The sequence below is a fragment of the Rhipicephalus microplus genome, chromosome 10, assembly GCF_043290135.1.
Source record: "Rhipicephalus microplus isolate Deutch F79 chromosome 10, USDA_Rmic, whole genome shotgun sequence".
Taxonomy (NCBI): domain Eukaryota; kingdom Metazoa; phylum Arthropoda; class Arachnida; order Ixodida; family Ixodidae; genus Rhipicephalus; species Rhipicephalus microplus.
The window spans coordinates 10,391,157-10,463,245 of NC_134709.1; the positions used below are offsets into that span (position 1 = coordinate 10,391,157).

Genomic DNA, 72,089 nt, shown 5'->3' on the forward strand with positions numbered 1-72,089 from the left:
GAAGAAGCACACCCGAGTGCGCTCGGGTGCGACACCTGCAGCGGAGTGTTTCACCGGGCTCATTAAGTTGGCGCGCTCCGAACGCTGAAGAAGCACACCCGAGTGCGACACCTGCAGCGGAGTGTTTCACCGGGCTCATTAAGTTAGCGCGCTCCGAACGCTGAAGAAGCACACCCGAGTGCGCTCGGGTGCGACACCTGCAGCGGAGTGCTGCGGAGCTTAACCGCAATTTAAGCCGACTGCCTTTGGGGGCCCGACAGCGTGGCGGCGGCAGTAGGAACGAGTGGGGAAAAAAAACCGGAAGCACGTTATTGTGGTTTTTCCGGTAGTCACCCTGGGCGCACGCTCTTGTGCACCGTCTCCAAGTCGAAGCGCATAAAGCGCGCTCCGTTATTACGCACCGGAAGTCGCTTTTTAACCGTTAAGTTTACAGGAGCGCACTCCGCTGGCTAGAGCGCGCTCGAGCTGCTAAAGTTAACGCGCCCACCAAAACACCGCATCACATGAGATTGTGTGATTACTTCATCTTCTGACGTTTCATCATACAACGTCATGATGTGGTGATAGTGACGTCATGATGGCGTCACATATTTTAGCTATATGTGAAGTCACTTAGACGTAATGTGGTGACGTCATCCTATAAAAACACGGCATACAACTTCATGATGTGGCGATAGTGACGTCATGATGGCGTCACATAGTTTAGCTATATGTGAAGTGACTTAGACGTAATGCGGTGACGTCATCCTGTAAAATCACGGCATACAGTTTCATGATGTAGCGATAGTGACGTCATGATGGCGTCACATACTTTAGCTATATGTGAAGTCACTTAGACGTAATGCGGTGACGTCATCCTGTAAAATCACGGCATACTACTTCATGAAGTGACGATAGTGACAGCATGGTTCGTCACTAATTATAGCCACTCCTGACGTCATCACGTAATGATATTTTGTATCTCTCATGTTGTGCCACCGAGCCCGACGGTCAATTTACGAGTTCGATGAGGCATCTAAGGCGTGCGCGTTAATAATGCGCTGTCACTGTCGGCGACATCAGTTCGTGAAGGAAGAGCGCGGCGGCGTCTTCGAGTGGCCGTCGCTGCTTGTCACCGCTGTGGCGGCGAACTTCTTACAGCTGCCTTTTCGGGGAAATCGCTGCCGCGTCGTCACGCATTCGAATATATCACACGATCAGTTCAAGCTGTCCACACACTCAGCGCGACTTCACCATGCGAGCCTCGGAAAAGCGAAAGGAAGTTCGTCTGCGCTAAGGGGACGTCATGAACACACATATGCCTCGCGTTCATGTGTATCTGTGCGAGAGTTCGTCTGCAACCGTGCGTCACAGCGGCTGCTTGCGTGTGCGCTTGCAAATGAAGTGGAGGGGAGGGGGGATGTCTCTGTGTACACACACACGTTCGTGCGTGCGTGCGTCTGAGAGCATCTGCATGAAAGAACGTGTGTCGACGCTGTAGAGAGCTTTTATGGGCCTCTCAAGGAGGGATCGTCTTTTTCCGGGGTACTAGCGCGAAACCTGAGCGCTCTGGCGGCGTCTCCGGCTGTTCTTCACCTTTTACGGCGGCGTTACGGCTTTCTCTTTCCTCTTTTGGCCCCTCCACATCCCGCTAAAACTGTGCAGCGTTGGTGAGCATTGGCCTTAGCGTAACTTTTCGTGTTGGGCAGCATGTGGTCAATGAAATTTTGCAGTACCTTGATATGCTGAGTTGCCCTGTCAGCGCGCAACGTAATTCCTTTCCGCTGATGACGTAATATATCGGCGCTAGCAGGCCGCTTGAAATTCATGACGTCACGGCTGCTTCTCGGTGTGGGGGCTTCTAGGGCGCGTGGCCTCCACTTTTTTGCTTTATTAAATGCGAAGCATTTCTTAGCGAACTTCAGCGACCTTGAACGTATCTATCTATCTATCTATCTATCTATCTATCTATCTATCTATCTATCTATCTATCTATCTATCTATCTATCTATCTATCTGGCCGCCTACGACATTTAGCTCTCCTAGCCGCTTCAATTATGGTATCTATACCAAACTTGGCATGACATAACATGGCTGTATGAAGAACATATTTGACTAGTCATAATATGGGAATCATGACATGGATGTCATGAATGTCATGATTTACATTTCATGCTCCTGCAGCTGTTTCGGTGGTTTCGTTCACATGGCATGTTGCAAAACTGGTAAGGTATGACAGAATTGCATGGTGAACACAAGCGACATACCCTAACACGAAAGACATGCCATGCTTGTCATGTAACACCATGACTACATGCCAAGCTCATGATGCACTCGCGGCCATTTCGCTAGCGTCACAAATTTTGGTATTATGGTGCGTGAATGGATGACGAAGGTATGTGACTGGGGCAAACATGATAATCATGAGATGTATGTCATGTAACAACATGACTAAATGCCACGCTCATGATGCGCTGGCGGCCGTTTCACTAGCTTCACTTATACCACATTTGGTATTACGGGACGTGAATGGATGACGAAGGTATGATATACTGGTGCAAACATGATAAACATGAGATGCGTGTCATGTAACAACATGACTAAATGCTACGCTCATGATGCGCTCGTGGCCGTTTCTATAGCGTCACATGTACCAAACTCGGTATTACGCGACGCGAACGGACGCCATAAGTAAATGACACATACAAACATGATAATGACGACATGCGTGTCATGTAACAACATTGACTACATGCCACACTCATGATGCGTTCGCGGCCGTTTCGCTAGCTTTACATATGCTGAATTTGGTATAATGTGACGTCAGTGGATGACGAAGGTATGTGACTGGTGCAAACATGATAATTATGAGATGCGTGTCACGTGAGAACATGACTGTATGCAACAGTCAAGGCGCCAATATATTTCGACGTGCCGCGGTGCGCGCGCTTACCGGCATTCATCATTTTGTCGGTTCACGCCGGTGTTGCCACGCCAGGCGCAGGTCCTGCCATTACTCGCAGGTGCGCACCGCATTGCGTTGCTTTGACGCATGCGCGTTTCAGAGCATCCGGCGCCCCTCCGTCACGAAAAGAGGAAGACGCAGTGTTGTCAGGGTAACACATCGGCGCGAAATACAGCATGTCGCATTTCGCGCCGGTTGTCGTCGGGCCGCGCCGATGGACGCTGGTCGCGCCGGTCACACCTGGCGTCAGACTATAGAGTGCTCGCGTTTTGCTAACGCAGCGTCGCTGTGCCCAGCGTGCGCGCACGTCAATGCTACATTGGAGTATATTGGACCTTCCATGATGCGCTCGCGGCCATTTTGCTAGCTCCACGTACACCAAATTTGGTGTTACGTGCCGGCAATAGATGGCGAAAGTATATGATTGGTGCAAACATGATAATCCTAACACGCGTGTCATGTAAGAGCATGACAACATACCACGCTCATAGCGTGCTCGCGGCCTTTGGCTATCCCCACATATACTAATTCGGTATCACGTGGCGTGAATAGATGACGAAGGTAAACGACACATCCAAACATGATAATAATGACACGAAAGTCATGTACGCCATCATTTACCTCCACCTCGTAAAGTTGTGCTGATATTAAAGTGACATATCAGCCTTTCTCCTTCATGCTTCGCATATCATCGATTCCCACTGTACACGGGATCTGCCTTTTTTTTTGCGTTTTCTTGGTTATAAGGCGCCTTCTCGTGGTGCTGTGGTGTCGTTTTAATTGTGAAAAGGCAAACTACTAATGACTGAAAATTTTTTTGTTCTCTCTTTTGTGTGGTTTTATTGATATAAACAATTCCAACAACTGCTTCGATTCATGTCGGTGTAGATACATGTTACGAGTACAATTGGACTAAGAGCTTAAAAGGATTTTTTTTTTCTGATTGAAAAAAGGCAATTCTGTGGGCTGGTTTCTTTAATTAACACAACTTTGATAAAAAGCAACCAATACTAAAGTCAAGGAACGTATAAGGAACGTTAATTGAACTGTTTTAAGCGCATACACGTGAGATCTCAAAGTGGACAAAAAAAAAACATACCGCAGGTTGCGAAAGTTCTTTTTTGTCCAGTTCGCTTTCTTCACATCTTTGTCGGAATTACTGCAGTACAATTAAAGCAGTGCAATTAACGTCTCCTAGACATTCATTGGCTTTATTGCCACTTGGTTTTCCTTAACTTTTTGATACTCAGGTACACAACCGGGTTTTGGCTAGGCTCTTCAACTAACGGCTTTGAAAAAGGAAGATATATCAAGTATTCTATGAGGTAAACCTCCTGCATCATGCTATATAATTGCGTTCATTCAAATCCGTTTGGCGGGGTACTGTTTCATACGATCGTTTTGCTGGAGTTACTACCATGTTCGATGAGTCGATGGACGAGCCGCTTCCTTCAAGCCAAGCTTGCAGGAAGCAAAAAGTGCAATTTTTATTTGCGGGCAATTGACATAAGGAAAAATAAAGTCTAACTATGTTTCTAGCCCAATATTTCATTTTATTTATGCCAAAATAGAGCATCATTGACTTCGGGATAAATAGACATTTAATTACAGCTTCATGAGGATCTTTCACTGTAACATACATGAGTAGAGATAATATGCCGTTATTTTCGTTCTAATAGGCTGATGAGTCCCTTTAAATAGCGTCGCATCGGTTCGACACATTTACAGACAGTACTTCACAGGTGGCGTATGAATGGGTTAAAGCTATATCAAGACTATTTTAGTCGTTTATTTATGGACTATGGCTGTATAACATGCAGACTTGTACCTCCTGTACATTTCGTTCTAGTAATTGGGTCGTAAATATTCAGCGACCTGGTTAAGAAAATTAAACCATCTTCAGGAACTGTGTCGCCTGCCAACCCGCAAGCTACACGTATACAGCTGTGTTCGCGCGCAGGAGCACATCTGTATCGCGTTTCTGCGTAAACGCGTGCGCGCGAGTTCAGCATCTTTCGAGCATTTTGAACGTGCGTACTAACACTTACCTGCTTTTAATGCTGTTTTCATTCTTTACGTAACCTTATGGATCAGAGTTTTTCAGTGATTTTCAGTTAAAACTTAGCTGATTAATACCATCATGGGTGCATGCTTCAGTTCTCAAGGGCAAGAAACAAACTATTCCCCTTTCCCCTCCAAAAAATGTTTTTCAGCCTTGATCTTGCCAGTGTCACTTTTTTTAGCTCGTGTCTTAGGCAAGTTTTCTTTTCATTTGTGGGGTTTAACGTCCCAAAGCCACCATATGATTATGAGAGACGCTGTATAGTGGAGGGCTCCGGAACTTTAGACCACCTCGAGTTCTTTAACGTGCACCCAAATCTGAGCACACGGGCCTACAAAATTTCCGCCGCCGTCGGAAATGCAGCCGCCGCAGCTGGGATTTGATCCCGCAACCTGTGGGTCAGCAGCCGAGTACCTTAGCCACTAGACCACCGCGGCGGGGCAAGTTTTCTTTTAGAGCGAAAGCTGCTATACTATGCCGCAGCTGTCCACCGCCGTAGCTTGTGTCCGCAACCACTATCGTACGATATCTAAAAAAATCAAATTAAAAACATATCCAGGATTGACTGAGGTTCGAACCGGGGCACACTGCGTGGCAGAAGATCATTATAACACCGAAGGAAAGTTGTAAAGACTTTTTGCAGGAATACTCTATACAGGCGCCACGTCGGCGAAGGAATCGCGTTAGCATATGCGATATAGCGCGGCAGAAAAGTAAAATAACAGCCAGGTGTCACGTGATGCTTATTGCGCGACGACTCTGTGGCTTAAAACTTCCCATCGCCTATAAAGGGCTCAGTCATAATTCTTCATTGTCAGACCGACACGGCTATCTTCAAAACGACATTGCCTGCCAAGGCTGGCTGCGTGACGAAGTGCTCCTTCTTTTCTTCTTCTTCTTCCTTCATGATGATTAGCATGTCGAGTGCGCGCACGCGTCAAGAACTTTCTTCATCTTGTGCTACAAGGGGCTTGATGGTGATCCCTTATCATCAGCAGCAAAATAACAACTAGTGCGCATGGCGTAATGTAGACAAACCTCGTATAAAACAGAGAAAAGAAGAATCAAGCGCGAAATAGAAAGGAAGAAAATGGAAAAACCGGAAAAAATGGAAAGAGCAAGAACGAGAAAGAAATAGATGAAGGGACAGCAATAAATAAATAGAAATAGAGAAACAAAAAGGCTGAGAAAACGGCAAAATGGGAAATGAAAGAGAAAAGTAACAAGGAAAAAAAACGAAGAGAAACAACGAAGGCTTCCCTGCTCTGCACTTCGTTCGTGGTTGGCATCCATAGGGTAAAGCTGCCTTCAATTTATCAGAATCTAAGCACCGTTACAACTCACCCACCGCGTCAATCGAAAGAATCGTAAAAGAATCAATCAAAGTCACGTTTATTTCAGAAGTTAGTCTTGTTTGGATTTTTTATGACAATAGCGCTCGCGGTCTCGCCTTTCGGGAGTCGCACGTTTTGGGGGTGAACGCTCTCGGAGCTCTTTATGAGCAGCCACCGATTTCGCAGCGGGACGGTCACTGTGACAGCAAGGGAAAGCGCGTCTTCATGAACCGTTCTGTCTGGTCGAAGGGCACGCCTCTCTTGGGCGCAGCGGGAGTCGTGCGACGTACCATCTGGATGCATTCCGGTATGGGACACACGGACAGGCACAGGGTGCAGCCCGTGCAGCTGTCCGTCACGGTCGGAAGGTGCGTCTCGGCGTCGAACTCGATGGCCTGGTAGCCGGAGTCGTTGCACGTCATGTAGCACTTGCCGCAGTTGATGCACATGTCCTTCAAAGCAGTATATATGAATCGTTAGTGAATAAGGGAAAGAAGTGTATACCTAAGGGCTCGTTTTTCGGTGTTTTGACACAATATTAATGAGATCTAACAAACAGTAATGCCAAGGAATGTATAGGGGAAGTTACTAGAACCAATGGAATGTAAATAAGAAGAAAGAAAAGAGGGTCAAAAAATAACCAGCCGTGAGCAGAAATCGAACCTACGACCTTCGAATAACGCGTTCAATGCTCTAATCACTGAGCTATCACAGCGGCCTTCCCTCCATTCACTTTTTTGGGTTTATATGTGAATTTAGAAGTAGGAGTGTCAGTCAGCGCCATCTATAAGCCAAGCGACGAGTGTGAAACACTCTTTTATGCGCATGTTTGGCGTCACGTAGCACGTGAACTTATCACGAGCGGGCAGCTGATTCGAAGGTCATAGTTATTTCGAAGGTCGCAGTTATTCGAAGGTCGCAGTTATTCGAAGGTCGTAGGTCCGATTCCTGCTCACGGCTGGTTATTTTTTCACCCACTTTTCTTTTTTCTTACTTACATTCCATTGGTTCTAATAACTTCCCCTATACATCCTTGGCATTATATATATATATATATATATATATATATATATATATATATATATATATATATATATATATATATATATATAATATGAGAAAAAGAGAGAGAGAGAGATCTGAAAGCCAACAACAACTTTTCATATCTATGATTTGTGCGACTTGTTTGATTTATCTTACTGCAACATTCAAATGTCAGCATACAAACTTTAGAAGTTACAAACAGTAAAACTTCTTTTTAGGTAATTTAATTTGGACATACAGAAGCCATTGCTGTGCGGAAGATCACTGAGTGAGTAAAGACAGAACAACACATTAAACGTATAGGCTAGCCGATGTTTGTTTTGTTTTGTTTTTTATATCAAAAAGTGTTGAAGAAGCTCGCTGTGGGCCGAGTCACACCCGTCAGGATCCGCAGTGACTTTTTTTTATTCATTCATCCACCAAAAAATAATTTCATGCGTGGTAACGCAACGTGTCAAGATGGTAACCTCAACAACGCCTACATTATCGCCAGAAATCGTTCACGTTGTACTACAATGACGCTTTTTTTATTGATTGTGTTCCATTTTCTCACTAGCGAAGTGTCTTCTCAGCTTTGGCTCCGTATGAATTCACGTGCAAATATAAACGGACTCTTACCTCGTCTATCAATGCCACAACCTGTTGGGTATTGTCCAGGTCTCCGAAGGTGCCGATCTTTTTCAGTGATTCTCCGATCACATCCTGCGTGATGCAATACAATTAAAGTTAAACATGGCTCATAGAACCATAGTGCGAAACGGTTTGCTTCTGCGTTCGTTTCAACCAAGCGCAGGGGTTCTTACACCTTCATCATCTCTGCACCTTCAACTTGATTGTCGTGTGTTTTTTGCGGGAAGTGCAACTTCACTAAGCTTCGAAGTAAATGCAGGAAATGGAAATTAACAGCCTCGCTTTGTAGCGCAAAGCCGCAAAGTCATCCATACGGATTCCTAGTGGAATGCAAGAATGCATGCGGATTAAGTCAAGCTATAAGGATTAAGGAAGAAGGAATCCGTATTTATTTCATGCTCTCGTTTGCCAGATTTCAGTTTTGCCCAATTTGTACCGTGACCGCCCCAAAAAGACCTTGATTCCGGGTTCACTCTCCAGGGCAAGATGTGTTTTCTCTGCAACTGAGCTTTCTTTGTGAACGATAGCATTTCATATGGTTTTGTGCTGTAAACAAGTGATTGCTTGGTTGGTAAAACTGTACTTTTCTTTGACAATCCGCGACCGCACAGGGTTTCCCGGAACCAATTTGCAATATTGAAGTAAACCTGCAGGCAGCCTTCAAAAAAACCCCAAGGCCTGCGTGGAATGGGCATCACAGTCACAACGAAAGCTGGAAAATTGGCACCTTATAGTCTTTTTTAAACACTCTTTGGGTACTTTATACATGCACACTTGCAGGATACTCACTATGCCATAAATCATCATTATTTTTGTGCAGTAGGCAGACATCCACTATGCCATCCTTCATCATTTTTCGGAGAAGCGTGGTACCCGCTACACAACTGCAAGAAAACTTGTGGAAGTTTTTTTATGATCTGGCTGAAGACAATGAAGAGTTATGCCGGAAGCTTTTGTAATGTGTTGGATCATTCTACAACCCACTGTTACGCTCGTCACATAATTGTTTCTTTACTCTTCGACAACGTTTTATTACGACTCATATTAACTTGATTCCTTTCTCGACCTCAAACCTGCCTAGGGCCAGTTTGCAACAGAATTCAAGCACCAGCGCTGCTCTCTGCTGGGCTGGCATGTAAGGGACCTGGGTTGACGAATCCCATTGTGGCATTGATGTTTTTTATTAGTCTTTTTTTTTCATTTCGTGCGATTGCGGTTAGGGACAGCGTTGGTGACGGTGGGCAACTATGACGCACATGACCCTTTTTGCGATTTCATAACAGCTATCGCTGTAAGATATGTTCAGGCCAGGCCCGTAGCCAAGAAGATGCCCTAGTTCCCTCTCCCCCTACCCCCCCCCCTCATATCGGAATAGAAGGGGGTGTTTTACCGAGAACAAGCAATGAAAATAGATGTTGTTCAAGGCCTTCAACCAATTCCTACCACCCCCTGCCCCGCCTGAAAAAAAAATGCCTGGCTATGGGCGTGGTTCAGGTGAAGTTCACACGAAGGAACTGGCTATAGCCTGTGTGCTTGCACGCCTCGTAAGTGTGTTACGTCGTCACGCTGAGCAGGACATCAATGTACTTTCTTACCTGAACATTTGGAATCTTCCCTCTCAGCTTCCTGATATCTCGAATATTCGCTGCCACCTTGTCTTCTGAAAGTAGGTCAGCCGTGACTTTCTCTTTGGCGCCGAGGGCTTCCTTCATCTGCAGGTACGGCCCGAAGTTTGGCAGAGTCTGAAAACATTAAGGGAATGCCAGCTTTTACACTGCTAGACGGAAAGTGAAATTCGATTACCGAGCAAATGGGAGCACTAGATTTGAAGCGGTCAGACTATGTGCGTTGCTGTCGACTGCGTGACATCGGTGGTTATCTCAACCAGTCACGGATAATGGCCTAGAAAGAAATCCAATCGCATATTGTTGTGCGGGTGTAATTTATGCAGAGGTGACGAAGAAGGCTTGCCTGTCTTCCGTGCTGAATTTATTCGCCGGTTATACGTAACTCATTCAGACATCCAGCTGACTCGCTAACGCATTCAAAAGTGTGTATGGTTTTTTTGCTATTTTACCATAAACATTCATATTAAAGGGGGGGGGGGGGCAAAGCTTAAACGCTGCCCCCTCACCCCGCATAGCCGAATCTGAAAGCGACCCGCGTCGCAATTAATAGGTGCGCAAGAAAGTGAAGTGACGGCATAGTAGTACTCACAAAGACGGGCCTTCAGCACCCGGCTTACTGTGGATAAAGGTATGAAGTAAAAAGCTCCTAAGATACATCATAAAAAGACCTCTTGGACGCATCCTCAAAAACATGCATGAACATTAAGCCTGTGCTTTAAAACATGATGGATAGCCTGAGGGGAGCTATGCGGACCGACTTGGGGCCCCCTTTAATGATTATAGGGAGGTGGGGGCAGGTATGTCTATGGTCGCCATCTATGTGCGTAAAAGCTTCTGAACGACGAAGTATTAGCTTGAATAAACTCCTGTTAACGTCCCAAACTTACTGAGTGGCCTAGTCCCCTTAGAGCAGGGTTCTCTAACTCACCTCGGCTAACGGGCTGCAATCACGAAGATCTGCTACCGCAACTGCCAGGACATCGGCGAAGAGTGGATGGTTGGGGTGAGGGGGATAAGTTGCACAAAATGTCAGGTAATGTTGCTATTTAAAAGGATACCTTTAGCCTGTCTTAGAAACAGGTAAATTTTTGAAGCGGATTTGGCTAGGATCAGCAGTCCAACAACGTATGGACACTTATCTCCAAACTGATTGAAATCTGGACGCCGATTTTGAAATATAGTTTTGTTTTGTTGTTGTGTACCAACACATGGTAACAGCACGGGGTTTTTCACGCAAAAAAAATGCTTTAGACCCTTCACCTCTGTGCAGTTCATCATCATATTTACTTTTAAATATCGCACACATCTCCCCGTAAAGGGAACCCTGAGTTGTATGTGAAGCTGCCTTTGATCGACTTAATGTTTGGTAAAGTGGTGCTCTTTATTCATCACCGCAGACGCGCATGGTTGCACACACAGTCACTTTGCAAGCCCTCGCCTTTGCCGCACTCATGCCCGTGTCTTCATTCATACTACTACGCTGTGTGCGTGAAAGAGAAAAAGTAAACGCTTTTATTATACAGAGCAGTGCAGCGCCGCTATAGCGGTCTCCACTTATACCAGAGCAGACACTGGAGTGGAGCGAGCGCTCTACAACCGAGCCACCTAGTGGGTACTCCGATAATTAGCGTGGCTATGACGACGGACAAGGGACAAGCCCTGACCATAAGCTACTAACAAAAACTAATACGAAGACGGTGATGTGTGGGATGGGGATCGCGTGTTTGAGACGCTTGGTGCACAGTAACTGGGGTCGCTAGAGTTATGCTGCACTGAGCATGCTGAGCATGCAAGTAGGTCCTGTGCTACCATTCCCGTTTTTTTTTCACAGTCCCTAACTGCGTCACGTGTGCAAATCTGGTCTTGCAAGTCGCTTATGACTATCTGTGTACTGGAACACGACTCTCGTACAACGGTCAGAACGGCATTTACTTGTTGTTAATAGTACTTAGGTCGGAGTAGTATAGGCATGTCAGATGTTTTTACAATATATCAGAGAAACCTTGGACTGCGGCAAAACTGACAAACTGCGAATGCCAATACCTTGCTTCCAAGTGCAGATGGCTTGAGTACCGGCTTTCCTTTCTGATGGGGCTGCACTGGGGGTGATTGACCATCCCAATTCTCCATTCCCTCAAGGTTCTTCACGTACAGCGCCGCCTTGAGACCCGTTAGGTAGTCTTCGATCACCGTAAAGTCCTGATTCTGTACTGAACTGCATACCTATGGAACAAGCAAAACATTCCAGACTGTCGAAGTCACCATAACAAAGAAAAGGCATACGCTGCATCATATTGAAGGGAGAGTAAATTGAAACACTAAACCAGTTTGCACCAGTAGATTATTCATTGGAGTCTCTATTGCTTTTAATACATCATCACACGTTCATAATAAGTAAGAAAATTTTTGTGCCGTAATCTGCGACTGAACACCATTATATACGTCTCGTTTTGGACTCTTCTTTTTTTTTTAGTTGGGCCGCTATGCCTTTGTGAGGTTTCCATTCTATCATACCAGATAATGTACACTGGCTACGATACTACATTTCCTCGGTTATTCCTTCGTGGACGTCACTAGGCTGAGTTTTAGGCTTTGTTGGAATACAAAGTAAATTATTTTTATCTAGTTGGTGTCAAATCTACTGAGTCACGGCGACTTGGTGCGCAGTTATGAAGGCAGCATCTCCCCATTTATTTTATTTTTTTTGCGTTATATGCCTTGAAAATTTTGTTTCGCGATAAAAGGAATCTTTTTAGTATTGCGAAGAGGGTAATTTTTTTTATACTGGTGTCCCACAGGCATTTCTGATGGTGATCAAGGCTGGTGCGGATTGGACCTCTTGATAGTGATCAACGAGCTGGTAACGGCTGCACGGTATAGCGTAATCCATATCGAATTTGGTACTGATGTCAGTCGAATCGTGAACACAAAGTCAGATAGTTATTCACGGATCACGACTTTCTTGATTCCGATCAGGCCTGATCACGATTAAAATTTACTCTCTATTAGCACCTCAACCCGATCAAGCCTTATCTGGGCCGAACCTGACTGCGTGGATGCTACCGCGGAGCTGGTTTAATAACAAGAAAACCACTTTTAGGAGCGAAGCACCTTATGGGTTCGTTTCATCGGCGTGTCATTTCGTCACGGTGTGTTACACAGTCATGGTCCATCATGAAACGGGCAAGTGCCACAAAAAAATGGGTAAATCTACTACTCGCCACCGTTTCGGGTTCATGTTTATTCGTTATTATTGCATGCACGAAAAAAGGAGTTGCATAATATATACAAAATCAGAGGGTACCAAAGTACGAGACTCTGAGGGGGACCTCCTATAGTTAGTTACTGGCGTAAATTAAAGGTAATCGCAGCAAAACAGCAAAAAAAATTAGAAGACAATCAGTACAAAACAAAATACTATACTGAAAAAGAGAGTATATATCACCAAAGCACGATTATACAAAATTAAAGATAACCATATGAAAGAGTGAAGCGATGATGAAAATACATTTATTACAGATCAACAAAAGGTTCATTTAACAGTATATTTTCAGCGTTGTGTTTAAAATATTGCAGTGACCGAAATGACTTAACATGAAGACGTATGTGATTTTAAAGATGAGTACCATAGAAACGAGCTCTACATTTGCCATATTTCGACCTTATTTTAGGTAACAGAAAATCCGTGGTAAGACAACTCTCAAATGGGTAGAATGCGAAGCTGTTGATCGATTGGTAGAGAATGGGAACGCAACGGGTAATCGCCTTGTTTCGAAGGCGCTAAAGCGGTTTCAGATGAATGGTGTATGTGTTGCCCCACGATGATCGGCAGTATTAACTAAAAATGAAACAGTCAACAGTTAGCCCAACAAATAGCCGACGAGGCTTGTGAAGCTGAAACACCCGTCTCTATACGCCACAGGGAAAAGGAAGTAGAAGCACCCTAGAGTAAGCTGCAAGTTTTCCAACGACGTCAATGAAGCGGTAACACCCTTTCCTGCATGCCCAGGCTTTCAGTAATGGCCGTATACTAATCCCTCATAAGAAGTATATCTAAAAAAAAAACTAAACGCTTCGCCCCAACCCAGGTTTCACTTAGGGTAGTCGAAGCACCCTTCCCTACACGATTCACTTCTCTGCAGGTTTTTACTTCTTTTTATAATGCATCTGGAGTTGAACACTTCCGGGTGCCATTTACTGTACAGGTGAGCACTGCAACAGCACTGCGGGTTTAGTGCACATGGTATGGACCTGTCCATTCTACAATGATCCAAGTAGAAGCGTAGAATCCTGGGAGGCCTTATTACACAGCCGTGACGCCGAAGAACAGCGTCAAGTCATCTGTCTCGCCCTGACCGCCGCCGAGTCCCAAGGGATTCCGGCCGATGGCTTGGGGGATGATTGGGGGCAGAGGCCGAAGCCTCCTCCCCCGTCATTTAATACGGGTGCAATAAACGCTATTTTTCTCTATCTCTCTCTCTCTAATGCATATAACGACGTTGTTACAATGTAAAAGACGACAACGTAACACCAAGGTTGCTATCAGAGGAGGCTGAAGAGTTTACTTGTAGTACTGAAGCTCCGGCCTGGAGGAACTGGTACCCGGCCTCTGCCGAGTCTATGCCACCAGTGGCGAGGATCGGAAAGCCAGGCAGAGCCCGGGCGATGGCGGACACGGCTCGCAGTGCGATGGGCCGGATAGCGTTGCCGGACATACCGCCGTACGTGGTGCGCTTCTCGATGCCCACGCCCGGCCACGGGTCGCTGTTGTACTTGAGGCCCATCAGACCGGACACCGTGTTGACTGCCGTGACGCCGTCGGCCTTGCCTTAGTACGAGAGGAAGAACACGCCGGTTAATAGAAGGCCACAGCTAGTTGGGTTAATTAAAGGCGATCGGCGCATTCCAATTATTACAGTGGTTTCACGCTCATTTATTGGGAGAGGAGGTCTTGTATTGCTGTACTCTTGCTGCTGCCGTGTGTCGAGTGATATCGGCCGAGTTTAGGGGTTACACGAGGGAGGTAGATTTTCCCTTGACATGCATTGACTAATTTTCGAATAAAGTTATCTCTCTCTCTCTCTCCATCTCTCTTTCTCATCAGTGTCGCACATTTAAGTTAACGCTATTGACTCCATGGTGCTTTCCGCACACACTCGCATACGTTCAAATATTTATTCTGCGCTATCTATCTATCTATCTATCTATCTATCTATCTATCTATCTATCTATCTATCTATCTATTTACATACATGTTGCTACTAACAGTACAAAATTAACCGCATAACCATAATACACAAACCCGAAAAGGCAACAGCGTTACACTTATCCTCCCTCACTTACCTTCATAGGCTGCCTTGGCGATTGTGACGACGTTGGTGACATTTGGCGTCAGTTTAGCGAAGAACGGAATCTTCACTGCCTTGCGTACCCAGAGGCAAATGTTCCGAACCAGCTCTGGATCCTTGAATGATTTGAAAAGGCAAGCAGTCCTGATTCACTCGCAAGGGTGTACTTTTTCTATTTAATATACTTCGTATGTTTTCATGTAGTGGATATATTTGTCATACCTGACCACAAGCAAGTCCCATTCCTCTCTCACCCATGCCATGCGGGCAAGAGAGGTTCAGTTCAAGTGCATCTGCACCTGCTCTCTGTAAAAAAAAAAATCAGAATGAAAACAGAAAGCTTACCTTTCACTTGCTTTATTTCGCGCATACATTTTATCAGTGTATTACCGGCATACATGAATTCATAAAACCACGTTATTGAATAATCTATCCAAAGTTTGAATGTACCGCGTTTTTCGAATGTTGTGGTCATACCAATGTATTGGGAGCAAAATTTTTCTTTTGTTTTTGAAGTCCACGAAGTTCGCATTACCTCTGCTTGTTGTGCCAGTTCTGTCCAGTCCTTCTCGTTGTACGTGCACATAATGCTGGCTATTACAATCTGCGAAATAAAGAACAGTGAAATAAAGCTGTTTAAAACTGGACATTGTAATCATTATTGACGTCAACATTGGCAAACTGACCCTATACATTGAGTCAAAATGTCCGCTATTTTCTGAATTGTTTAGTACAGACGCTTCGTCTGTGCGGCTTTTTTTTCCTGTGTTATTTGTTAATTTGCAGTGCGGTTCTTGGTGTACCAGTAGATCATAGTATGTTACTCTGAGCAAATTTAATTTAGGCATATGTTTCTTCTTTAGCAGGAACCAAGTACTACAGAAACACTCCATAGTTCAACGATGTCACCTCTGAATATGGTATGTATAGAAATTACTTTTTTTCTGCAGACGTGTTTTCTTAATCAATGTTAACGTCGTGATAACAGTGTTAAAAGATAATGTCAACAACTGACAAAACATCTTAAGAGTGAAAGGTACTCTGATAGGATAGCTCAGTTTTCTTTCTCTGAGGCTTGTAGAAACAACTTCTATGTAACCTTTTCATACAGGAAAGGGTCAAGATTGGGACAGGTCAAGTAAGCGGTCGCTCGGAAAACTTGCGTAAACACTCACGTGATCAGGAAAGTCCTTCTTCAGCTCGGCAATGCTGCCACACCAGTATGCCGACGTCTTTTCGCTGATCAGCTCGATGTTGAGGAAGGAGCCCAGGCCCGGTCCGTACGTGTGGCCGAATGTGGATCCTCGTATGATGCGAGGCGAGACATTGGTCACCACGTCCTGGACAGATAGTTTCAGTCGGCAACCGAAAAATCACATGGTCTCGTGTGGATGTTAAATGGCTGTGCTTTCAAACACGGACACCAGAGAAGTAAAGATACCACAACCTACACTTTTGTGTCTGTGTTTGCATGCCCAGTCTTTAACATGAATACGTACCAGCTAGCTCTGCTCTCTCTCACTGTAACTCCATAACAGATAAGTCAGCGATGACTCGAAAGCTACAGTCATCTTCCTTCTCTTTCTTTTCAGTCGATGTATTAATCTTCAACCTCATTGACGTCATGTGACGTCATTGTGACGTCAGTATGGCGATAGTGACAGAATCCTGATCCCGTTTGAATCTGATTTCATCCCGCGACGTGAAGTTGTGGGGCGTCATAGCGACGAATAGATGACGTTACAATTTCGGCGACTTCTAACTTCATAATGACGCCATATGGGGACGTCATCACGGAATGATGACTTTTTGCATCACTCGCATTCAGCAACTTGTACAACTAAGCTCTCTGTATGGGGAAGTTTTATTATTTTATTTATGGCTTTGTGCTTTACGCGTGGTTGTCAGTTTCACTTTCTTAACCCTTGCGCCACATTACGGTGATCGACAGAACTAATTGAAGTTATTATGACCCCCGAGATTAGCCAGTGGTGCCGGCTCATCTCGGAGGCCATGCAAAATGTGCACAAACTGCCGGTGTATGTGCATACTTTCCCAAATGTAAACACAGGAAGCGAGCTGCAGACCTTATTTAACAACCTGCATGTCCACTTTCAAACCAGCACTTCTGAACATCGCCCATTACTTACTTTGTCGAGGCCGAAAGTCTTGGTCAGCGCGAATCCCCAGCCAGCTTTGAATGCTCGTCGAATCATGGCGCTGGTTGTGGTTGGTGGAGCGCTGGCGAGACCAAAGGGGTTCTTGAACTTCAGTCCACAGAATTCCACGCTGAGATCCACCAAGTCAATGGGCGTGTAGAAGCGGGGCAACTCGGGCACTGGAGGCACGGACAGATTGTGCAAGGACTGCATGCAGACATCGTACAACAAATTACTATAAATCTACAAAACGACCTGAAAGGAAAAGATGGAAGCTTGCGAGGGGGAAAAAGTCAGTAAACGGGGGTTGCGAGCTCGAGCCGACTTTTCAACAAGTATAGACTAGTCTCCTTCAAGGCTGAAGTTGCAGCCTTGGTAAACATGGGTTGTGGATGCGAGTCGACGTTTCGACAAGAGGACTGGTCTTCTTCAAGGCTGAAGTTCCAGCCTTGAAGAAGACCAGTCCGCTCGTCGGAACGTCGGCTCGAGCCCACAACCCATGTTTACCGACATTTTATTTTACTTTACTGCAAAAGATAATAAAGCGAAACATGGTGCTAAAGGAGGTTGATTACTTGCAGTCGCGCATGAAGAACTATGAACTGCTTGGTCACTCAGTCGAACTACATCCTTGTTCTAGCGCTTTCACTCCCAACAAACTGTTACGTCACATAATGTGGAAGCGGCAGGTAATGTTCCAAAACTACATAACAGATCACCTTATACTCATTACGACATGCGCGTCAACTTCTGTATATGTTATCGACCTCTTTTAAGTACATTTATGTTAAAGTATAATTGTTTAGATTTTACGTTCCCGAACAATGGTATAAGATTACGAGTGACGCTGCATGGTAGGGCTCCTTAAACTGCGACCATTTCGGGTTCATTAACGCGCGCTTAAAGCCAGGCACACATGCCTCCAGCATTTTGTCTTCATCAACATGTGGCCGCCGTGGCCGGGGATCTTTATCTACAATCAGGTAGCAGAACTCTGCATCTCCGAAAGTGTATAAATACAAGATTACAAATTTGTTGCCTTCAGTATTTTTCTGTGCTGTCAGTACATTTCGCATTTGCTGTCACCGCCTTTTTCTGTATTTCACACGTCTATACGGCTACATAGGTGAAAAAATAAATGTAGTATAATGAATGCTTTGTGAAAACTGTACTTCTTGTCACAGTTAGAGTTTGCAAATAAGTTATTTCACTTGCGGAATGGTAAGAATGAAGAGAGAAAGAGATATATATATAAATAGAGAGGAAATGCAGGGAGGTTAACCAAGCTTGGCTTGGTTGGCTAGCCTACACTTGGGGTGGGGGAAAAGAAGAATAATAGAACGGAAAGAGACAGAAAAGAAGAGGAGTAAGAATGAAACTTCGACGACGAGTATGCGGTGACACTGAAGGCGACAAATTCTTTTCGATTGTAATATATATATATATATATATATATATATATATATATATATATATATATATATATATATATATATATATATATATATATATATATAAGGAGCTGTTTTCTATTGAAACGTGCTCTCAACTTTTTTTTATATCAGCTGTTGTCGGCTAGTAATTAACCGCTTCAGTTAATGGGGTCGTGAAACGCTGGCTCTAAAAGGACTATGCGAAAGCACCTGCGTCCACACGCACTAACAGGTGACGTCATCATAAGAATGCTTTGCCTATCGAAGAACGCGGGACTCTTCAATACTCGCGAGTGCCTGCATTTGGGACCCCCCATCAGCGTCTTTGCCGAACGCAATCGGCGCTAATTTGAACTTTTTAAGTGACGTCATCATAAACAACATTTTTGTGGGACGCAAATCGCGTATGGCAGACGCCGATGAGCGCCTTTTGCGCGCGCTCGACATGCCGTAGAGTCCCGCGTTTCTCAATAGCATCTTAGCAGGTCCATTTAGGCTGATGATATAGTTAGCGCAGCTAAAATGGTAGGTGTAACCTTAAGAGACAAGAAGAGAGCAGAGTGGATTAGGGGACAAACGAGGGTTAAGGATATCATAGTTGAAATAAAGAAGAGGAAATGGACATGGGCCGGGCATGTAGCGCGTAGACAGGATAACCGCTGGTCATTAAGGGTAACTAACTGGATTCCCAGAGAAGGCAAGCGGGTCAGGGGGAGACAGAAGAATAGGTGGGCAGATGAGATTAAGAAGTTTGCGGGTATAAATTGGTAGCAGCAAGCACAGGACCGGGTTAACTGGCGGAACATGGGAGAGGCCTTTGCCCTGCAGTGGACGTAGTCAGGCTGATGATGATGATGATGATGATGATGATGATGATGATGATGATGATGATGATGATAGTTAGTGCGTATGGCTGCCGATGGTGCCGCATTGTCGTTGTAAAGCAGCCGTTTCACGACTCCTTTAAATTAAGCAACGAATGCGCTACGTTCGTCTTACCTGCAAATACTTATGAATATACCACGAAGCCGTCTTTCCGTCGTTGACGGCCTCGACTGTAGTCTCGGAGACTCCAGCTAGGTCACCACCACAAAACACCCAGGGCTCACTGGTTTGCATCGTCTTGGTGTCAACTTCCGGCAGCCCGTACTTGTTCAGCTTGAGTGGACTGAGTGCCTCGACGACTGAAAACGAATACCACACGTGATCCAACTTCGTATGCTAAGTTTTGCTGGCAGTCATGGTATGAAGAAGTGCTGGATAGCAGAGCTTTGTTATGAAACAGACGAAAGATGGTGAAGCCTGTACCGTGCCTCTCACGAACGCACACAACATCGTCGTTCTCCACGTGTTCCAGACGACGGCACAACGAAGCCCTCTCCCAACGACCGCCAGTTAGTTCTTCGTTGGGCGAGCTGATTTGATTTTGCCCCTGCGAGCTTCACTTCGTCACATACCGTTTTTGAAAAAAGAAATCAATATACTAACAAGCCATTGTGCGAAGCTTTTTTTTATTTTTCTACCTGTAAATCTCCTACGACCCAGAAACTGCATACCTAGTAATCTTTTACGAACAGACATGAATCATTTGAAGTGTCGTATGATCATAGAGATTATTGCATACGTGTCATACGTGTCACATGCGATTTTTAAATGCTGCCACTTGACATTTCTTTCCTTCTCGTCTCGACGTTCATCGATTACCCCCGTTTAACCAAAAGATTACTCACGAAGGGGTGCTCTAATCCTTGATAAATATTTATTGTTATTATTTCAAAGTGAGCAGGCTAGTATGCACTTATCTTTCATTCCCGGCAGCACTGGCATGCATGTCCGGTTCAGTCAAACCACTTGCCCTTTGTTAGTCTTGTTGCTGTTCTAACGAGCACTTAACCAACCCAAAGTCAAACAGTAGAAATGCCAGCCTTCGTTGAATTATAATCTTAACCATCATATTTATATCAGTTGTTTATTCTGGAACCACAGACAGTGGATTTAATGGTTATGTCATTACACTATAGAAGGCACGTTGAACGGCCGCGTGAAAAATCTGTTCGCTCACCCAATAAGTGTCTCATATTTCCCGTAACAGCTGCCCTAAACAAACACTACATCGTTAATGCATCAAAGCAACTTCCTCATTGATAAAGTGGATGCTGGGACAGTAATAATAGGTGGATCTTACCGAAGAAAGGGCGAAAATATCACCAAGCGAAAGGCTGGCTACGAAGTTTCTATGAAGAGACAGAGTACTATGGTAACATGAGACTGCTGTGTAGAGGGCTAAAACAAGCCACCGTGAAAATGGTAAAATGGATGCGCAATAAAAGTTCGCTGCTGGTTGACGTACACGATGTAGTCCAAAAAATTTGCTATATATAGTTGATGCAATATAACTTTCCAAATACTGTGGGAACGACAGCCTCGCTTAGCTCCTGTGCAGAAAGGATCATAGTCGTGTGCTTTCAGTGTGCGATCTCTCAACAATGGTTTCCCTGGGAAGGCTGTACTACGAGCGTTTTGGGTCAATGATCTGCATTGTAAAAAGCTCTCCTAATAGTTGAAAACACATGCGATGCTGAAACGTGGAGATCACTTTACGAAAATGGTGAAATAGCACAATGTATTGCAGAAACTGCGGAATATGCCTCAGCGCAGGCTCACAACATCGTATTCCAATGAATACCCGGTCACATTGGAATAAAGGGAAATGAAGAGGCTGACGGCCTCGCCAAGAAAGCCTTGAACGAAGGGCGGGATTGCGCAATCCCTATGTCTGGGGCGGATATTCGACATTTTATAACGCAAGGAGCTAACCATTCTTCAATGGAGAAGAGATTTGATAGCCCTATATCAGGGGAATCAGTACTTTATGAAGTTGATCTACTCAGAAAGTATTTCAAAGCGACAGATCTCCCACGACACTTAGAGGCATTGATTCACAGACTTTGATTGGAAGTAGCCTACACATACTGCTTCCTGCACAATATACATCGATCCAACTCCCCAGAATGCCATTCTAATCATGCAGAAGAAAATGTTCGCGATATTCTTTTGGAGTGCGTTAATACGCGAATGAAAGAGAAAAAAATAAGGAACAAATTGGCAAGTTTGGATAAACGGCCCCTCACATTAAATAAATTACTTGGACCATGGCCTGAGATGCATCTTCAGAAAGAGGCGAACGTCTTGCTGACAGACTTTTTAGTGGAGATCGGACTGGATAAGCGCTTGTGATCGACAGCAAGCGATCGATATATATGAAATGTGTTAGTGCATATACTGACAGTAGAAAAGGAGGGGTGCTTGTGAACAATTTATGACAGTGGGAACTGCTGCAAGCAAACTGTGTATTGGCATGATATTTGAAGTGCTTTCAGTGTGCAATTAAGTTATTTTTTTTTGGATTGTTCATTTTTGAGTACCGTTCAGTATTATTCTTTTTTTCGCTGCAGAACTCCTTGATATTGAGTAGCCGAGGCAATATGGAGTTCAACATCTCCACAGCAAAACATTCAGAAGTGCACAGGTTATCTGCCGTGAAACATTGCTGGTTGTAATGTGATATATACATGTCAAGTGTGGGCTACGAAAAAACGTTCTTTTATCTCAATCTTAGCTGCGGGACACTCCAAAGCATGTGTAGAACGGAAAGTATGTTTCCACATTTGTTGCATACAGGTGGTTCAATATCAGTGCACAAAACTTTGTGCGTACTGAAAGTGTGCCTCATGACAACACGTCCGTTCACCATGCTTTTGTGAGTAGGGGTGGGGGCCCGAACTGCAGTTTTACTAAACCCTGTCTCAAAAGTTCTCTTCAACACTTTCGAGGTTAATGGCCCCATGTCCAATAGAAAGGGCGATTAGCTCCTCCACACGTTCTCGTCCGCGCTGCGTCGTCTGCTAAGCGTCCCCCTGGCGCCTGCGTGCACACGTTCGGCGAGCAGACGGCAGCGCCCAACGCAGACAGCGGGCTTCACACAATGACGCTGGTGCCCCGAATCCTCCGCCTCGAGTTTATCACGTCGTCGCCGTGCGCTCTGTGGCACGTAAGAACCCGACTTACGCATGTGGTTACTTTCCATTTATTTCTTGGCGCTTCGGCAGCAATGAATTCGTGACTGCACTGCATGTGCCATTTCCATGAACCACTACCCATGCATTAGGCTTAGCAGATGCATTAGGCTTAGCAGACGTGGTTAAATAAATGACTCATCTCACTAATAACGAAAGAGTGTATACCTGATATTTTGTCCTGATAGTGAGACAGCACAAAGTGGTAGCTAATTCCACCATTCATTTCTTGCTGGGAGTCTTGCAGGTGAGCGTCAGGGGCAAGTTCAGATCAAAGCAGGCGGTTGAGTCTGCATGGGCGCTGCCTTGTTGATTTTTAACCGCAGTTACCGGTGGCTACTGATACAACAATTAAATAGTTACGATGCAAGTGTGATTAAGAATAAGCATATATCAGTTGTTGACATACAGCAGCAGGTACTAAAAAAAGGCAAATGCCTCAACCTTGCCCATTGCAACGCACTTTCTGAAACTATGTTTTCCTGCGCAAGCATGTGGTTTGCTTACACGTCGTAGCTTTGACAGTGCTGAACCATGTAGTGGTGAGACAGAGCATAGATCTAGCTTGCTACGCTTTATGGTATCCCAAAAAATTCATTGCTTTCTGATACAACTACGAATGGTTGCATTTACATCCGTGGCACATACAGCCCTGACACAAACACGAACATTTGTTACAGTAATCGAGTGTTTTTGTCAGCAATAACAGGGCCCTCAGTTGTCTGTGACATGACACCCAACATATAATGACAGCCTAGTTTGGTGTACCGGACGAATTGGTACGACATACTGTAAACTAAAACAGTGCAAATATTGTGGCTTTCCAAAACAAACAATATGACATCAACACAATCATTATTATTTTCCTTCTATAAAACAAAAACGACATATAGTTACAGGATACACATCGAAGTAGGACGTACAAAATTAGCCAATGCACCTGAATGCAGTCGCGGTATCGCAACCTAGCCTGAGAGAACCAGGGGCACCATCTTGTCTGGGCTTGGGCTTTGGCCGGGTCGCCAGACTTTGGGCAGGCGTAACGCAATTCAGTTTTGTGTGTTGACTCTGTTACGTGGCTGCAGAAAGTTTGATGCGTGTGATCAAAGCTGACGCGGTATCCAAGGAGGTCTGGGTGATGACATATTTTTGTGAACAGTGTCGGACACATGCCTTCGTATAAATTCTCCAGCGTACGACGCTTTTAATTGAGTAGCATACATTGAGCCATTATTTTTCTCAGTTAACTAAGAATGAGCAAGCTTTAGCCGCTGAATGAAAGCTTGTGCTCATACAGTAAGTGTTGTTTGGAACACTTCGGTTGTATCAGGATATTTCCCGTTGCTTTCTTGTATCTCCATTTTTATCCCCACAGCATTTATATGGACAATCTCGGCGGTTTTTTTTTTTGCCGTCGGCATCGTGGTCATATTCGATATAAGGTATTTTTATTTATTTTTTATTTATTTATTTATTTATTTATTTATTTATATTTAATACAGATAAAATGTCCTCTACAGAGGGCTTTACGTGAGAGTGTGCGCAAACAATATAAAGACCTAATAAAATAATGATTTTATAGCATTTCTAACCTTATCTGTCTTGGGATGATTGATGCCACTTAAGGGATTACACTCTTTCCAGTCCCTGGCTGCCTGAGAGAAAAAAGAATGATGGTTGGCTGTAGTGCAAGCAGAAGGTGGGTGGACGGCCTTGTGGTGACTTGTACAGTGGGCTGGTCGGATGAGGGTCTAGAAACCTTACGACTTAGGTTTAGCTTAGGTGGACCTGCTTTACTTTTAAGGGTAGTAACACTGTTGTGATATAGGTACTCTGAATATATGAACCCAACTGCGCGGTTTTGGACAGGTTCGATGGACTTAAGTTACTTTGTGGTGGGTCCCGAATGGCGGATGCATTACTCTAGTTTTGGGTGAGTTCGGGTTTGGTAAGCAAGTAATTTGACTGGTGGAGGGGCAAGATGTAAGTTACGGCGAAAGTAACCAAAAGCTCTGCTAGCATTTTTATCCATTTACTTACGCGAAAAGACCAGCTCAGGTTCTGCGAGATCTTAACACGGAGATATTTAACAGAGCTGATGGAAGAAATCGTGGAGCCATAAATGTTATAGTGAGCCGTGGAAAAGTTATAGCGCATGTGAAATGAAACAAATGCAGTTTTATTTGTATTCAAATTTATGAGTCATTTGCGAAACCACTCGCCAAGGTTTAGTAGGTCACGGTGATAACATACCCCAACAAATCGCGTGTTCTACCCGTGTGTAAACGCGTGCGAGCATGAACGTGGCTAAAGCAGAAACCAAAGGAACCGGGCTCATGCGATAACATCCTCCTGCGTGTTAGACCTGCTTGGAAAAGAGAAACGCCCCGCCCGTCTTTAACGAGTGGAGAAGGGGGGAGGGAGGTTTCGCTGTAGCAGCAGCTGTGAACTTGGATTCTTAACTTAGGGCCCGGTTGCGATGGCTGGCGCGCGCGCTATCTCAAGAGAGATTCGGTGGTCGGCGCGTAAGCCATTCTACGTACTGCGCTCTCAACTGGAAGAGACTGTGCCAAAAGAGCATTTCTCCCTGGAGCGGACGTACACTCTTATATCAGCATTTTCTTTTGAGTTACGTTATATTCGATTCAAAAGAGTTTGTTGTCAGCCTTACTTTGTATAATATATTGTTACAATTTGTTGCTATCGCAATCATTGCTTCGCGCTTGCAGTGAAACTTTATTTTTGTATAGGTAACTAATGTTCTTCCATTGCCTGTGCATCTTGTGTTTCAAGGTTAATAATCTTGTTCGTCTGGGTAGTTGCAGTGAGCCTGCTCTGGTACATGGTTTTATACCTAACACGTTCACTGATTTCATTCGTGAAAATGACAAATGACGTATGTGTAAATTTTTGCTAGGTACGCAAACATTTTGGCGGTGCTTGGCTGTTGACCCGGAGGTGGCGGGTTCCATCTCGGCTGCGGCGATGAATTTCGTTGGAGGACAAAGTGCTACAAGCCCGTGTTCTATGTGATGCCAGTGCACGTTACGGAATACCGGATGGTCGAAATTTACGAAGACCTCACCAATCGCGTCTCTCATATACATTGTTTTTGCTCACAGAATCTTTGATCATTATTAATTATTATTTTATTATTATTATTATTATTATTATTATTATTATTATTATTATTATTATTATTATTATTATTATTATTATTATTATTATTATTACTATTATTATTATTATTATTATTATTATTATTATTATTATTATTATTATTATTATTATTATTATTATTATTATTATTATTATTATTAAACAAGGTTGAATTTTTATCGTTCATATGATCTAACTCTTTTTGTCTTGGTTTAATTACTTTATTTTCATTCATAACTGTGCAACTGACATCTGTAATAATCAAAACGTAACTGAAGTGGCATTTTCGGAATCAACTTGACTCAGGTGCGTAGCCAACAATATCATGGGAAAGAGGGGTTCAAGCTCCTCCGATTTTTTTTCTTCAACTTTGCTTGCGTACATACGCACGCACACTAGAAACGCACGCACAAACATACATGAAGCATGGCAGCGTCCCTGACTTGACTTGATCAGGAGCAGGTGACACTAGTGTGCCCGCAATCATTACCTGAGTTGTCTCCGAGAGTAGAACCGAACGCCGAGATGACGAAGTTCGCCTTGAGCCGGACGACTTGTTCTTCGTCTTCCGTCCACATGCCGTCCTCTGCCTGCTCCGTGCGCAGGAACTCCATGCCCCTGATGCGACCCTCGTGGACGAGCAAGTTTCGCGGTGACAGGAAAGGAAGGAATTCGCACTTCTCTTCCTTCGCCAGTTCCATCTGCGGGACATTTATATGCCTCACTGAAACCTAAAGCGACCTTGCAACACTTTTTTTTTTCAAGTAACCATTGAATGAATTCACTAAAAGAGCTTATCGCCTCATTAGAACACCGCCGCAAAAATGTTTCGCATCCGTCCACTACATGCAGAGTTGAAAACTTTTGTCGCACGCTGCAATTGCTTTCTCTCTTCTTTCATCCCGATGAGAGAAGAGAGATGAGGAAGCTAAGCAGAGAGGGATAGCACGGGTAAGTAAAATGCGTCACGCACGCCTGACGGTCATAAGAAATTCTCTCTCTTTCTTTTTGTTTGAATAAGCCACTTTCAAGTGCGATCGTGCACGCGAAATCTTTCTCTACTTTCAGGGATTGTATCCAGTGATTGTCGATCATCCCCGCCTTAAATTCACAATTAATTTTCGCGCTGCTTAAAAAAGTGTCTTGGTGGCAGATCACCACTTGGTCATTGAATTTTTCTTTTTTTTTACTTCTTTGCATAGTTCTCGTACAGTTATTTCCCTTAGCAAGACAAACAACCTCCAATATCGATTCGCGAACGTCGCGCTGCGTTCGCAGCGCTGCGTGGTTTTTATTAAGTGAGAACCAAGATGGCGTCGCACTCACCTCCTCCGGGACAGCGCGGATGTTTGTGAAGCCCTTGCGGAACACGACGAAAACGCGCCTGGCCCCACATCGAAGCGCTGACGTGGCGCAGTCAAATGCCGTGTCTCCAGCTCCCAGGACAATTACGTTCCCGTACAGGCTGGGCAGCGACTGCTTGCAGTGGCACATTCCTGTCGACAGAATGGCGTTTGTTCTGCATGACTAAGCCCCCCTCCCTTGCTGAGCTGTATATTGGCCCGACCCTCGCTTGGGGACTTGGGGCATTTCTTTGTCGTTTACACTAAACACAGTACAAGTTACGTCGTTCAAGTAGAAGCAAAATCGAGATAATCCCTCGAACGAAAAATGTCGAAATTCCCCGATAGAATAGCAAAAGCGTAACTCAATTTTCTGCGTCGTGTAATCTTTGGCTTTAAATATCGACAAAATTGAGTCGCTTTTGCATCGCTACCCTTCTATAACTGGGTTGTGTACATCGGTGGACAAGGCTATGTGGCTTGGAGCAGTTGTGTCCACTTTATAAAAAATGTACTGATATCGTCCTACCCGTTAACCGAAAAAGCCTAGATAACTTTTCTAACCAGGAATGCTGGACACCAAGTCTTGGTTGCAATGAGAAGAGGGCGAATTTGTGCCTTAACCACGCAGTTTCAGATTTAGCTCTAGACAAATGAATTTGTAATGCCAGATTTATTTATCCAAATATAAAAAAACAAATAAGTTGCTAATTCTTGGCGGCGAAGGCTGCCGCTTCCCCCTTAATTGCGTGAATAAAGTTTTGTTTATATATATATATATATATATATATATATATATATATATATATATATATATATATATATATATGATGGTAATTTCAAGCACTCACACCTTTAATATTATGCATTTACTTGAGCAGGCTACACAAGACAAAGAAGAACAATAAAGAACTGACCTGGTTTGCTGGCCTTTGCTACCAGCGGTAAAAAAGTCTTTGATGTGAAAAAGCCGTGGCTTGAATCTAGACCTTCGAATATGGGTATCACTTTTGGATCTGGCAGGCCTGAAATGAATGAAATGTGTTGGAGTTGATTTAGACACCACAATGGCAAGAGCATTACATTACATTGTATACAGCAGCGACAAACGATTGTTTTCTGCTCAATTTTTATGTACCCACCCCTTATGTAAGGCCCCGCAAGGGGTCTTTAAGGAAATAAAATGAAATGAAATGAAAACATGACGATGCCTACCTATACCAAGAAAGACTGCGTCGTATTCCTTCTTGAGAGATTGGAGGGTGAAGTCCTGACCGAGTGCCTTGTTGAACTCGACCTAGAATGTCATCCATGTTGAATATATTACGTTATCTTAGCATCAGTTTTGTTAGACTGGCACAGACAGACGAACGATATATCAAAAATGAATAATTATCTTCACTCACTCTGACGCCTAAATCCTTGACGAGATCGAGTTCGAAGGAAACGACATCGAATGGCAGCCGGTACTGTGGAATTTCTGCTGAGCTGAAAGAAGGGTACGATTCCTTCAGTACACTTCTATTGCACATGCTATCATTGAATATAATTATAGCACTGCTCTGGAGATGCCAAACACAGTAATAACTTTACTGTTCAAAGCGGCATTATGATGACATTGTATCCCCCACTGTGCATCAATTATCCCTAAATCTGATACGCTACCTAATGCATATTCATGTCACAGCCAGCAAGCTTTAGAAAAAAAAAAGCTATTTTCCTATTACACGACCAGCAGCTCGTAAGATGATTATAGGTGCATATGCCAATGAGCAAGAAATTGGACGCAAGAAAATATAACACTGCTTGAATAGAGCATAGCTCTGAGTTGAGACAAGACAGAAAAAATACTGATCCACAGTACATGAGTGCCCTATTTTTATCCTATATTTTTTAATATCATGAACCAAGTAGCCTAGCAAGAAATTATCTTTGGCTACACAAAAGTTTATTATCTACTTTAGCTGAGACTGCAAACGGAATGATCCATTTGCGCATACAAGTCCTTCCAAGAGGGCTAGCGCTTTATTCGCTACATCAAAAACAGAAAGATAAAACTTGTTACCTAGCTCATAGCTTTACTCCCAACAACGGCAGGCTTAGATATATGACTCGGTGACAGACTCTCACCCTTTTTCTTGTTGTTAGTCAATTATTTTTACATAATAATTGTCGACGCAGTTACCATGAAATGACAGTAACATGTAAACATCATCACAAACTCGTTCGACGTTTTCATGCCCCGATCGATCACAACTAAAGCAGATACAAGGAAGCGATTACAGCAGCAGTACGACTCATTCGCAAGCTTTCAACATGGCGCCGCATCGATCGCTTGTCAAACCTCCGACAGATGACAGCAATTTAGCATGAAGTCTTATATGGCGTACGATAATCGCCATTCAAACTGCCGGGAAGTCCCACTATCATAGGCGTGTGCTTAAAGAAAAGCAGTTAGGAAGGGGGACGGGGAGAGGCGCCACCTCTCCTGGAGTGGAGAGCAATGTCTGCCCCATATTTTGACTTAATAGGATGTGTCGTGAAGAGCAGCACCATCTGTGCATAGTGTCAATATGCGTGTGTAGAGTTCTTTTTCCGCAGGGAGAAGCGCTTTGACGAACGTGTTCGTCCCCCCCGAAGCGACACCCTGCGGTCGCCTATGCACCTATGCTCATTTGGTGCTGCTCTCCATCACATGGAATTTGCTAAAGTTACCTAGAGGGGGCTCTGACGCTGCGATCGTTCAGCGACCATGAGAATGATTGCTAGTATACACAGATTTGCCATGTCTTCGTACTTGTGGGTGACAAATCATACTTGCGGCTTCGTTTATTGCTGGTTTTAGTTTCGGTTTGAAGGAAAAAACAAACCTTTTTGAACTCAGTGACCCGATTCTAAATGGTAAGCATAAAAGGATAAGGCGGTGAAGCGCAACCTCTGAACATTTGCTGATTTTTGTTTCGGGAGAAAACAGCTGCAAGTCACACGAACACACACGGAGCCAGAAGCAGGCCAGAAATACGAAAATTAGACAACCTACGTGTACTGCCCATCATTCCCATGCTCGCTGAAGCTCCGTGCGTTGCACCTTCCATAGACACTAGCGCCAGAGTTCCCTCTAGTGTTATGAAGCGTGGAAACTTGGGCAAGTTGGTAGGAGATAACTGAATGCATGTCTCTTTTCTGTCCTTGTTTTTTTTTTCGCTTCCGTGGTTACGAAGTAACTACTTCTAGGTTGCGCTGTTCCTGCATTCCCTCTAGTGTATATTAGGAAACTCTATTGCTCCATCACACATAACCACAGCTTACCTGAGACCACCAAAGTAAGGCTGCTTCTCAAAGATAACGATGTCCGAGTATCCAAGCCGTGCCAGAAACGTGGCGCAGCTCATGCTGGCCGGACCGCACCCAACGAGAGCGATTCGGGCCTTGTAACTTGCGGGAAGTTCGCGGGGAGGTGGCAGGTCCGGAGACCGTATCTGAGGCACTCGCATTTGCTTGAAAACCTGTCGTGACACAGCGCAGGAAAAATGTACACCTTGTAACAGGCTGTCGCTCACACCACCGTTTTGCTTTGCGGGCAGTTATCACACCTCTGCTTTGCTTTGTCAGACAAATAGAATAATTGGTGAAGACGCGTTTCTCGGCAGGTGGGTTCATACTCGCTGTTCAACAGAAAGGGAGCTCGAAACAAACTAAGAACGTAGCGAAAGACAATTTTCGTCCATACTGTCGTGTGAATTCCTGTCGTGTTGTCTCTTGCCTGCGAGTCCGTTTTTACGATGCTTCCTGTTGTGCATACATTACGGCTGCTTCTCAAAGATGACGGAATAATTGGTTTCAATTCAAGCGCCTGTCATGTCTTGGTATTGTGTTGTGTTCGTTTAATGCGCTATAGTTTCTGAAATATAATTAACAGGCCCAAACATTCGCCCTCTATCTGGGGTTTTTCTACATATCAACTACGTACATCTAGAAAATGAAGTTAGGTCCGGATATTTCGCATTGTATAAGGAACATAGCCTGCTCGTAACAAAAAAAAAGTGGTTTTTAAAAGCAGATGGGATTTCTGCAATGATTGTAATTTGTGAAAAATGATTTCTCCTCGACATGGCCGCCATATTCCGGAATTGCCGGTCTTTACTGTTACCAGATTTTTAATGTTTTCATTGAATAGAGCAGAGATACCAAGTTTCTAATTTTTTGTATATTAAAGTAAAATGATAGTTCTAATCACAAAAATTTAATGAGAAAACTGCTGCAAAATTCATTATTATTATTATTATTATTATTATTATTATTATTATTATTATTATTATTATTCCCTCAGCTTAAGCATTTTGCTTTGGGAGGGATCTATTTTGGTTACTCACGCCGACTTTCGTGGTGGTCAAAATTCTTGTGAAAAAGGGTATCGTTTAGCTTCGTCACTGTGGATATTACACTAAAGCCTCAGTGTGTGCGTGGCAAGTTTATCTCGACAGATAAGAAAGCCGTACGCTCGTCTTGCTTGACAGCCTTTATCAGCAATTATATGGCCAGACCCTGGGTACAAAGCTCCCTTCCTTTGAGTGACTATAATTTGAAAGCAATGCGCCACCCCGGAGTGATTAGCAAGTGCGTCTGATAATTTGGGACAACCGGAATGGCCACTTATGTACTTTGGCCTATTCGATAAAGTAAAGCGAAACCTTTACATGCTTCATCAGAAGAAAAACCTGCTGCTGCACCTTTACATGCTTCATCAGAAGAAAAACCTGCTGCTGCAAAATTACCACGTGACCTCACAATCGCCCGCTGCGCGTGACTTCGTCTTTTCGGCGCTGACAAGCCGGCGATGATAGTCTGGCGAGTTCTTGTTAAAAAATGCAGCTCATGTGGTACCAAAATTATTATATTCTTTAAAGGGGAAAAAACAGCCATTTGTTTTGAAGCGTTTCCCTCACAACCGTCTCTTTTTTCGTCATTTATGTGAGTGAGCTGACCCTCTTGAGGACGAAGCGATTGTGAAAACTTTTGTTTCTTCTTTTCCTACGTACATTGTCCTCACATGTAGTGTTTCGCTTAATGGGTGTTTGTGCTTAGCTAGAATCTCAGTATAGATTGATTGATTGATATGTGGGGTTTAACGTCCCAAAACCACCATATGATTATGAGAGACGCCGTCGTGGAGGGCTTTGAAAATTTTGACCACCTGGGGTTCTTTAACGTGCACCCCAATTTGAGCACACGGGCCTACATCATTTCCGCCTCCATCGGAAATGCAGCCGCCGCAGCCGGGATTCGATCCCACGACCTGCGGGTCAGCAGCCGAGTACCTTAGACCACCGCGGCGGGGTGAATTTCAGGATAGGAAGTCTTTTATATATAAGACACATTCCCCAGCCGTCTCAGTTAATAAACAACAACAAAACTTTGAATATAGCAGCATGCGAGCGGTGGTGTTTTATCTTGGTGAGATAAATAAAAATTGAGATAACACTAGAGACGCACGCCGCAGTGACCCATGGAGGCAGGAAGTGCATACGTCATTTCGAAGAAAGAGCGCGAGAATATTGCTCGCTGCAGCCGTGCCAAACACTGCGAAAGTTCCCGGTAATACCTCCAACCTAGGGTCATTTATCAAGGACGGTTAGTGTCGAAAGTCTCTCACATATCACCCGGTAACAAAACAACATCCGGTTATACAAGCAACGCGACAGGTAGCGCAGCAGGTTTCGAGCCATCTGTTCCACGTACATAGTCGGTGGCTCACAGCCCCGCTGCTCACGCTCTAGCATTGTATCGCGGGAATAAAAATAATAACAAATTCTGAGGATAGACCAGAACGCGTCTCCCTGGAATATCCTTTGTTCTCGTGAGAGCAATACATGAGATGCGTTATTCAGCGTGTGCTGGGAGATATTAAATGCGTAACCCTTTTAGAAGGTCTGGCATGCCCTGGGCTGTGATCGTATGCTTTCGTCTTGGCTTGGCATAACGCAGCCAAAACTACGTATACGATAGCCAGCCGTAGCATATTGCTTGCTTGCTTGTTCCTTTCTTTTGTGGCTCTCACCCACTAAGGGGGATTGGCCAAGAAGCCGGTGGTTAATGCAAGTAAATACCTATAGATTTTCTAGATTAGGGGAATATGAATACTGTGTTTTGACTGTGAAATTAATTTGGCGCAATGTTAAAAAAAAGAAAAAAAAAGAAAAAAAAAGGGGGGGGAGAAATAATAGAATTTGTTAAATATCTGTGGTGGAATCGTTATATGAAATTCTCCTGAAAGTTGAATCATTGCAGTGTATCAGCTAAATAGTAAGTGGTAGTGTGACTAGTAAAATTCGAGAGCTGATGGCTGACTCAGCAAGGTAATCTTCTTGTGTTATATATGAAATCGCAGAGAGCCCCGCAGATGTTCCTGTCGCTATGTCCCAATGAAATGGCCCCAAAAGACAAAATATTGGGAGTATTAAGTGATATTCCTAATTTTCTGAATAAAATTTCGAAGCAGTTTTTTCTTTGATTTTTGAATCGGTGACATGTGATAAGAAAATGGTCGATATGTTCAGGTTCGTTACAGCTTGAGCACAGAGGGGATGGCACCAGACCAGACCTGTTTAAGTACAAATTAAGAGGTGGTACACGGCAACGTAATTTTGTTACCAAGACTTCCAATTTACGCGTGGGACACCACTTATTATTCCATGTGAAGTGCAGGTGCGAGAAATCTGGATTCGGTATCATGGTTTTAGATGAGTCTTCAAGAAGGGAAAGTTTTCTAAACCTCGCTGATGTTACATAAGCTGTAGGAGGCATAATTGGCACAATCGGAAGATCAAGAGATGTTCGCGCAAGTTTGTCAGCCATCTCGTTTATAAATATACTACGATGGCCTGGCACCCATATCATTCGCACTAGACGGATGTTTGCTGGGATTAATGATTTAAAAGTCTCTAGTACTGCTGATGTCGACGACGATGATAAGAATGAACACACAGAATACGAGTCAGTCACTATCACAGCTGTCGAATGAGTCAAAGGAAGTTTACGAATAGCTAGTATAACGGCCGTTAATTCCGCTTCAAATATTGGTGTATAATCTGGGAGGCGTAATGAAAATGACCAGAATAATGAGAGAGAAAAAATACCCACACCTGCCTTCTCGCCACTCATAGATGCATCCGTTGCAATTACTGTATTAGTACCTAATTGAGACAGGTGTTGTTCTAATAAACCAATCAAATATTTAGAGGGCAAGTGTTTAGCGTTCATGGGAAAGATATCGTCAAATTCTATTTGCACTTGGCCGATTGGTTTGACAGATGGTGTGATCTCGAATATATTAACATTTAAAGCATCTAGAAGTGTTTGAACAAATAGCACTTGGGGTTTATATAAACGGGACCAATGCTCATTGAAAAAGACACCAGGCTCGGCAAAGAATACAAATTGTCGCCTTCTTAAAGTGGATTCAGAAAATTTTAAATAGGTGTTTACTGTTAAAATACGAAATCTGCAAGCAAGGGTGGGTATCCGAGCTTCTTGATACAAAACATTGTTAGCTGTGAATTTTGGCACACCTAAACAACTACGTAGGGCTTCCCGCTCTAAGAGAATGAGGGGGTTTATTTTGTATGCTGGTCCACCAGAGAATAGTACACATCCAAATTCAAGAATCGGACGAACGTACATGCGATAAATCATGATCATCGTATCTCTGCGAAGACCGGAACGGAGGCGGCCAAGCCTACTTACCATTCCAACAGCGCGTGTAGCCTTAATTTTAATATATTCAATGTGGTCACGCCAGCTCAGTTTTTGATCGTACAGTACTCCCAGATATTTAATACAATTAACCTGGGGTATTATTTCTTGATGGTACTGAAGAGAAATAGTAACTGGTGCGTCCAACGGAAAAACTATTATAGCACTTTTAGTTACGTTCAGGTTCATATGAATTTTCTGAAACCAGGTTTCTAATGTTGCCAAATAACACTGTAAAGTCGAATGTAGTGAATAAATATCGTTGTCAGATGCAAAGAACGCGATATCATCTGCATATATATATACGTGTACCTTATCACTCTGTGGTATTGAACTTAACAAAATGTTGAATAGCACAGGCGATAGAACAGAGCCTTGAGGAACACCTCTCGTTTGGCTATACTTCGGCGTGGAAATACCTCGTTGGAAGCAATAGAATTTTCTGTCTTTTAAAAATTCGTATATCCAATTTGTTATGTACTGCGGGAACGTAAGATCTTTTAGGACATTGATAAGAATAGCATGTTCAACACTGTCATATGCCTTGGCTAAATCAAGGGTTACTAGGGCTGCATATTGTCGTCTGTGCCGAGCAAGCTTTATACGAGCCTCTAAATCAACATGCGCCCACCATATAGAGTAACCTGGTCTAAATCCAATCTGGCACGCACTGAGTATCGCATTATCTGTTATGAACTTCGTAACTCTAATGTAAAGTATTCTTTCTATTAACTTAACTACGTGTGATGTTAAAGCGATTGGCCTAATGTTATCTATCTGCATTCCTAGTCCCTGTTTTTTAAGAAGCGGTATTATTTTTGCAAGTCTCCAGTCAGGAGGTATCCAACTATTTTCAAGTGAATAGTTGACAACGTTAAGGAGGTCTTCAGGAGAGATGTCGAATAATATTTTTAACATTTCCGAAGTGACGCCATCTGGTCCAGGACCTGTGTTTGGCAGAATACGAACGACCTGCGCAAGTTCATCCCTACTTACTTCAATAAAATCATTTTCGAATGACGGTTTTGCACACTTTATTTTGATTTGTGATGTAAATCTCTTCTCCAATTCTATTGCAATTTCCGTTAATGTATTTTCCAAATCAGTTGGAGAAAAAATAACTGAGTCAATATTTACGTGTGCTGTAATAGCTTTACGATTACGGAGAAATCTGAATAGAGCTTTCTTGTTGCCACTCTTGGATAAGTAGCTGTACCGTTTTTCTTCATAATCGTCTTTCGCTAATGAAACTGTTCTCCTAAAGGTAGCTTTAGCAAATAAATAATTTCTCCAATTAGTCGGACATTGGTTGGTGAGGAGTTTTTTCCATGCAGCGTTGCGGCGTCTATAATCTCTGGCGCAATCCGCATTCCACCAGGCAGATATGAATTTTCCCTTTGTTGAAGATATAGTGAACTGTGATTTTTTTAATTGTACACTTTAGGGTGGAACAAAGGCTCATAGCTTTCATATTTGTTTCCATATTGGGCAAGGAAGACAGCGTTGACTGTAAGTTCTTTTTAAATTTGAAGTAGTTTACAAAACTTTGCACCTGGCGATCCACCGTCACTAAAGGAATGCTGACTTCAAATACCAGGGGGCAGTGATCACTACTTGTAGCAGTATCAAGAACAGTCCAAGACAATATTGTCACACTTGAGCTAGCAAATGTCAAGTCATATTGAGCACGCGCTCGTGCCAGGCAGGTCGTCTTCCTCTTCTTTTTCGAGCGCAGGCAGTGGCATTCATGAAATTTTGAGAAGAGAAAGCGAGCGAAATAGATAGAAAAAATGCAATAAGAGGAGGAGAAACAGAAATACGTAGAATTAAAAAGGAAAACAAAACACGGCAATGACTTGAAAAAGAATATATAGGAGAAAAGAAAGAAAAAAAACTAAGATAAACAAACGCTGCCCTGCTCCGCGATTCTTTTAGTCTTGGCACCACTGGTTCGAATCTGTTTTATTTATTTATTTATTTATTTATTTATTTATTTATTTATTTATTTATTTATTTATTTATTTATTTATTTATTCATGGTGCGTCATGTCACGATTTATGCGCCGCATCAACTTCAGTGCCCTGTTGGAAGTACTGGCATAGATTATTGACTGCGTATTGGTTAAAAACCATATTGGTTAAAATAATAGTCCTTACGTCCGTGGCGAACTGTTGGAGGCCTCCAATATTGATGGGTCCTTCCTCGGAAGCGTACAGATTGCAACCTCCAACGCAGAGATCGCTCGTTGGGCAAACCATGCCGCAGGTGAGACCCAAGGGATTGTCCGAGAAGATGGCCTTGGCTGCGCCGTAATAGTTCTGCGAACAACAAGTGTGCAATGGCATCGTTTTTCTGGCTGCCACTCTTGGTAATTGGTTACGTTTCATGGCTATGAGTCATTAATTTAAAGTTCCGATTCATGAGCAGCTAGTTGGGAATTCAAGTAGCAGTTATACAGGCGAAAAAAAAGAAAAAAAAAACCAGTGCTGTTTCAGATAAGTTGGAGAACGTGGAAAAGGGCTCAGAGTGCTAAAAATAAAGCTTACAGGGACAGATAGCTCTGCCAGTTCGTAAGCATTCATTCGAAAAAGCAGGGCGTTCAAACATGCACACCTGAAATAATTCAGGACAAACTGGCGTTTGTGGAGGGAATTAAAGCAATGCTTTTGCGTATTATGGCTTGCCAACTGCTTTGCCGCTGTATGAGTGGTTCTTTTCGCGTTGGGAAATACCATTATTTACCAGTGTAATAAATTTATTTTTATAATATTGGTAATAAAAATATTTTCATTCAGTACAAAAGCAATAGTGAGTATGAAAATAAAAGCGACACTACGCTAGACGTAGTTACCAATCCCATATATATTTTTTTAATATTTTCACATGCAACAAGTTGTACGGAAGTTTCAGCGGCGGTCAATTGAAATTGCGCGGTGGGCTTATTGATTATTCATAGCAAATGAGGTATAAAGCATCTTGGACGGGACAGAGAAGTTGACACATAACCCAAACACAGTTGTCGTTCCAGTCGTGGTACATTGGATGTATTAAAGTGCACTTCTCAAATAGTGCTGTTTAGCACATAATGATTGCGTTGCTGAAAGTTAGCGCTGTGATTGTGTTATGTGTCGTCTTCTATGTTCCGTCCTGGATGCGCTATAATATAACTTCGTTTCATTTGAGCTAAGTACAAAACAAAAACGTGTAAGCTTCCTCGTGGTCGAAATGACAGCGGATCGTTTAGTGCAAGAGCTTGCGCGGTCCAATTAATAGCACCTCGCACTCACCTTTGTCGCAATGCTGCTGATAAATGCTTTGATGTCGAGCTGCGTAGGACAGCTTTTCTGGCACGGAGCGTCGGCGCATTTTAGACACCTGTAACAGGAATGCCAAGCATACCACGTATGTAATCAACGTGCTTGTTGAAAAGATTTATTCATTTATGAATCATTCCGGCGTGAACAATGGCAGGTCGGAATTGTATTACATGCGGCAACTTGCTGTGTCGTTGTCAAAACCGTTACAGTGCGCGAGAGAAATAGACGCAGTGATTAGTACGCAAGCTTGAAATTGAAATTCAGTGAAAAATAACGCTACACAAAATATTTACACGGACCCACACAAAGTTAAGTACCATAGTCTGGTGCAGAGTCCCCTCTCATGGAAATTACCAGAGGAGAGGGGGGGGGGGGCAACGAAGTCTCATCAAAGTGCCCCTTCTCCTAACTGGGTCATTATATGGGGCAGACTTTGCGCCCCCCCTCTTAAGTGACGAAGTAAAAAAATCCTCCCTCTGCAACTCATGCGTACGCACATGACCAATCATTTGGATTCTTGCGCATTTTTCAACGGACAATATGGATGCAGTTTTGTCGGGAAAAGAGCATCACTTTATGTCTCTCTTTTTTCACGTCTTTTTTTGTCGTGTGTGTGTGTGTGTGTGTGTGTGTGTGTGTGTGTGTGTGTGTGTGTGTGTGTGTGTGTGTGTGTGTGTGTGTGTGTGTGTGTGTGTGTGTGTGTGTGTGTGTGTGTGTGTGTGTGTGTGTGTGTGTGTGTGTGTGTGTGAATGATTAGAATGGGGTAGAAAATTATTTAAAATTCTGGACTATTGTCTCTTCGCTTAGTCATGCATGTCGCAAAACAATTAAATAATCTTATATATCGGCGAAAGTAGATATTCACGCTCATGCTGGTATTTCTGGAAGCAAGGTATATTAGATGGCATATGCAAGGTATATGTACAAGAGACGCAAGTTGCTCACTAACTGTTCTGTCAAAGCGTACGCACTGACGTTCGCGAATGCCTCAATATTTTAGTGGGATAGTCGGGTTGAACAGTAGAAGTGCCTCAGACAGGCTGGCCGACGTTTCGATAGGAGGACCTGTCTTCGTCAAAGGCACGTGAAGTTGCCTGTGATTGGAGAACGTCAAGGTGCCTTTGACGAAGGTAGGTCCTCCTATCGAAACGTCGGCCAGCCTGTCTGAGGCACTTCTATACTGTTCAACCCGACTATACCACTAGGTGTTTCCATCTGTCGGCTCCCATATAGATTTTGGATTTCAATATTTTTTTAGGAAAGTGCCGGATGTGTACTCGGATATTTTACTTTTTTTCTGGATCGGCGTTACCTGGCCGCTTCTCTGAGAGCACCACGCTCGCTCAACGTGGTGTGCTTGATGTCGTCGAAGTTTTTCTCCAAAGGCTTGCAGCTCTGAAAGAAACCATTCCACCTTATGCGAAAAGGCAGCATCACAGAGTTTGATTACTGCGACAGACTACGTCATTTCATTTCATTTCCTCTCATTTCATTTCGTTGTCTTAAAAGCCAAACAAGGTGCTACACAAAAGATCGCTTTACATATATTTCCTACACATTAGTTACCATGTGTATAAGCATTATAAAACACTGCATTATTAATATGAGTACATGATTGTGCAATGTTTGCAAGCATTCGGAATGTTGGAAAATACATCCAATAGTTTTTATTCTGAAGAATGATATGGGATCTTTTTTGTATGAGTGGGGGTGCGCTGGCTAGAGTAGTGATTTGGTGATTTGGTGGTTCTGCTATTTGCCTGGTTCACTTCGTGTTTCATTGATTGATGCGATTGATCATATGTGAGGTTTAACATCCCAAAAACCACCATAGGTCACTTCGTGCTTCGATTCCATTAATTATTCAGCGAAAGTTAGCTTATTCATGGGCCGGCAGTGAAATTGCCACCAAGATCTTGCTTAAATGTAGTTCACTAAGCTCGAGCTGCAAGTTGGTTTCATTGCTCTATTGTTCGCAAGAAGATTATGGAGCAAACTTTTTACGCTGGTACAGTAAGAAACATCATTAAAGCCAGGTAAAATAGAGTTAACGTTGCGATGATTTATTTTTAATCATGCCTCTTAGGGGCATATTAATTGAGACTGATAAACTCTCTATGAAATGAAGTTTTGAAATGGTACGAATAAAAGACAACTTATGATGTGTGTTAAAGCATTTTTTGGGGGGGAAACGTGCATCGTTATTATCACTGTTCTTCAATCGCCATGTCATTACTAATTTTCGATCATTCAAGGTGGAGAAAATCGTAAGGGAGAATGTTCTGTATAACGAGTGCTTCAATATACTTGGCGTACGTTTCAGTTGTCGCACCAGCCATGGTACATTGTATAACGTGCACTTTTCATATAGCGCCCTCTAGCACACGTTGATCACATTTACCGAACACGTCACGAACTTTAAACACAGTTGTAATATTGGTGGCAATACAACGCCATTGTTATTGATAAATACTGCGTTTTCTTTTCTCGTAATCATATTTCAATGCATTTAGCTTAGGCAGCAGGTGAAAATACGTCGTGCCGCTTAAAAGTAGTTAGTACTAATACACTCTTCTTTTTTGTGTTGACGGCAAATCTTGCGCTTCTGTAACGCCAGTGTTGCTTCTATGTACTTTCACCAATATCACTATAGTTTCTATTTGTCAGCTTATCTGCATAGTCCGCATCGTTTCCTCTGACAGGCCCTAAATAAAGTAATCTTGCTTCAACCACAGCTATCACTTTAAAAATAGGGTCAGAAAAGGAAATGAGGCTGTATATCAGACACACACAGTGAATACGTTATAAGGAAGCACGAGATAGCTGCTCGTTCTTACGCTGCACTTCTTATCGCTGTTCCTCTTCCAGTGTTGCTTTTTTTGCTTTGTTTCAGCGCTGGGAGTTGTCGTCGTTGTGTGCTTGACGCGTGGATTGAGTGCAAGTATATTCTGTGGATGAAAAACGCATCGAGCAAAATCAGTGCAACTTGGTTTAATTACCTTCAAGTGAACTTGGCAGCAGACGTAATGAAAACAAGATTACGAATCAGTGGCGATACGTTTCGACTTGATACAATGTACTTCCTTTCACGCACCTTAAATGATAATTTGTGACATGATAGCGACACCTGTCCGTAACATCACCGAATTTAGAGCCTCTACATTGTAACTAGCGCCAAAACACTTTGTGCCAAGATAACGGAGATGGCTATATGGTTCATTCTCAAAGAATATGTCTCAATATTCATACGCTACAAGAGTCGTCAATCGCGGGAGGGGGGGGGGGGCAAACATTGCCCCTCCACCCCCTCCCCTGTCTGGCGTAACGCGATTAATAACCTTGCGCAGAGTTCCCCTTCAGGGGGAGGGGGGAGTTCGATCAATGTATTTGGCATGCTTTGCGCCCCTTCTTTTGGGCGACAAAGGGGAGACGCCTGCCATCTCCTCTCCCGTGCACACACCTATACCTTTTGCTTGCAAATGATGGTGTCGCTTCGATGATAAACTTATTGTGTGTACCTCACACAGCGCACAGTTCAATCCCTCTGGCTCCTCCCTAGCCCCCTTCCCCTCACAAATAAGAAACACGGGTCTCTGCGCGCATCACCTCACAATTACCTGTTCAGTGTTTGCGTTACAAATTTGTGTTGAAAACAAAAGCTTTAAAATTTATGTAATGAAGAACAAGAAAAAAAAGGTGTCTGACATACAATAAAGAAGTGGTCGCTGTTTTTTATGGTTTGGAACCGTTCAAATGAAATAATTACTGAACCTCCGGCTAGAGATGACTCTTCTGTTAAGATACCGACATTGAACAACTGTCTCCTGGTGGCACTACTTTTTTTTTTTTTTTTGCTGCTGCTGCTCAAGTGCATGAATTGCGTCCAACTGACCCAATCTGCCATCCTGCTACGACTAAGGGTGACAACGCGATTGGAGCGAAATACAACAAATTTTATTTATTCAGTGAACTAAATCGGTAAATATTTGACACGACAGAAATAAACTGAACAAGCGTGTACTAGATCGGCAGTACTGCTAAAAACAAGCGGGCAATAAATACTGCGGCCTAACACGGCCGTCCAATATGCTTACAAGCGAACATTTGGAAGAATATGTTATGCTTTGTATACACCGTTGCAGAAAAAGCTGGTATACCGTGAAGTTTTTCTTTCGCTTGATCTGGTTACCTCAATTATCTTTAACAGTGGGGTCATTATATAGGAGGTGGGTGGATACCTTAAAGAAATATAAAATGTGCACACATTGTACAACCATAATGAAGTCGTAATGAGAAGTGGGCAGCTATTAAGTATGAAAATAAAACGAATGTTGCGGAACACGGCTGAATACTCAGCCCGTCGAAAAAATGCGTGCATTGCATTCATTTTCTGTATTACCAGGCGGCCGACCTTCTTGGGCGCCATCCAGCGATGCAAGCGAAGCTGGCAGCGTGGTGCGAGCGTGCTTTGAAAAGCGTGCATCATTCGACAAAGTACGTGCATCCCTCCAGGGTTTGCCCTTGGACGCGTTGCGCGTAATGCGAGCAGCGATGACTCATCGCGACCTTCGATGCGACCACGTGTTTTGGGTTCTAGTTTCCGCTTGCAACACCGACGGACGCTGTGCAGCTTCTCGCGCTCTGCAACAATATGTCCACACAGCGGTTTGACAGTTGTGTATTTGCTCGCATGATAACACGCAGACTACAACAGCCTAGTTGGCCGTCAAAAAAAAAAACAGTTGAACGTGTGAAAGGTACGAAGGAGGGTGCCACCAGCAACACGGTGGTTCTATAATTGGGAAGGTATGCTGGGAATTCCTGTTTTTCTAACTGCGAGGTTCTTTCAGCTATTGACCATTTGTACTCCGTCATGTAAAACTCCTCGGGTCGGTATGCGACACAGGAATTGGGCGAGCCCAACTACCAAGTTCATGAGGTGCGAACGATCAATGAAAACTCTGCTCAATGAAGTGGAGCACATGTAATACTCGAAAAAGATAGAAATAAGGTAAGGGATAGAAAAACTAGAAAGAGAAACAGAGAAAGCGAGAAAGTAATAGAAAGGAAAAGGAGGATAATAGAGAAACGAAGTGAATAAACGCGTAACGAATGAAAAGACAGAGAAAGAGATCGAAACAGACGCAAAACAGAGATAGTAATAACAGAACGATACAGAAAAAAAAGACAACGAGAGCCAGAAAAAAAAAACAAAAAGAGAGAGAGAAAGAAGCAGTAGGAAGATAGACAGTTCAAAAAAAAAGAAGAAGCGGTAAATAATGAGATACAGGAACGGAAGAAATTGAAAGAAGGATAAACTAGTGAGACAGAGAAAGAAATAGCGAAACTATATACAAGAAATGAAGAACCATACAGAAGAAGCAGGAAAGATAAGAAAGAGAAAAGTAAAGAGAAACAAGGATAGTCAATCAGCTCCGCTGTTTCTTGAGGCTTGGCGACACTAGCTTGAAGCTGCCACAATTTCTTAAATCGCAAACAAAGCAATGCTTAGTGGTGTGAGCGCTGTCACTGTTTGGCAAAACGTATTGGGACATTCGGCCCTATACAATGCCTCGCGTCAGGACACGTTCGCTCTGCTGTGCCGGTCAAAAACTACACCATTTCCCGCTAAAGGGAACCATGTGTAGATGCGAAACAGGGGGCATTATCGTGAACCAGGTGACATGCGTGTGCAATGGGGCTGTATACGCCGCTGGGAGAGATGCCTAGTGGGGAGAGATGATGGGGAAGCAAGTAGACGCCACCTGCATCGGTGTTGCGAGATGAGAGAGGGGGAGAGGTGCGCGCATGCGCTGTAAAGGGGGTCACTCCACACGCCGGATTGAGATCGACCGTAACGCGTTTCGCATCCAAAAACGGACAAAACGAAATTACTACAAAATTGTGTGGGGCAGGCACCTCTACTTTTCTATGTATAATACGGTGACCAACACGTGCTGTGGCATCCATAACCGAACGACATGGAAGCGTAGCACCGTCTACACTTGGATGCACGCACACGAGTGCGTATTTTGGCGGGAGATAGAGTTTAACAGGAAGGAGAGAGAGGGCAACATCCATCCTTAGGTCTCTATAAAACTTCACCGTTCCTACAATACTGCTCTCCAGTGCTCTCTCTCTATCCAGTATACTTCCCGCGTCAGCAGTGCTTCAAAATCGCGTTTTAAATGCAGCCAGGTTTTCAACGTTGAAAGAGTGCGAGTTCCTCTAGTGCGGTTATATCGAGACGCGAATCTAGCTGGCGAGTGCGTGGTGATAAAATTGGGCTATCGGAAAACACTGCCAAAGTAAATAGAGAAAGGCGCAAATTTGAGAAAAGCTAGATTTTGTTAGTTTTGCATGGTACTGAGTACAACTAGGCGAAACTTGTGATAACCACGATATGACACACAAAACAAGGACGATAAGGGGCAATAGTCCCTTTGTTATATATCTCTTCTTGGCATTATCATTTACTGATTTGCCCTTAACGGTTTACGAGCTGTATCTGTCGCATACGTGTCCGCATTCCTTAAAAAAAATGTAAACGTCTGTCAGCCAGCTTCACGTCATCTAAGTCAACTTAGCGACTCACTTCCAATGGGATATTATATGGTGCTCACATTCACGAAGCACTTCACTGTCGTAAGCAAATCAGAGCGAGGCCCAGTTGTCGAGCCAGTTACGTGAAATAAAGGCAAAGATTGTAAACATGAAGTGATAACAAGGGGAAGGGGCTGCTAAGAAATAGAGACGGTATTTATTTACTTTTTGAACGAACTGTGTTACTGTATATTTGTAGGTTGTGCTGTAGTTTGCATGACTACACGACCTTATAGAAAATGCATATTTTGAATAATCACCTATTGTACGTTTCATCTGTTCTAGTGTTGATTTTTTTTTACCGATGCTGCATGAACCAAGCAGCTATTTACCATCGCTTTTCTCATCCTTTTATTTTTTTATTTTATTTACAGAATACTGCGGTCGAAAGACCAAGCAGGGGGGGGGGGGGCATAATAAAAAGTGATTCACAATGTAACTTAAATAAAAGAAAGTTCAAGCAATAAAAACATGTTAAGGCAGTAGAACACAGGATAACATGATGTGGTACATACTCCCGACATGCCAATTGCGTAATGAAAGTGCTGCGGAAGTTCAATTCTTGTGCTGCCCCCCCCCCCCCTACACAGTGCCTTAACTGAGGTATGTAAGGTATCTTCAAATAAATAAATAGATCGTTTAAAGCGTGCTTACCTCAATATCCGGAGGATCTACACTTAGCTGATCCGGAAGCCACGCGGATGACTGCATTTTTCGGCTTTAAGTACGTATATCCACCTCGAATTTGGCACCGGAGCACAAGCGCGCGGAACGTACGCACTATTCACGAAGTGGCGCTCTCGAACATCGGCCAAGACACAGAGAACAACAAGCACTGGGAGTGGCCACAGCGAGAAGCGTAACGCTCACAAGCGTCGTTCTACAACTCCCGCACGATTTGTCGGGCTTCCAAAGGTCGGGGTGAAAAAGAGAAAGTCGAACAGTTGGGGAGATAGAAGGGCGGTAGTTTGAAGCGTCGAGGAGCGGTTTATCGTCTCGTGACGTGAGTTCCCCGACGCAGCAGCTGGGTATCACGAGTTGGGAGAAGAGGATGGCAGAGAGCAAGGGCAAGTTGATTGCGCAGCCCAGTTCCTGCCGCTCGGGGTGTAGTAGTGGTGGCGAGAACTCTAGCAGCTGGAGGAGGCAGCAACCCTCCTCGCGATCAGGCGGGAGCGGCGGCGGAGTTGCGATAATGAAGTCGCTTGACCGGATTAAGGGCCGCGAGCTATATCGACGACGTTTCGTAACTATGGCAGCGAATCCGCGTCTAACGCCCCGGCCACTTTAGAAAGATAAACGAACTCTTCGCATCGGCAAGCAGATTCAAGTTGTTTCTTTTTTTTCCTTTTTGCAATGTAAATGCAATACGAAGCCTTTGTAACTATGATTTCGGTGACGGTGTCATACGTTGTAAAAGCACCGCTGACCCAAGGTGGCGCGCCGGCCAAGCGCGTATTATTCGTATGAACCATTATTCGAAAACCAATGCTCCTTCGAATGTGGGCTTGTCAGCGATAAGCGGTATCTGATACGGCAATCTGGTCTTTTGTCGGGGTCACGTGTCACTTCACGTCGCCACAGTGCATCGTTGCCGGGATGAACTCCTGGCCGTCGTTGTCGCCTCTAGCAACTGAAGTGTTTCGCTGCTCAAGGAGCGCAAAAAGTCCGATTTCTGAAATGGCTGAGGCAACAGTCCGGAGCGAGTGTTCTGCAACGGGAAAGAAAGAAAGAAAGAAAGAAAGAAAGAAAGAAAGAAAGAAAGAAAGAAAGAAAGAAAGAAAGAAAGAAAGAAAGAAAGAAAGAAAGAAAGAAAGACACGCACATGCCAAAACTCGTTTGCCCCCATTTTCCCAATGGTGGACGAGCGCCTTGATCACTAAGTGGTTATTTATTTATTTATTTATTTATTTATTTATTTATTTATTTATTTACTTATTTATTTATTTATTTGGGCTCTGGGTATCTGCCTGACGTGTTACATGGGCCGACCTTAACTTTTTTTTTTCTCATATTGTAAGCTCAATATCAGCTAACCTTGTTTGCACGTCAATTTCCCACACTACAGACTTCCTGTCTCCTTAAGGTCAACACAACCTTTCTCGTTTAGTATATCGTTAAGAGATCACTCGCTATTCCCAAGTTCTTTTTTTTTTCCTCCCGTAGTTTGCAGTAATTCTGAAGACGTATTTTGAGGGGCTAGCTGTCTCATACTTGAACTATGACATCGCGAGCAAAGACAGGAAACCAGACGAAGATTGAAGACACGTGCACAAGATGCACTAACAACTGAAAATTTGTTCACTTGTCGCTCACACCTTGCCGTTTCTCAACGCAATTCGCAACCCATTGAAGGAAAGCATTCGCGGTACCACTGTTTATTATGTGCTTCCTGGCGCCATCTTCAGGTGGGATTGACGATAGGCTGTGTTCAGTGGTATGTCAGCAGCTTTAGTTTCTACAACGGTTGAATCATGATCACGGGTGTTAGTCGTCGGAATGCAAATCAGCCACTAAGCGTTAGTGCGGATGCATCGTCGTCAAGCGTAGCCCGATTTTATATTTAATTTTATTTTTGGGGGGAGGGGGGGGGGGCAGGCGCTTGTTGAAAATCTTTAGAAGTATTTATTTTAATTATTTATTTTCTGTGAAACACCTCTTCCCATCTGCTCCCCCCTCCACCACCCCCCGGCTACAGGCCTACTTTGTGTGGTTTGATATAGCCGCTGGACACCAAGAAACATAGTATACAAGAATAAAGGAGGTACAGGAAAACGTAGTAAAAGTAGGAAGGTCAACCAGGCGAGTGTTTGGTTTGTTATCCTACGCTGGTGTATCGTGCAACGTGTTGCACCCGAGATCCTGCGTCTAGTGCTATAAAACGCAGGAGTGCAGTTTTCAGCTCACGCATAATTTTGTTGTATGCTTCCTTCATTCTAGGCATTTTACAAGTTCTCATGCATCAATGCGCAATAAACAATTAACTGCCACTTGGGACACACTTTTGGCTTTTCTGTTATAACAATTCCTCTTACTGAGGGGGTCAGCCATGTTTTTGCTTGTTTATTAACTTACATTAGTTCATGCTCAATGCACTTGTTTGAATTCTACCTCCGACTCTATCCCCCGTTTTACTAATTTCTTGCCTGACCCGCAGGTCGCGGAATTGAATCCCGGCTGCGGTGGCTGCATTTTCGATGGAGGCGAAAATGCTGAGGCCTCTGTGCTCAGATTTGGGTGCACGTTAAAGAACCCCAGGTGGTCGAAATTTCCCGAGCCTTCCACTACGGCGTCGCTCATAATCATATGGTGGTTTCAGGACGTCAAACCCCATATATCAATCAATTATAAATTTCTTGCGCTCTCTAGCGTTTATATATCTGTGTACGACATAAGAACCCCTTCACAACTCTTCTGTCAGTTATGAGGCCCTGCCTTTATACCAAAACTTGTATATATATATATATTGTTGTGAATAATACATGAAATGAAAATGAAATGAAAACATTCATGTACAGCTCGTGTTTACTCTGCGCAACTACCGAATGAAAATTGAGTTGTCAGTGCACCCAGCTTACCTTTCTTTCATCTTCGTCTGGTCCCTCATTTTCGTTGGTACTATTTTATTGCAATGCAATAATCACTCACGTTTCTTCTAAGGATGACACAATGTGATACGTTGCACGAGTAAGGCGATAACTAACCTTTCAGTCATCTCTCCAAGACAATTTCGTATATAACTCTTCTAAAGTAAACCTACCAATGAACAGGTCATTGATGGACTGCTCAGCCGGCTCAGCCTTTAGTCGATTTTGTATCAGATTTAGCTTGAATTTCAAACCAACCAATGCACAGGCCGGTGATAGACTATACTCCGCCTTAACTAAAACCATTTCAACGCGATAGCGTTAAAAAGCTCGTTTCACAGAAATACCGGCGTTGGCGTCCTTGGTTGTGAGCAAATAATTATCGTATGTGAGACCGGAAAATCGAGAATTATGCAAATAAACTGAATAATAAAAAAAAGTTATGAGTAACAGTGAAGATTGAACACAAGTCGTTTGGGTCCGAATGGGTATTGAACCCTGGTCGTTTGCGTGCAAGTGGATATTCTAACAGACGGCCAAGCGTATGTTTTTTTCATGTATCGAAAGTGAATACATTAAAAATAAGTTCATCTGCTTGTAAATGCAGTGAAATTACGAACACACGTGTCCTGTATACACGCTTGACAATAGACATTAACTATTGCAGTAATAATGCGTGGTACAAGCGCCCATTGCAATCGGGGGTCAGAACACGTGATTATCATAATGACTTCGTGGTTTATTGCCGGTGACCCACTAGAAAAGGCACACACGCTACTGCGCCTGCTTGCTGTAAGTTCACGTAGTGGGTACATAGCAAGGTCGGAAAGGTTTCATGCACTAAGTGTTTGAGGTACGTACTAGGAACAGAGGATCGCTATCAGGTTCAAGTCGTAAAGGCGAAGTTTTAGGGTTCCCTAATTTCTTGTATCGAAATTTAACTTGATCTCTGAAACAAGCAATGAAAGACTGGTGATGGACGTGTGAATCCGTAAGATAAACTCTTTCGAATAAAGCAGGGGACACGGTGTTGCCTGTCAACGTTGGTCGCTTGAGCGCAGAAAGCACTGCACGTTATCTAGATAAAGAGTTATCTTGCGTGCCACGCGCCCGGTGGGAAGTGAAGAGGCATCCACCTGCCTCATTGTTCTCTAATCTCCCGCGTTGTCCTGATGCCCCCCTGATGTTGAGTTTCGGCCGACGAGATGCTCTTATACCGGCTCTCAGTAAGGGCTCCTTCATACGAAATGTGACAATGCGAAATGACGAGTGACTTCGCTAAAAGATCACGTTGTCGTAGCAGAAATGGCTTAACGCTAACGAGCTTGTGATCTAGAGACATTAACCTAGAAACAATATTCCAAGAATTTTCGATCAGTGAATTTTTTCAGCACATTTTTTCCTGCGCTGCAGTGCGTGTAGATGTGAGGCAAGACTTGCCAATATCGCCATTTTTGATAGAAGCGAGGTGGGGATTAATCGAGTGATGCCTGAAGCATACTACGTAAGAAAAAAAAAAGTCTGTATTAGCCATACGCCGGTTGTGGTGCGTTCAGCTGAGTTTGAATCGTTTGAATGGTTTCTTTAACTAGCACTCGCAAGGATATTGGCCGTGTGCTATATGACGCGGGGTGTGTTACAATGCATCTGTGGCATGGTGTATATATTGCGACCGTTTCGTAAGAACCACGTTGGCTGCGAGTGGCGTTCTTTTCTCTTGCCTATTGTTGTTGGGGGGTCTAATAATATACCAATATGCGGTGTTGTACGTTCCAAAACAACGATATGATTGTAGAAGACGCCGCAGTGGAGAGCTCCGGAAATTTCTACCACTTTGTGCTCTTTAAAGCACACTGACAACGCTTAGCGCAGGATTATCTGGCGTTTCACCTCCGTCGAAATGCGGCTGTCGCGACAGGGATCAAAACCGCAACATTCGGGGCAGCAGCCGAGCACAATAAGCACTGTTCCACCACGACAGGGTTCTGGGTTGATTGTGTCGTCTAATTTTCTTGCAGTATGGACCAGGTATCCAAACAAGTGTTACTGAAATATTGAAATATTACGCATACTTATACCTGTGAGTTGGGCCAGGGGGGTGGTGAAGAGAGTGTTAACCATTAATAGTGATCGAAGGTCATTTATACAATGAAAATAAATCGCTACCAACGAAACAAATCACGTGAAGTAAAGAATAAAATTAGTGACGTGCACGGCAGCAGCTGCCAAGTTAATAATGAGAGTAAATGAAGATGAACTGGCGGCGTGTGGTGATTGAAAGCGCAGATAGTTGCTGTACTATTCTGTATTTCCATTCAGTTTTACTACACAAGAGATTCATTTATTTGTTTAAATATTTAATTGCAACTCACGGAAGCCGTTTCTTGAAGTAAAAACATGATTGTTCTGTTGCGAAGAAGCGCACTTTTTTGCCCTTAGTGTGTTCCGTAACATCCGAAATTTCTCCATCAAAAAATAATTTCCTTGCAAATTCATATTACTCAACATTTCTAGCTTGCTTAGGAATAAATTTCAAGTGTGGCAATTTGCAAAATGAAAGAATTATCGTGCAGTGCGCACCTCTCAACTGCCGATGCCATAGGCATACTGGTGAACTTCAAAGCGGCCAATTTGACGCGTGGAAACCTTTGTTTTTATGCGGCACGGTTGAGATATCCACCGAGAACCAAAGGGAAGCCGGGCCAGCGATTTAGATGATGGTGCGTACGGGACCTGAACGCGTTATTTGTTGAAAGCAAAGCTCGTGTATCCTTCCAACCAGAGTTGCCATTTCCGCTAATACTAGCCGGACTTCGTCTGTCTGTCTGTCTGTCTGTCTGTCTGTCTGTCTGTCTGTCTGTCTGTCTGTCTGTCTGTCTGTCTGTCTGCACATTTGTCTGTTTGTCCACCGTTACCGTGAACTGGGTACTCTAAACAGCACCAGCCGATACCCCGAACGGCCGACCCCATCCGCAGCGCCCACCAATGTTGCTCAAGGATCATGCGTTCATACGTGTGCGATTGTCAATTATTGCGCATATCTGAGGCACCATAACAACACGTATATATTCTGCATGTTTGTCTTTTACTAGAAAAGGCATACATAAGTAATTCTAAGGGCTGTATACCGCTTATCGCGCTGCGCTAACCATACAACGCTTCCACGAAGAAGCGAGTGTTTCCAACAGTTTGCTAAGACTACACGGTGGTGGCACCTACCCGTCGCCTTGCGTTCTACACCTTATCACCTCTGAGACGGGCGCGCACACCCGTCCGTCTCAGGGCCACGCGTTTGGTTTCCAAATAAAACTGCCAGAGGGCGCTCATGTCTCACCTGTGACGTGACTTGATGCGTTCCTCGCCTCCGCTGCACGCTCGAGGCACTCTAACGAGCGCCTCCGGAATACCATTCACCGAATTTCTTGTGCAGAACATCAAATAAATGTTTTGTTCACTCCCTCCACACTGTTGCGAACGCACCTCCGAAATCTCACCGCTGACCTCCACTGTTGCGAACGACGGACCGATCCCGCCGAAGCCACCACTGTTGCGAAAGACGGGGACGCCAACACGGCCTCGAAGGCGCCACTGCTTTCAACTCCGCCGGGAAGGTCACCAGCCGTTTGGTAGCGTATGTATCTCAGCTCGCGACTGCTTCTGCGCCGAGCTGATAAGACGAGCGGACGAGACGACGGTGAGTTAAACAAGGTTTATGTACAGCGTATATACAGAGGCGTTACAATTCCGGCACTGGGGCCGACAGAGACTCGAAGAGCCGAGCTCTCCTCTCTAACACATAGGTCAGCCTTTCGCCTAAGACCGCTGACTCACACACATGTCGGCTCTCCGACATGGGGACTCCTCTCTCGTAGGACCTCCGATCGCGACACGCCGCAGGGCTTCTTTTATTTGCACCGGGTCCAACCAAAATGTCCAATCAGAAGCGCCGCTGGTCGTCAGGGCAGATTCCGCCAATGGGGGCCGCCGCGCCATGCGTCAGACCACCAGACACGCGGCCGCCGGCTCGCTGTCACGTGCGCAGCTGACTCACTGCACATGGGCCAGAGGGGCGCCGCGCGTGTTCACGCCGTCGAGGTGATCGTGCCAGGCGGACTGGCCTTGACCCAGATTGCCTTTTTCAGAGGCACGGACGTTTGACGAGGAGTCGCTGGCATAACAACACGCAAAGCTATCGTCTTACGATGACATTTGCAGATTACATGCAGATATGGGGCCAATTTTTTGTTCAGATAGTGTATAGTCGTTTACAACTTAAGAATAGTTGTAACCTTCTCTATCTTTCATCTCACCCATCCCCCTCCCATGCGCAGGGCAGGAAACCGCTGCCTATAGGCTGGTTAACCTCCCTGCCGTTCTTTTCCTCCTATTTTCCTTTCTTCCTTCCATCTACAACTCTAACTCTCCCTCTCCGCGAGAATTTACACATGTGCACGTGTGTTTGGAAGAAGTTGTAACGATTTAGAGCACCAGGTACTATACCATAAAGTAGTATAAAATGCTAAGAGAGAACACTAACATAGGCTCCTGCGGCTGATTTGGGTTCGCAGCGCACCAAACGGGTGTGGTGAAACTTTGCAGCTTCAGAGATGGCAGGCCGCAGAGAAGACTGTCTCGAAGGCCATTTTGTATTGCCTAGGATTATTATGCAACCTCTGAACGTGCGTGCTCATCTCTGAGGTCATACTTTAATTTTTGTTTAGCGCGTCGTTTACATTCATCTGTGAGCTTCGTGTAAGCTGCAGCGCTAGAGCGGCTAAGGTCCCTAGATGAAACAAGTTTCTAAAGTAGCGACACCTTTCCCTTTCCTCTTCGCCTATGTTCCTGAAGCGCCCCCTAGAAGGTTTAAAACTTTCATCCAAAAGCGAATGTTTGGGTTCCGTTGCTACGGTGAATAGATGTAAATGAAACAAAATGGAACGAAATAAGACGTAGAATAAACAGTTACCTTTATGAACATAAACGGCACAACACAAGAGCAAGCGGGATGTGCGTTACTCAACCGGCAACGTTGTGCAGTTCTATACTTTACACCACTAGCCATGGCGTCTCGCGTAGTACATTTTAGTTCCACGGCCGCGGTATTTCGGCCAGTTCTAACTAGTCCACTTCTCCGATTGTGTTTTGTTCGTGCTGTGACACAGTGAACGTGCTTCTTTCTGGATCCTGTAAGTGGCCACAGGGCGTGACGTTGTGACGATTGATTACAACCGGCTTGTGCACACGCAAGAAAAAAAAACTACGACCAGACTGGTACGAACACTCGTCCAGCAGCACTGCGATGACGTTTTTTTTTTTTTTTAAGTGTGCCCATTTGGACAATCGTGATGCCAAGTGATTCTGATGCGGTGCTGGGAACTTCCTGAAAAGTGAGAGTTCTATACTGGTGAGGTGTCTCAAAGCAGCGCGTTTCGGCTCAAGCGGGAACTGGTCAAGAGTGAAATGTTTCTGAAGGTGCGTTGATTACAACCTACAGCTGCTCTGTATACGTGCATACCCACATGTATTTGTACCAACTGGCATGCACTAGACACGCATTAGACGCGCGCCTGGCGTTTCAATAAAAACCGACAAGTGAACTCGCTTCGCAGATCCGCGTCGACATACGTTTACGGAGTTGCACGAAAGCATTCGCGTGAAATGGTTCATAGTTGCACTTCATGGTGCGCTTCATCTCGGAAAGCACGAGGTAAGTTGAAGAGAGCGAAACCATTTTCTGTTGTTTACGGCAACGCAGCATTGCTGAAAAACGCAGATGTTGCATTGAACGAGCATGGCGAAACAATCTTGGTCGACTTAGCGCACACCGAAACGCTCCTCCTCTTCAGTTTATGTTCTGGCAACGATTTTGTCTTTGGTCACTGCGAGAATCCGGCTGGAGCCATATGCGCATGCGTACTCGTTTTGAACCTTTTGCATATTAATAAATAACACCACCAGCCATTTGCAAGATCACGTGCAAGTAATGCACCAATTACAGACGCGGATGGCAGAGAAAAAGAAAAGTAATCGAGAGAGTGAGGAGGACGGCTCGAGAACAATAGTGACGCTCGACCTTGTTTCATCTAGGGACCTTAAGAGCGGCAAGCGCACGATGCCAATGTGTGTGTATGCGCACAATTTAATTAAAACATGAGAATCACTGGAGGAGCGAAAACTTTTATTTTCAGGTGATATTCTTGGTAAGCACATGCCCACTTTCTTAATGTTTGATAAACGCAGGCAAATAGAAGGATTCATTGCACTGCGAGACGCGAAATTACAGCCGTCATATTATGATTATAAATTACACACAAGAAATAAACATGTAGGCAATAATTTAACAAGAACTGCAGCTGAATAAAACTACTAATAACGCACACAACCACACATACAGCGCACAACGTGACACGACAGTAGTTGCACAGCACTAAACTCCGGCATGAACTGAAACAAAAAAATTGCAGCATATCCACGGAGTGAATGATGGAGAGTGGGGCAAAGCCTTTGTCCGTCCATTCGTTCTTGCTTCCGTCCGTCCATGCGTCCGTCTGTGTGACCGTCCATGCGTCCATCCGCCCATCCGTACGTGCGTCTGTTCGTGCGTCCGTCCCTGCGTTCGTACATGCATCCGCCCCTGCGTCCGTTCATGCGTCCATCCATGCATCAGTCTGTGTGTCCGTTCGTCCATCTATTCAACACTCCAAGTACCACCATCTCGCATCTTTTCATCATTTATTCCCCATATAGAAGCACCACCATCCAGCAGACATTCCAAGGACTAAACGAGAGGTAGCACACGCACACTTTCTTATGGCTTGCGCTTCGGGTGTACTTAACCACCTCGAGTTCATGGTATATACTAGTTCACTGTATTCATGGCACTGCGGCTCAACGCTCGCTAAACCTTTCTAAAACTAATGAGGTGACACCCAGCGAGTATAACGTAGCAACCCTTTCTTGTCAGATAGTGCTGAATGTACATGCCAATGGCTGCTAAGGGGGTCGCAGCGTGCGCGTTAACTAAAAACCGAATGCTCCTGTCTCTCATTCCTCATTAACAGCCATTGGCATGTACATTGAGCACTATTTTTTATTGTTTAACAACGCACAGAAGAAATCTCTCACCGGCACCTCCTTGGAGGTCAACATGTTATACTTGTTACATACTACAACGGCTAGGAGTGACGAATGGGTACCGCTATAAGGAGCTTCGCCCATAAAATGTTTTACGATTTCGAGTACTTTATACTCAACTAGGGGAGATCACTGAGCCGTCCCAACTAGAAACTGACACTAACGGCGATTCCTGTCTGTACGAGGCTACTTCTGTAACGCGAAGCGCAGTCGGAGTAATTATGATCGGTCGTTTGTTTATACGGGCACATGTTGGTGTCACTGGTTTTCGGTCAAAAAAAGTTGAGTTACTGCACGATTTCCACTATGATTTCAACATCACTTTCTGGGGAACGTAGTGCTTCAAGTAGGGAAAACGAACTTTCAATTACAAATGCGCGCACTACTTTAATTAGCAGCGAAAATGCGCTTATGCTTGCAAAGGAAACCACGTATAGCACGACTCTCTTGCACAGATGAATGGCTGGTGAGCCGAAGTTTTGTGGGTGGTTCTTGTACTTATTTTTAGGTTGTAACCTATTTTAGATAATTTCGTTACCATCACCTTCACCAATTGCACGTTTGTTGTGTTGTATTGTCGTTCTTAAATAGCGCGCGTGGATGAATCAAGTAGCATTAGTGGCAACCTCGCAAACGTGAATTCAACCGAACAGAGACTGTCCTTGAGAGAACGTTAAAAACGAACGTATATGCTTACGTTCATGGCTGCTCATACACTCACTGTACAATATAACTGAAAGTGATTTCTTCAGCTCCCCTTCGTTCTTGGAGATTTTAGGTAAAATTAAAACTATTTAGAAAATGAAAATATTCAATCAATTCCTGCTTTCTCTCTCTCTCTCTCTCTCTCTCTCTCTCTCTCTCTCTCTCTCTCTCTCTCTGTGTGTGTGTGTGTGTGTGTGTGTGTGTGTGTGTGTGTGTGTGTGTGTGTGTGTGTGTGTGTGTGTGTGTGTGTGTGTGTGTGTGTGTGTGTGTGTGTGTGTGTGTGTGTGTGTGTGTGTTAAAGGAAAGGGGCTTCTTTTATGATAATTATTTGCTTGTTACCTTGGCAGCATGTGGTATTTCTGCCTCCTACTCCAAATACAGCGTTGGAGCGTACAAATCAGCCAACGAAAAAAAAAAAAGCACTTGTTGCTTTGCGGTCATATTGAGCGTGGGAATTTGCATTTTTGACACTGGTCGAGCTGGACTGTATTTATTTACGATTGCTCTCTTATATACTGTACGGCGATGTTTCCTAGCCATGTGCGAATGAAATAAAACCGTGCGCATCACATTGCTAGAATTCCATTCTGGCTTCATACGACTGAATGGTAGGCGAAAGCCGTGTGTGCTGAACTAAACTCATCTCCGTATGTTGCCCTTGGGAGCTGTTTCATATGTGCGGAGCGGAAAATACGTTACGACAGCGCAACCTCGGTAGTCCCTTTGTGAACGAACAGTGTTCTACGTACTTGGGCAGGAATGTACAGCCTGACGCGCCATATATTCGCAGTTTTGTAAACGCTGCGCATTTTATATTGAAATAATCTCCAAAGAAATAAAATCGGACTCGGAAATAAAAGTTTGCTCGCATCAATGAATGACACTCGCATATATACATTTACACATGTTTGAATGGAAACCTTCGCGCACTTGATCATGTCGCGTGTTGAAATGCTGCTACGCCAAGGTATAGGGCAACATGTGAAACGGGAACGACAAAGTGGCGTACCGAACATTCTTGTATATTTCACATAACCATGCGCGCATAGCACACATTTCTAACTTTGATCACAACCTTTTAACGCCCGTACTACCTGGCTCACAACTTTTAGGGGCGAAGCTCCTCTTAGTCTAACCTTGTCCTGCGTCACGCGTAACCGAGAGAAGAAGAGACGAGAAACAAAAGGAGGCAGTGTCTTCCGAAAAGTAAAATAAACGGCGCTGTCTCATATAAGTACATATAAACTGCCCTTTAGAGGGTATTTTAGATGGCACTGTACCGCTACTCTTCGATTGACTGCTGCGCGGGCTCTGCCTGGGTACGCGGAGAACGATCGCCTCTCAAAGTTTCCTGGATGGTCCTGGATAGTCGCCGTACATAGCGGATCGTTGGTGGATCATGAACTAAGCAGAGGGGCAGGCGCGTTGAAGACGCTTGCGCTCGGCTCCTTGGCTCGATCGCCTCTCGTGGGTGTTACCCACTAGCCGTCTGCATTCTCGTACGCAATGGGGCGCATGGACGCATGCACGGACGGACGGACACACGAACGGATGGATGGACGGACGCTTCGCCCCGCTCATCATCGTTCACTCCGTGGATATGCTGTGATTTTTAACACCCTTGTGAATCATGAGCATTTGACCTTAAAAATGAAATATTTGTTGCTTTCAACGTTCTAATACCACGATATGACGAGGAGACGCTCCAAATAGGAGGGATTCGAAAATGTTGGCCATCTGGTGTTCTTTATTGTGCATCTAAACCTAAGCACGCGGGTGTTCAGCGTTTCGTCAACACCGTGATGCGGCCGCCGCGGCCAGGATTCGATCGCGCGACCTTCGGGGTCAGCAGTCGAGAAACATAGACACACCACGGTGGTTAGGTTTATATATTGGTGCGGAGCCGATAGGTAGTGTATGTTCTCCCGTTTCTAGATACACGCATGCATAGGTCGTAAAAAAGAGGAGAGGGACAAGAACAAGAGAGAAGGCAGGAAGGTTAACCAGGCGCAGGCCCGGTTTGCTACCCCACGCTGGGGGAATGGGAAGGGGGGCATAAAGATGAGAGAGAGGAAAGGGAAGAGAAAGATAAAAAAAAGATTGTCTGTCAATGGGCTGACGCGTATGCAGAGGTGGCACTACACAAAAGTTAAAGGTGTTCACATAGGCCTGTAGTCCTCAAGAAGCACAAGATGGCTTTGACTGCTTTTTGAGCCGACGAAAGGCGAGGACGGTGTTCCAGTAGCATCAGCATAGAGAGTGACCGATCGTCTAATTGTTGCAATGCGTCCGGAAGCTTCTGTCTTTCAGAGGCAAATCGAGGGCAATGGCATATCAGATGGTCGATGTCTTCTTCGGTGCAGCTGACGTCGCATTCCGCATTGTCGGTCAATCCGATGAGGGTTGTATATGCTTTTGTGAAGGCGCAACCGCCAACCAAAGGCGACAAAGAAGCGATGCTTCACGTCGACGAAGTCCGGATGGAGGTCTGAGTTCCAGTCGAGGGTTTATTTGGTTGAGTCTCGTATGTCTTATAAAAAAAAAATGTGGAACTCCTTAGGGCTCACTCACGAAATATATTTTGCGCTTAGGGCTGACTAGGACTATAGTGCCTAGAATAGATATTCTAGGCACTATACTAGGGCTCACACTCACCAAATTTTCCTTATTCGGGCTCACTCTGACTCAAGCTCAGCAAAATGTTACTCACCCGGACTCAGACCCACAGTCAGATATGAGTCTGACTGAGTATTAGTGAGAAGACTCACGAGTAGGTTTGCCGACCTAAGCTCGCCTGTTTCTTTTTGGTCGGATCCGAATTCAAAAACGCAAGAATTTTATCACAGAAGAACGCGCCTCACTGACAACAGCCGAATGCGATCCACGCAAGATCGGTGCTCGACCGATCGCATATGGTGCGGTCTTAAGGAGTGTTCTGCCATCTGTCGGTGCTTACGCAAAATACAAGTGGTTCTTCTAATGTTTATCGCGCGGCAAATTACGAATAGGCGAAATTGAAACTAATTTCGTAAACTTGAGAATTATCGTCAGAGTGTGGGTGAAAGCATGCGTAAATAAATGTAAGATGTGAAGTTACAAATATTAATTCATCCCCACTTATTATTTTTTTAGAGAATACTCACTACGTGGCTGATCGAGGGAATAAGGTACAACCATGTTGTCCATTTATTCTTAAGCAATAAACAACGCCAAAAGATACGAAAAAACTACCAAAAACAAAGAAGTGATATGGTCCACAAAAAGAACTGCCACCGTTCGAGTCAAGATTTTTTTCATCTTACCTGTCATTCGCAGTGCCTCTGTAAGCATAAATATTAATAAGTGTTCAAGTGCGGCATAGAAAATGTCGAATTTATGTACAAATACACTGTTACAACCTATTGGCTAGTTAATATATTGATTTATTTTTATTTTTTAATTTTCGTGATTTTTTAAATATTGATTGTGCCAGTGAATTTAAAACACCCATTCCTAAGAGGCATTTGAATTGTAAAACAATATTATCTCTAAAACAACGTACCGTCCATTTTATGGCCGATCTCCACGGAGGGTTGCGCTAGGTTGCTAAGGAACAACCAACCAGTGAACATCTCTGCTTCGGTGGAACAATGGCTACTGTGCTGGTCTGCTGACCCAAAAGGTCGCGAGTTCGGTCCCGGTTGCGGAGGTCGCATTTCGATTTAGGTAAAATGGTAGAGGCTCAGGTATTGTGTTACGTCAGTGCGCAATAAAGAACACGAAATGGTGCAAATTTCCGGAGCCCTCTACTACGGCGTGTCTCAAAATTATATGGTGGTTTTGAGACATATATCCCCAGATATTGTACCTAAGTCCGGCATACAGTACTGTAACACGCACCAAGTTATAAATATATTTGCTAGTTTTCCTCATACAAGTGGCGTAGCTGACATATTGTGGCTTCACAGAGCGCCGGCATGAATGAAGAAGCCTTCATATTTTCATTTGCCTAATCATTTGTCGCCCGCAGGATAGGCAACCGGCCTTGTCTGTTTTTTTTTTTTTTTTTTTGCAATATAGCTGCCTGAACTGTGGTTTTTAACGAGGTTTCGTCTATGCGGCACCTCATCCACTTAAGCGCATTTTATCTATAGCAGGAAGGTGTTCTGAAACTGGCGAGTCTATTTGCACCTCGGCACATGGTGGCCCCGTGGCATGTGCAAGAACGTCACGTTTGAGGACATTCTCAGTCAGCTGGTCAAGACGAATGAAAAATGGTGCGCTTTACGAGCGTTGTCCTGTGGTCGTCGTTCAGCGCTCATTCAGTGTACCAGGTTTCCTGGGTATTCGTGAAGCTGTTTCAGCCGTCCCCTACGACTGGGGTGGTCGCGCTTTTTTTCTATCCTTTTTTTTTCACTTCCGTAGTTACGCTGTAAACATTTCTATAGGTTGTGCTGTTCGTACTTTCAGTTATGTCCAACAAACTTCCCAAGTTTCCCCGCGTCATAACTTTATTGGTAGAGACGTGCTGTTCTACGAATGAAACTATGCGAAACGTTTCTTTGCCGGTGACGTGACCATAATTTAGGCCCGCAGCCAGGAATTTTATCTTGGGGGTAATTATAATAATTTTAGCTAGTGCCTTAATAAAGGGCTAATATACTCAGGACCTACATAAAAGAACTTGCTGATGGCCTTGAGTATTTCATAAAATTGCCTATTTTCATTATTTATTTTCGGCAAAACACCCCCTTTATCAAGTTTTAGGGGGCAACGGGCTAGGGAATTCGCCATGTACTTATGCGAGTACTTCTCACGGAACTACTCTTCCCTGCTGAAGCAGTATCAAAAATGTTGACAAGTACAATATTTAAGAGTTTTTCTTGTTCCGGACAATGACGACGTTTGGGATCATAGCAATAATGAAGGTTGCGAGACTAGTGTGACAAAACATCTTCACGTCGGCGCCGTGTATGAACCAAGACGATCAAACAAGCTTGATTCACACTCGAGTAATGCGGGAACTACAAACATATACGAACCCATCAGAAATTTTTTTCTTCAACAGGTTACAAAATCGCTCTAGCCCAGAGCATCAATCCGGCGCAGTTGGTTTCATCAAACGATCACACGACCATCATATTCCGTGCATCTGCCGGCTTCGGCATGACTGGCTTCAAATATTCAGCATTCGACTGCACTGAGTTGTTAACTTTGTTAGGTTCCCTTTACAATCTGTGCCCTTTTACTCAGCTCGCAAACGCCACGAAAATGTGTTTGTGACATGTTTGATACACGAAGAAAAATATTGCTTCTTCGATCGTCAAGTGTTCAGGTTATTATTTAAATTCGGGAAAGGAGGTGGGGGGAGCTAGAACACTACATTTCTCAAGATCTGCATACGACAGTAGGTTTCTGTATGTCAGAGAATTTTTGTAATCGTTTCATCATTTGTCTACCCATTATTCTGCATTCGTCCACCCTTCTAAACTATCTTCTGATGGCGTGATTGGAGTGCGTTCACATGGTATAGACACGGGTTCCTGCGCTAATAAAAGTAGTTGTAAGAAAGCTGTAGTGTTCTCTCCCTTCTTTACCTCTGTTCTTCTTGGTGCGGCACCTGATTATTCGACGCGTGTAAGCCTCTGTAGGTTCGGGCTGTACTTGGATGGATGATTGTCTGGCCGTCCAGCGTTTCAGTAGAGCTGGTGAACTTTCTGTATAAAGCTGGAGTGTCACTAGATAAATACTCGGCAACAGTCTGTCTCAGGTAGTGGTTCTATCCGAAAAAGTTGAGCTTCGGCGCGAGCCACCGCCACAGCGTTCCCTTGGCCCGAGTTCTCGCCCAGGCAACCGACACGGGGTCCAGGTCGTTAGGCTTTCTCAGGTCCAGCAGGTGGGCGGCGTTCCGCACCACAATAGATGTCGTGGACTCCGGGCCCGACAGGACGCCGCCATAGTACCACGGGTCCCGCAGGTTGTTTCTGCATGTTTTCAGAATCTTTGAGCACGTAGATTGATCAAACATGATGCTAGGTATTATTCGACTAGTAAGTAAGCCTAATACAATGTACAGTTTCAAATTTAGCCGTGTTATGGCCCCCTAGCATCTCATAATGTGGACGTTTTGCTGAAAGGTGTAAAAAGGTAGTACGGGTTCCGTTCATTGCAACCGAACGGTCATGCGCCTTCCATGTGTTCTATATAACGCTTTTCATATTTTCTGCATAACCGCATGAGTCTGTCCAAATAACATGCACGAATTTCGTATTCTCGCAAAATACATCTACACATTCATATGGTATTACTTATGTGCCATGGATTCCTTCCAATGTTTTCTGTACAATATCTATGCATGTACATCCATATATGTCTGCACAAAACCTTTATATTTCATATGGTTATTGTATAAAAATTGTTTGTTGATCATATGATAACATATATTTTAGCAGGTGTCTAAAGGTTAGAATTGCTTCAAAGCTGCTTCGTTTCATGTGAACACAAGTTAATTGTGTAGTTTATTTTTATATGTAACGAGTGAGTATCTATATCTTTAAAGACGACATCGAATGGTTTATCTAGTTCTTCAGTAAGGTTCTCTCAAAATCTACAGTTGAGAGTTTCATTGTTTTCCTAACTTTGTTTCTTTTCTATTTATGATAATGCTGATGATGATATGTGGAGTTTAACGTCTAAAAACCAGCATATGATTATGAGAGACGCTGTAGTGGAGGACTCTTCAAATTTCGCCCACCTGGGGTTCTTTAACGTCCACCCAAATCGGAGCCTACAGCATTTTCGCGTTCATACAAAATGCAGCCGCCGAAGCCGGGATTCGATCCCGCGACCTGCGGGTCAGCACCTGAGTACCCTAAGTACAGCCAAGCTGAGTATCTCAAACTGGCTTACCTAGGAGCGCACTTTCTAAAGATGGATAATATATGGCATAATATATGGATGAATAAATGAGTGCTGTTTAGTGACATCTCAAAAGATATAACACCGCTACGGCCAGGACTCCCAGGCGACTTATGAGCTGAGCAACAAAGCGCTATTTATTGCATGCCAATGTAGGAGGATGGCAGCCATGTATTTATTTACTTTTTATTTATTTATTTATTTATTTATTCATTTATTTATTTATTCTACCCTGTGGCACAGAGCACATTTCAGAGGGGACTCAAATGTACTATGAACCCTGTACTACCTCTCTTTTGCCTCTCACATTTCGTCCAACTCAGCACATTGCGTTCAAGATTTTTTTACATCCTTTTTTCTCTTTTTTTTAAAGGTTAACGTGTCTGTTAACTCAATGTCTGTTCAGATAGCCAGTAATTTTTTTTCCGGGGTGGAGGGGGGGGGGCGCTTAAAAACTGGAAAACCCATTTTTTTTTTTTTTGTAAAACATGATCTTCCATTTCAATTTTGAGGGGTGGGAAGAGGGCATCACTTTTGGCTACAGGACTGGTCTGTTCGCTATACAAAACGTGTTAACTTAATGAAACGTCGATATCCCCTAGGCGCTCTTGTTTTATCAGGCCTCGCGTACGCCCGATTAATTTTTTTACCTACCTATATACATATGAAAAAAAAAACTATTGAGACGTTGGCTACGTTAGAGCCAGCTATCCCGTCATCATGATAGTATGGTTGTGCGGCAACACACAAATACTATAGAAATAGAAAAGAATGAAGCAAAAAATAGAAACATAAAAATAATAATCAGAGGCACAATGCCCATATACAATACGTGTCGTATGCAGTATCAGCGCAGTCTTAGGGCATTGTGCAGTACTTACATACAGCGGGGTCACAATGCGAGTATATTTCGTACAGATATTTTTTTTTACACACAAGCATACAGCATGACTATGAGGTATGTTGATAACCGAGTTATCAAAGAGAGCAATAAAAATATAAACATTTCAATCCTTAAACTTGTGCCTATTAAGATATTACGAAGAGCACTTGCTGCATGTATTTCTTTCCTGTGTCACTGAGCGGCTCTTGCGAGGTTGAAGCCTGTACACATGCAATCGGAGGTTATGGTGCGTAGGTACATAATGGCACACGAATCGTATGTAAAACCTGCAATTATTTTGCATGTTAGGGTATGAGGTCATCTCATATAGTTGGCCTCTTGTGTTCTTAGTAAAGTGGAGCTTTGTTTACAGGTTTTTCTCAAGAATCAGAAAATTAAAGGCAGAAATCAAACGCAGTATGCGAAAATTGTAATGAACATTGAAGTTTTAAACAATGGGAAGAAATCTCGTTCTCGTATTCTTATTTTCCATGTGAAATGCTTCACTCATGTGAAGTGAAAGCGACACGTTCTTCTAAATAGTGTTGTGCATCGCTTAATTGGGCGCATCATCATTATCAGTGGATGCAACGGTTGCGTATAGCAGTCATCTCTTTGTCGCAAAATAGACGCTGCTGCGGCCTCAGTGGCTCTGCAAAGTACAAATCCTGGCTTTTCCAAACGTGGTTTGAGCTAGTATACCGAAATATAAACGTAGGATATAAATCGCTGAGCATCCATTTTGCACGGTCTTATTTATCCAACTTAGGGTGAAAAATGTGATCGTGGGAAACGAATGAAAACACAATACTTTCCGGGTACGTTGTGAAGGAAAAAAAAACTTATCACGCGGAATCGTACGACACGAGTGCACTGTATTCAACAAAAACTGTGCAGATAATGTGGCTTGCACGTCCGTGCAAAACTCACGTGAATATTACGTTGGAGACGCCCTGAAAATCGCTGCCGCCGTAGAGCACCTTCAGTCTTCCAGGATCAGGCGTCACTCCGAAGCGCTGCTGACACCTCTTGGCATGCTTGCGGACATCCCACTTCTTGGCTTTGAACATGTCTTCCGCGCCGTTGGTGCACTCTGGCATCACCAGTTCCGTGCACGTCTAAAGGAGAGGGTAGGGGGAGCGATTATGAAAAAGGGAACGAAGAATAAAGTAAACCCAACAACTCTCTGCAGCAAAACGAGACACCTCAGCAGTGGTCTAACGAGAGAACGGATAAGGAAGAATAGAAGAGATTGGAAGGAGAGCAAAGATGGGAGACTTAAAAAAGTTCGACGATGAGGCCCCGATCGGCGAGTGGTCTTCCAAGAGGGCACATCTTGGACGGGACAACCGTCAGTCGTGAAATCCGCTGAGCGTCTCTCGAGGAGGAGCACATTGCATGGATGCACCACTTGTGCGAGCATCAAACACATTTCATGGATGCACAACTTCTCTGAGCATCGAACACATTTCACAGATGCACCCCTTGTGTGAGCATCAAACTGTTTGATTGCAATATTATTGCTATTGCTTATGAAAATGTGCAATAGGGTAGTCGTCACACTTAAGTGGCTCGTGAAATGTGAACCACGCATCAAATTTCCAAATATTAATTCAACTTTAGTTACTATTACTACTCAAATTGCCGGATACAGCGAGTAACGAAGTGCATTGAAACGTACAAAACACGGAAGGTCGTAGGAATGACTACCGAATACTACCATCAGATGTGCAGTTGTCAAATTAGCTCTTAAGTGTGTAACACTTCAAAGGCTCACTTTCTCATCCATCCATCGATTTTATGTGGCGTGATCACGCTCAAAATCAGGAGGATAACGCTCAAAATCAAAACAAGACTAGCTATGCTCAAAACCAGCTTGAAATGTACGACTGATGTCGAAAATATTTTACTTAACGGACATAACCAAGAAGTGTTCGCAACCATGAAGTACATATAGTTAAAAATGGTTCAGAAACATGCATGCACCAGACTCCCGTGCCACGCAAGTCAAGGCGCCTCGCCTAAACTACGATTGCTCCTTGGACCGGTGCTCTGCGGTGCATTCGTCGTACATTGCCGCCGCCAGCGCCACCAAAATTCATCAGGCCCAAGGGACGGCTTTATGCTCTCCCATAGTATTGTACCTAGTACTCTAAATTGTTACCCACTTTTAAAACACGCGTTTACAAGGGAAACAACATCATGGAACTCGCTGCAGGCGACTTGAATCTAAACCGCGTTGACAAGAAAGAAGTCGATAAAGCACTGCAGGAAGTAGCACGCATGCCGCACTCCAAGTTTGCGAATCTCCTTAATGAGATTCCGTTCGCACTAGGGAAACCCTCCATGCTTACCCAAAACATTGACGGCATCGACGGTTTGGTAAACGCAACAGTAGGAGCTCTACGAACGGGAATCGCTGGTTACCTATGCTACGCATTTCCTCAGGCATCACAGTAGTGGCGCCGCATTTAGTGCATGATTTAGTGAAGGAACGTTACCAAACGCTATGGACATGAACGACATTTTTTTACTATTTCACTGTTTTGGCTTCGAAATATTGCATATGTTTTGCATTAATCCCAACCACCGGTGCCAAAAGATGTCAGCACGGGGCCCAAAAATAACCGGTTGCGCTGATACGTCCGGCTGTCGTCATTTTGGTAACGCTTATTCCATCGCAGCCGATATCTTTAATCAAAGAACTGCCCGCAGACGGGCTATTTAGTTCGCCGATTTAGTTAGGAAGAACATCTAAATGGTAAAACGAAACACTAGCAGGAAACGCGAGCCTTCTTTTTTTTTCCCCGTGAAATCCTCCACCATTTCTTGACGCATGTGTTCGGGGTACTCGGTATTCAAGGTTCGAGAGATGGTGCAAAGGGATGCGTCAACAATATGCTCGTTTTTTGTATCTCAATAGATAACAGTCGCTCGAATAAAACATTACCTATTTAAATTTATGTGACATTCATTAGTCACGTTTTCAAAAACTCGAAGAGTACCTGGAACAGCCAGCCCGCGTGAACTCCGATGTTACCATCGATGCTGTAGCAGGCAGCGTTTCCGGAGCTGTTGTAGAGGACAGAGGCTGCTTTGTGGAGACTTCGCACGAGATCTTCACCCGTTTGTAATGGGTTCCACAGGAACCGACAGGCTTCCTGCAAGGCACGTCAGCTTTTCAATAGCGTCGCAGGCCAGCATAGCGACGTAGGCATTGCTACTGTTTTCGAAGCATGCCATGCTAAGGGATCAATTATAGGCACGCAATGGACAGGCACTCACGTTCTACCCTGGTGAAACATTGCTCCCTCATCTTTCTTCTTGTCGTCCCTCAATTATTTTACGCTAGGGTATTGTAGCAAAGCCCACGCATGTCTGTTGTTGTTGCTGTTGTTGTTGTTGTTGTTGTTGTCGTTGTTGTTTTTGTTGTTGTTGTTGTTGTTGTTGTTGTTGTTGTTGTTGTTGTTGTTGTTGTTGTTGTTGTTGTTGTTGTTGTTGTTGTTGTTGTTGTTGTTGTTGTTGTTGTTGTTGTTGTTGTTGTTGTTGTTGTTGTTGTTGTTGTTGTTGTTGTTGTTGTTGTTGTTGTTGTTGTTGTTGTTGTTGTTGTTGTTGTTGTTCAAGCAGTCGGTGAATTTTTTATTGTCCTAGAAGATATCGTAAACTTACCTATTTATTTGAAGTGTCACTTGTGGGCAACAAAATAAAGCCGGCAGTGTTTAGTGAAATATTTTTTTAGTCGCGATCATTAATTTCTCCAAGGTGAGAAAAACGTGTTGCTGGCTGACCTCCTAACCTTTCCTTCTTCTGCTCTTCTATTTGATCAATTGGAAGAATTCTGCGGACTACGCCTTGAAAATAGACCTTGCGTTCATTGATTTGCTCACTAGTAATTCATGGTCTTGAAACATTGGCGCTTCATAAGGCATGGCTCTCGCATTATTACATAGTAACGTAGCTTTAATTGTTCCATAATACGACGACGTGGCAGTCATGTGAATGTGTAACTCCCTTACGGTCATTTCCTGTGCGTATTGGGCATATGTATGTGTATAATGGTTAGTCCCTTGCCTTGACCGGATGCGCCGGCAGCTTCCCAAACAACTCTGTGTCGTAGGGGTAGTCGAGCATGGCCATCGTCTGGTAGGCTTCCTTCAGCCACTGGTACAAGTGCGGGATGCTGTCCGGGGTCAGTCGCTGACACGAGTGGAACGCCTCAGTGAGGAACTGCAGTCCATCGTCTGGGCGGAACAAGATAGCGCTTAATACACATTGTAACAGCCCATATACGTGACCACTGGTCAGTACAGGCGAGGTTGTTTCCTTACACGTAAATGTGTAACTTTCATGCAACACTGCATCTGAATGGAGCATGGAAGTACTAAGCGTCAACAGACGCCTACGAGAGAAACGAGACGTACACACAAGCGATGAGCGTCTCGTGGGTGTCTGACCACGTTGGTACTGCCTTGCTTCATAATGAACCAATTCACTCAAAAAAATATTGATGATGTGTATGAACATCGGTCCATCCTCTTTTACAGTGAAGTGTCTTTGACAGACTTTCTCATGTATATTTAGTGTAAGCCACAGTAACATCTGATTAGCCATGAAAAAGACTTCAATTGCTTGGCATGGGCTGAGACATCGCACTGCGTTGGCTAAAACATCCTGCTCCATTTTATTTTTGTAAACGGGGCATGTTTGTTTCGACATTGTCGTCGACCGTTACTATTCTCATTCATAACAGGAAGTTATTTGCATATGTAGATCATAACATTAGTTCGTAATTACCCTACACAACCAGCCTAACTTTCTAGGCTCACCTGTAGCCGCCATTTTGTCCATGATGGCCCACGACCTGCGGATGCTAGCAGCGCAGTTTTGCGACTGGCTCTTGTAGCTGTCGGTGATGGCACGTGGAAACTTGTCGCACGCAACCTCGCCGCTGTAGTAGGCGATGGGTGCACTTGATGCGTAGGCTCTGCGCAAGGAATAGCATCACAAGGCACAAAAGCCTTGAATTATCTCTTTCTCACGACTTGAAGTGAGATGTGTTTCATAAGTTTCGGTTAAATCCAGCCTCATAATCATCACCGCGACTACACTATTTAATCAGTCATCGCTGCTGCGCATTCCCCTCTACAGAAAAAAAAAGGTATGTGCTGTTCTTCAGTGGCACGATTTATATGATGCTTAAGTCAGGTAACCATGCTACCATTTTTAGATGCGGAGAAGGTTTTGTTCGGGCCTGTGTCCGTCCCTCGGCGACCATCCGCTCTCCCACTGCATATGCGCCAGCTCTCTCCTATTCTCTCGCGTGAACGCGAGGTGGTGGAAGGAGGTTGAGGTAGAGGAGGTGGCACAGCCGTGCCTCCACGTCGTTTCTCCTCTACCGTTTATCTCTCCGCAACAGCTGAGCGCTCAGAATAGTGCTGTAGTGCTGCGCGCGCTCGCTCCGTTGCACTCTCCCAGCAGCGCTGGGTGTTCACTTTGCGGCACACTCACGACAGTGTAACATGCACAAATGGGAAGGGGGGGGGGGGGGGGGACTAACGTAAGGGTAACATACAAATGAAAACACAAGTGAACACCAGCCCTACTTCGCATCCCCACATGGTTCCCTTTAGTGGGAGATGCTGTGATTTTCGCGTAACGCTTACAGTCTGCCGTTGCATCTGCCATGGCAAATCAAACTCACAATATGACGTTGCAAATAAGACTTGTTTATATGTTGAGTTGAAGCATTTTCGATTTGGTTGATTGATTGACTGACTTACTGACTCATTGATTGATTGATTGATTGATTGATTGATTGATTGATTGATTGATTGATTGATTGATGCAATGTTGAGCATGATGATCGCCCATAAATCGGATGTTTTCACAAAAACGCACTCATGCGCATGAAGTTCAAACCTTTTTTTGCAGGGATATGCAAGCGCAGCTAAAGAATTGTCCAGTCACCCTTTGACGAGGTGTGGGTAGCGGACGCGCATCCAGGCAGCCAACATTCCTCCGTATCCTCCCCCGAAGGTCACCACCATGCTCTTGTCGGCGCCCGGAGCGTGCTTCTTGATGTGCTGTATCAGGTAGGCAAAGTCGGCCAGTGCTTGCTCCGTCGTCAGGTAACCTCGCCTCTCCCTGGACTGTGACCAACACATTAAATGAACGGAATGAAGGGCTGCAAAACGAAGTCGCTTGTAGCTTCCGCATTAATCAACTTCTCTCGAAGTATAGTCCAGACTCTCGCGATGTTATTGGGGAAGAAAACTGCAAATATAAAATAGTACCCAAAATTACGCGTTCATGTGGAGCAAATGGATACACTATGACACTACGTCTGACGTACTATGCTTTTTACCTGGAATTCATTTATGGAGACAATTTTATTAGTCTACCTATACTGTAAATATACCGTTCTTCTCATGGATAATTCATAAAAGTGGCGACTAGATATAATGTGTGAAATACTGTTAGTCTGACTGTATTGAATTAGTCAAAGCCCGAGAGAAATTTAAAACAATTTGACCCGTCCTCCGGTTTGGTCATACAATGATTCATGTGAACAAAGCGGGCTGATCCAGCCATTTGTCGTCATAAAAAAGCCACCGATCGACTTACACTGAACGACCGCTCTCTGTAGGGCAGCGAGTCACCGTAATAGCGGTGTTCCGCGAATACCAGCATAGCCTTGAAGTCCACCGCCCAGTCGTACATTATTCCCTGCAAAGAAACGAAGCAATCACTGAAATCAACTTACAGTAGCGTGTGAAGTAAAGATGCAAGAGCTTCGTGATAGCCCTAGCGCCTTTTCACAGACAATGCGCTTTAAATGTGTGTAGGTAATTATAAGAATCTGCAGATTTACTTGTTTAGCAGTAGATTTATCGTAATGAACATATGTTGTATATCGACTGTCATACGCCCCAGATTTTCTTAAATAAGACATAAAATTGTTTGACTTGATTTAAAAGGTGAATGCCGTATAGTCCCCCTAGAGACGACGCTTAGACAGTGGCGCCTCCAAACTAAACTTAGCAGCTGAGAGGATTCCGATGTTTTTTTTTTTTTTTACGACTAGCGATTAACACTTCCGCCATCTCGTTTGAAAATATTTATTTTAAAGCAAACTGACTATTCAGCAGGGGATGTTCCTGGCTTCGGATAATACAATAATTCTGTATTTAAGGATTATTCATAACTATAATTTCTTTCACGAACATAAATGCGCCCCTTACCATTTGGTTGGCAAGGACTTCGACGTTCATTTCACTTCCAGTGCAGAAAAAGATAGGACCCCCATTCTTGTTCCAGTGGTCCTCGTATATTAAGTAACGTTGACGAAATGAGTCCCTGTTGCTGAAGCTGAAATGATCCACCTGGACAAGAAACACTGATAGTTAAGATAGTCCTGCAAGGCATAAAATGTGTTGACCAACTTCAAGATTCTCCCAGAGGAGTTTGTTGCTTATTCAGGCTTTCTCATTGACGAGAAACGCAATATGCGGGCTTCCTGTTAACACATCTTCATTGAATTTCTATGCAGCGTAAATGTTATAGAAGACAACTTTGTTAGTGCCCTCTGTGTTCATGCAAGCACGCATGAACACAGAGGGCACTAACATAGTTTGTTCTAGAAACCGGAGTGCACTTGTGCACTCAACTCATGAATCGAAGCTACGGGATCATGTTGTAAAAAGCGAAGAGATTCAGTGATATATAAGATATTATGATTCTCCGTTTGACAGTGCCAACCACGGCTTGCCTGCCTATTTCCGAGCACAGATATCTGTTCAGTTTCTAATATTAGCAATCTTAGTTCACATTTGCACAAAAGCAATTATTTATTGAATGTGTGGAGCGGTAGTCACGAAAAAGTACCGTACGACAACAGTACGTCTGAGAGAGCAAAGCAACGTGCAAAGCAGCTAGTGTGAAGCGCCAAATTGTCGTTTTGAGGATTAAAAGAAAATTGCGTATCTTGCACGTGAGGTGCACTGCTAAACAGACAGCGGGTAAGATAGTTATGGTAGTCCTGTTTTTCGTTGTC

The 72,089-nt window shown here is 44.0% G+C and overlaps 2 protein-coding genes across 2 annotated transcripts in view; both read right to left on the reverse strand.

Moving 5' to 3' along the window:
* Positions 1 to 6,379: 6,379 nt before the first annotated feature.
* Positions 6,380 to 45,868, reverse strand: su(r) (dihydropyrimidine dehydrogenase su(r)). The gene is made up of 22 exons (XM_037432660.2): positions 45,488 to 45,868; positions 41,068 to 41,178; positions 39,543 to 39,625; positions 38,201 to 38,288; positions 37,070 to 37,231; positions 30,470 to 30,666; positions 28,567 to 28,648; positions 28,376 to 28,457; positions 28,078 to 28,185; positions 27,144 to 27,313; positions 26,308 to 26,518; positions 19,582 to 19,766; positions 17,141 to 17,356; positions 16,166 to 16,330; positions 15,526 to 15,594; positions 15,213 to 15,296; positions 14,986 to 15,106; positions 14,208 to 14,470; positions 11,686 to 11,865; positions 9,610 to 9,756; positions 8,003 to 8,086; positions 6,380 to 6,792 (listed from the first exon to the last, which is right to left on the reverse strand). The coding sequence occupies exons 1-22, from the start codon at positions 45,542 to 45,544 to the stop codon at positions 6,535 to 6,537; spliced, it is 3,123 nt and encodes a 1,040-aa protein (XP_037288557.2). The 5' UTR covers positions 45,545 to 45,868; the 3' UTR covers positions 6,380 to 6,534.
* A 16,146-nt stretch (positions 45,869 to 62,014) lies between these two features.
* LOC119181889 (uncharacterized) overlaps positions 62,015 to 72,089 on the reverse strand; it is a 40,614-nt gene continuing 30,539 nt past the window's right edge. The window contains exons 11-18 of the mRNA XM_037433130.2: positions 71,278 to 71,418; positions 70,661 to 70,762; positions 70,004 to 70,185; positions 68,863 to 69,020; positions 68,108 to 68,277; positions 67,042 to 67,197; positions 64,967 to 65,154; positions 62,015 to 62,219 (exon numbers count right to left, since the gene is read on the reverse strand). Of these exons, the coding sequence (XP_037289027.2) occupies positions 62,015 to 62,219; positions 64,967 to 65,154; positions 67,042 to 67,197; positions 68,108 to 68,277; positions 68,863 to 69,020; positions 70,004 to 70,185; positions 70,661 to 70,762; positions 71,278 to 71,418 (1,302 nt within the window). The remainder of the gene's footprint in view (positions 62,220 to 64,966; positions 65,155 to 67,041; positions 67,198 to 68,107; positions 68,278 to 68,862; positions 69,021 to 70,003; positions 70,186 to 70,660; positions 70,763 to 71,277; positions 71,419 to 72,089) is intronic.